This window comes from Zingiber officinale, chromosome 9B (assembly GCF_018446385.1).
Source record: "Zingiber officinale cultivar Zhangliang chromosome 9B, Zo_v1.1, whole genome shotgun sequence".
Lineage (NCBI taxonomy): Eukaryota > Viridiplantae > Streptophyta > Magnoliopsida > Zingiberales > Zingiberaceae > Zingiber > Zingiber officinale.
The window spans coordinates 82,937,075-83,009,163 of NC_056003.1; the positions used below are offsets into that span (position 1 = coordinate 82,937,075).

Genomic DNA, 72,089 nt, shown 5'->3' on the forward strand with positions numbered 1-72,089 from the left:
GATCTTCTCTGTCCACGAAAATATTTTTGAAATTTTTTGCCCGTTATTGAATTTTCTATGAATTATTTATCTAAATGCTAATGTCTAAATATTAAATATTCTCAAACGTTAAATTTTTGAAAATTTATTTTTCTCCAAAAATGATTGCTCTATCACATTCTCATAAATATTTTCAAGATTTTTATAGCTTATAAACTTTTTTTAAATATTTTTTAAAGAAACTATATCTTGCTATAGAAAATAATTTATTACTGCCTAAATTATTTTCATCATGTAAATATATTATCACTACTTTGGATATGTCTGTTTAACCAATATAAAAATTTTGAAATTTTTTTAGCAATTAAAAATAAATTTTAAATTATTTCTCCAAAAATACTCTATAAATTGTAAAAGTTCAGTTTTTAAAAAATTAAACTTCATAATATTTCTGAATGTTAGTAATTTTTTTATCCCTTAGATATTAATAAAAATTTATTTCAAAATTCTTTTCTAACATGTCTCCTATTTTTAATGTGATCAAATGAGGAGAATTAGGGATTAAGTCTAGAGAAAGAGTATATTTTTTTATTTTACATTAAATGTTATTAATTGCAATTTAAGTACTTGCTATTTTACTATTATTTATTTTTGGTTTATCCTAACATAACTTGAATTGCTCACGTCAAAAAAGGACAGATTGTAAGTACCCTGTAGTAGTTTTGATATGATCAACCAAGTCAAGTTAGGTCTTTTTATGTTTTGATTCTTGTGTCTAAGTGTGCAGGAACTTAAGAACACAGAAAGTCGAGCAAAAGACGCAGTTAGTGAGAAGGATGACATGGGAGAGAGTCGATAGGCTCGGTGCCTCTGATGGATGAGGTGCTGTGGAAGAGTATGTTGGTGAACAAGAAGGAAGCGTGTGGTGTTTCCTAGGTATGAGAAGTCTGAGCGAAAACTTATTCAAGGAGAAGGCCAAAAAATGGGTTCGGTTGAACCCTATTCCGGATGGCCGAAATCACCCAAGTGAACGGAGCCGGATCAGAGTAAAACCGGATGATCAATAAGATGTTGACTATCCGGTTACTTGGACCAAGTCCAAGCGCCCAGATGCTCCTGGCGCCCGGACCCCTTGGGTCAGCCCAAGGACGCCTCGACGCCCACCTCGTCGAGGAAGGGTATCCAGGTGCTCGGACCAGGATAAAACTTTACAGTTTATCTATTGTGTAGCCATTTGCAAAACGATAAGATTTTCCACACTGGGGGCGCCCGGAGAGGATCAAGGTGGTCAAACCGTGCCACATCAGCAAATGGTCAGTTTCAACCAGCAAGCTATAATAGAGTCATGTTCTTCTCCTTTTTAAACAACACACTTTGTACTTTGAATTCTATTCAGTTCTGCACTTCCGAGCTTCATTTTCTTGTACAAGGTTTCTCCACCTCTGACTTTTTGTTCAAGAAGGAGATTTTTTACAGAACTAACTTTCCTTGAAGTATCAATTCTCTGATTGACAACCAAGTAAAACCTTGCTTGTCACATACTTATTTTGATTCTATTATTCTGTTTAATTAATTGTGTAATTGTGTTAAATCCCGATTGTTTGAGAAAGGTATTATTATTTTATTGTGCAGGGTAATTCACCCCCCCCCTCCCCCTTCTTCTCTTCACGGCCACAAGGGACCAACATATTACTCTCTATTTGATAATAAAGACAAATATTTTTATTTTGATTATTGTGTATACTTAAAGTTCAAAATATTTATTGATTTTTTTTATTTATTGGACATTCTGAATTATAATATCATGATTTTGTGGGGATCTATAGCGAAAAATAAATTAAAAAGATAGCGAAAATTGATCCCTCCAGATATCCCTACAAATGGAACTACTCTTGTAACTACTTGCTAGTTAGGATTGTTTCCTTTGTATAAAAAAACTATCCTTCTCATAGAAGTTAGAGTATCTTAAGCACTCACCTTCTCCAAAAGTTGGAGAGTCTTCAACCTTTTACCTTCTCCAGAAGTTGGAGCGTCTTGCTAGTGATGGTATTTAAGGTGACAATCCAAAAGAAAATCTAACCATTAGGGTTTATCGTAGTGGCCTTTCTAGTTGGGTTGCTTTTAACTGAAAGAACAAGCATATTGAATTAACTCATTAAACCAATAAGTCTTTAAGATCTAATTGGATTAATCCATTAATCCAATAAGTCCAAAACTCAATTAGATTAGCTTATTAATCCAATAAGCTTAAGGTTCGAAACCATAAAATCAACCCATCTCTAAATCAACATGCTCTCTGTATGTGACCTATTAGGTTCTCATAACATTGGCAGTGTTTTTAAAATATTTTAGCTACACAAGCAATAAGTGACATCTAGTAATGCATCATTACTATTCAAGTGACCGGAATATTGAGATCTAACTTAACATATTTGTGACCATTATCTCGTATAACTCATTCCCTTTATCCTTGATATCTAGATTAATTCATGAGGCATAGATCATGTCATTCTCTAATCAATCCATCTGTTTCTTGACTCTAAGTAGACTCACTTAACCAAATAAGCTTAATATCTCATATTAACTTATTTGAACATGGTCCTGCATTTTAGTTGTCCTACTCAATTAAGGGGCCCATAAATATCTCTTATGTTATATGGAAAGGACAAATCTCATCTACATCACTCACATTCCCCTGCATAGCTCATTGTATACTCAGTGAACGACTTTATAGTCCACTTTGTTATAGGTGATGTTTGTCGATTCCAAAGTATGCAACTCCTTATGTAGGGAACGGTAGTGATTTCATGTCTAAGGGCTATTTATACTAATAGTCATTATGAGAATGTTTATGACACTCATATAACTATTGGTGCAGGGTGCACTAGAATCAAACTTGAGTTTTGATGTTGTCAAAGGTTCAAGTTAAGTCTTATTGTGATCTAACAAGTTGATTGAGTGTGTAGGTTGTTTCCTCAACCGGGAAAGCCTTAGTCATGACTAGGCAGGAAAGACTTAGCAGATCATGGAAGCCAGGTGAAAAGACTAAGTGGGTCAAGAGGATTTGACACTTGGCAAGGAAACTCGATAGGTTTGGAGGACTGAAGATCGAGGGAAAGTCCTAGGTGGTCGATCTAATGCTAAGCGGCAAAGTCCAAATAGGTCTGGAGGACCAAGGTTTGGCAGGTAGGTTGAAGTAAGCAACTGGAGGAGCGACAGTGGGGTCGTGTTCTGGAAGGGAACAAACCCTAAGTCGCTGATCCAATTGAAGAAACCGGAAAGATTTCCAAATTGAGATCAAGACAGTATTACTATCAATTACTACTCATGCATCTTACTATATTATTGTGCTAACATTTATTTTGCAGGAATATATTTTTGGTTAACTCTATTTTATAGGTTTAGCCTGATCAATCGATCGAACCCAGGAATCGATCGATCGAACCAAATTGATTTAGATCAGAAATCAGACCAGAGTATAACAGAGCAAAGTTCAGTCAAAGCCTGATCGATCGACCGAACTAGCAGATCAGTCGACCAAATAATGATGACATGGCAGACAACAGACTCGACCCAAAGCAAAGAAGGAATTCAGGCTAATTGGTCGACCGAATGATCGCTACATTAATGAGGCATTAAGTGTGAATCTTTGTGAACAGGGAAATTCACTATTCGGTCGATCAAACAAGGTGATCGGTCAACCGAACCATTAAATGTCATCAATGCCCAAAGGTCATATCTCAGTGAAGAAGGAAGGGAGCGGGTTTGGTCGACTGAACCCAAGGATCGATTGACCGAACGTTAACGATTCTTATAAAAAGGAGCTCGAGGCCCGAGGCTCAGCAAGGGAATCAATTTCACCAGTTCATCTCTGCACAAAGCTGCTCGTGCTACTACTCTGTTACTCGTCTTTAAGCAAGCTACTGCATCATTGAAGTGTTGACCGAGCTTCGCCTTCCACTTTTGTCGGTATATTTATTTAAGCTTGCTTTGTACTTAAATTGAAAAGAAGATAGTAGGTTGATACTATCTTCTATTTGTATGCATTGCTTCTTTCCGAAGATTTCAGAAAGAAGAATCATAGCGGATTGCCCAATTATGCGGTCAAGGATCGCGGGTCTTGGAGTAGGAGTCGACGTAGGCTCCAAACCAAGTAACCACCTGAGTCATCTATTTTAATTTTCGTTGCTTACTTTGATTGGTTTTACGATACGAAAAGAAAATTTTTTAAAGAGCGATATTCCCCCCCCCCCCCCCCCCTCTCTATCGCTTTCTATCGATTCTTCAATTGGTATCAGAGTCTGATAACTCTTAAAATACTTTAAAAAATTTTAAAGTAATTTTTAAAACTTTTTCTTTTCTTCTTAAAAAGATTTTTTTATTTTTATCCCGCACTACTAATCCTAAGATAAGAGTCTTGAAAATCTTCTTTTCCTTTTTCTTTGATAACAAAGATGACAAACTCTTACCAAGAAGGATAGAGCATAGTCCACCCTCTATTGTTCAAAGGAGATAACTTCAGCTACTAGAAGAACAAAATGGAGTGTTACCTCAAGTCCGACATCGAACTCTGGTTCACCATACTCAAAGGATACACTCCCCCAATGGTAGATGGAAAGCCGGTAGAACTAGAAGACTTGACTCCTCTGATGATTAAGAAGGTGTAACTAAACTATAAAGCAATCAATATCATTCAATGTGGCCTAATGATGGAGGAACTGAATTGAGTCGGGCCCTACAAAAATGCAAAAGAACTCTAAGATCATCTAGTAAAGTTGCACGAAGGAACCAACGAATCTAAGGTGAACAAAAGGGATTTGTTATTAAATAATTTGTTTAATAGTAAAATGCTTCCCGGAGAGATGGTCATGCAACTACACGCTTGACTGAATGACATTCTCAATGGTCTACATCTAATCAGACACAACCTGGAGAATCGCGACACAATAAAGTACACACTAAACACCTTCCCAAGAAATGCTTTGTGAGCATCGATAGTAGATGCATACAAAGTTTCAAGGGATCTTTTAATTCTTAAATTAGATGAACTATTTTGTGAATTAGAATTACATGGGAAGTCTAACCTGAGTCAAGTCGAGAAAGAAATTGTTTTCTATGCAGGATCAAGTAAAGAAACCAAGATCAGGGCCAAGAAGGAACCAGAAGTTAGTCTGACTTAGATTCAACCAATGAAGAGGAGCTGATCAACATCATTCGAAAACTACTAACAAGAAAGCAAATCAAAAGGAGCACCATGAAGACACCAGTCAACCAGATACAAAACAAATCAGAAATGATTTGTTATGGATGCAACAAAAAAAGGCATCTCAAAAAGGAATGCCCTAACCAGAGGGAGGAAAATTCAAAATCAACAAGAAAAAAGAAGGTCTTCAAAGTGACGTGGGATGAGTCATCTTCCAAAGAGTCCGATGCAGAAGAACCAAAGCACTCGAGCCATCTTGCCCTTATAGCAAGAAATGAAGATTTCGAGCCCGAGGAAGAGTACGAGTCCGAGACCAACACCGAGTCCGAGAGAAACCACAGATCCGTATCTGTTTCCGAAGGTCTCGATATGATAACATTTTATTCCAAATTGAATTTACTTAAAGTAGTCAAATGTCTATTTAAAAAATTAACAAAAATTGAAAAATAAAATAACTTACTACTTAAGGAAATTGACCACCTTAAGGAGCAAGTTAACTTGAGTAATTCGGCTAACCAAGTTTAAGTTGGAACTTCAACTAAAGTTGCAAGACTTGAGGAAGAAAATTCCAACTTAAAAGTTCAAGTCGAGCGACTCAAGAAAATTTTGGAAAAGTTCGAGCTGGGATCCAAGTGTCTAAATATGATACTTGGGTCACAACAAGCCGTGTACAACAAATCGGGGCTTGGCTATTGTTGGTGCAACCTTAGGTCAAGGTTGACCTGGTTAACCAAACTCGAGTTGACTTGACTCGATTTGTGTTTTGATGTTTGACGAGTTATGTTTGACAATGTTTGACGTGAACAAAAAAGTTGTATCTTGATGTTTTACAAGGATACAAACTTGGGAGATTGTGGGTGTAACCCGTGGTCAAGGTTGACCTGGTTGACCCGAGGTGAGTTGACCTGACTCGGAAAAGTCCAAGCAGGGAGCTTGGCATGGGAAAAGTCCAAGCAGGGAGTTTAGCATGGTGAAAAGTCCAAGCAGGGAGCTTGGCATGGGAAAAGTCCAAGTATGGAGACTTGGCACGGAGAAGTCCAAGTATGGAAGCTTGGCACATGGGAAGTCGGAGAGGGCTCGGTAGCTCGTTCTCTGGACTGTGGTTAGAGAGGGCTCGGGAGCTCGTTCTCTGGACCGGATGGAAGTCGGAGAGGGCTCGGTAGCTCGTTCTCCGAACTGTGGTCAGAGAGGGCTCGGTAGCTCGTTCTCTGGACCGGATGTGGAAAGTCCTGGTGAGTGAAGCCAGGCAGACGGATAAGTCCTGGTGATTGAAGCCAGGCAGTGGGAAAGTCCTGGTGAGTGAAGCCAGGCAGTTGGAAAGTCCTGGTGAGAGAAGCCGGGCAGATTGGAAATCCTGGTGAGTGAAGCCAGGTGAAAACCCTAGTGAGTGAAGCTAGGTGAAAGTCCTGGTGAGTGAAGCCGGGCAAGGGAAAATCCAGATGGATCAAGGGTGATCGGACATCTGGTGTTGAGAATGTCAAGTAGGTCAAGGGAGTGACCGGATACTTGACACGAAGAGAAAAGTCCAAGTGGGTCAAAGGGATTGACCGGACACTTGGTGGGGAGTCTTAGCAGGTCAAGGGAGTGACCGGATGCTAAGCATGATGTACCAAGAGGTCAAGGTTGACCGGATATTGGTTTGGACTTTGGTCTTGGGCAAAACCAAGATCTAGATCGATCTGGAGACCGATCCAGTGATACGGCTGATCGATCCAGCTGTGGCCTGATCGGTCCCCGACCGATCAGAACCGCAGAGAGTTGGGAAACTCTCTGTGAAAGCAGCCTGATCGGTCTGGGGACCAATCAGCATAGAGTCTGATCGGTCCCCATGACCGATCAGCAGCACCCTGGACCGATCAGGGTGGAGCCTAATCGGTCCAGGCCTAGCCGTTGTGACTCAACGGCTAGGTTATTTCGGGCTTCTGTGTTCTGGCCTTTTTGCTTGCAGGTTCGCAGGTTGGCTCAGGATATCAGAGGTTATAAGAGGAGATCGAGGGCTGCTACAGTTAATCCTCTTTAACTTCTCCGAAGCTTCTGCTTCTTCTTGCTTCTGCAAGTGCTGTTCTAGAGCCTTGTTAAGCTCGCTTCCGAAGCTTCGCGTGAGCTTCCTCGACTTCTTCGACTGGTTTCAGCTGCTGCTGTGATTCTGTGAAGTTGGTGCTTCATCTACAGATTTCAGTCGACGACGAGAAGGCAAGCAAGAGTTGTTACATTCATCTTTATATTTGTATCTTGCTGTGCTTCTTGTATTTGTACTCTGATCTTGCTGTTGCAAGAGTTTGTGGTGAGGTTTCTCCACCCAGAAGGAGTTCTTATTAGCCGGTTTTCCGGGGACTCATCCACCGACGGATTGATAGGCTTCGTCCACCTTACGGACACGCCGAGGAGTAGGAGTATCATCTCCGAACCTCGTTACATCGTCGAGTTCGAGTTTGAGGTTTGATCTTTCCTTTTTGCGTTTCTATTTAGTTATTTCCGCTGCGCTAACCCTAATCGTAGGAAGAAACGAGCAATTTGGGGTCGGCTATTCACACCCCCCCTCTCTAGCCGCGTCCATTGATCCTAACAAGTGGTATCAGAGCGAGGTCGCTCTTCGCCGGATTCACACCCGTGGGAGCACAAGCTAGAGATGGATCGGCTTGGGGAGGACATCACGATTCCACCCTTCTACGATCGCGACGACTTCGCGTATTGGAAGGTAAGAATGAAATACTTTCTTATGACTAATCTTGAGAATTTGAGGTGTGTGCAAGTAGGTTTCACTCCTCTGGAGGATGAAGAAGGAAAACCTCTCAAGAAGAAGAAGTGGACGAAGGAACAAATCCACCAATTCACAATCAACGATGAGGTAACGAAAGTTTTGGAATTTTCTTTACCTAATGATATTTTGTGTAGGATAGATAGATACAACAATGCCAAGGAGTTGTGGAACAACTTGGCTAAGTTCCATGAGGAGAGCTCCAATTCAAGCCATGAAGAGGAGTCAAGTGAGCCGAGTAGCTCACATCATGGAGGCATGGATTTAGAAGTTGAGGGTTACTCAACATCTAAAGAAGAAGAGGAGGAGAGTTCCTCTTCAAGTTCGGAGCAAGGAGGAGAAGCTTCTACCTCCGTAAGGGATGAAGAAGAAAGTCTTCATCCATCCTCAACCCTAGGTAACTCAAGCATTTCAATTTCAAATAGATTACACATAATGTGCTTTGAGTGTAGGGAGTATGGACATTACAAGAGTAAGTGTCCAAGGAGGATTAGGAAGACTCCACCGGCACCAAAAGTCAAGGAAGCCGGAGTCCCGATATGCAAGGGCAAGGAGCACATGGTGTGCTTCCAATGCAAGCGAAAGGGACACTATAGGAGCCAATGTCCGAGGGGGAGGCAACCTCACAAGGACAAGAGACCGAGCACGTCAATAGGGGGAGCGAAGGCAAACCCTAAGGTAACATTTAAGTCTCACTCTTGCAATAAGACACATGCTAGTAGTTTTGTTGCAATTGTTAATAATGATAAGCATGTTAACTTTAGGAACCAATATATGTGCTTAGGTGCTAAACATGTTAGCCTAGGTAAGGACAACACTAGAAATGTCAATCCTAGGATTAACTCATCTAAGGTTAGGGAGAACCTAGGTAGAAATCCCAAATCAACTAGACACATGCCTAGGAATACCTCAAAGAAAAATGATAAATTAAATCTTGAGGTATTAGAGAAAGAAAATCTAGTCTTGAGGTCAAGACTTGACTCTTTAGAAAAGACCCTTAAAAATTTAGAAAAGTCAAATATAGGGTCTAAGGGGCAAAAACCAAAGCCCAAGGACATGAAAGGTTTGGGTCACAAACCTAAGTCCCAAGTGATCAAGCCCACTTATCACAATGTTCCATTAGATTATGGAACAAAATCTAGGGCAAGAAAGACCATCACCAAGGTCACAAGGGGAGTCACCCCTAGAGTTGATCTTGATGAGTCCCAAATGACCAAGGCTTCAAAGCCTAGGAGGGTCATTAGAAGGGTTGCTAGGGAAGTCATCCCTAGTGAATGCTTAGTGAACCCAATGAGCTCAAATAGGTATTGGGTTCCTAGGAGCGTGATTCCATCACGCTAGATGAGTTAGGGTGTGCCAACCTTACTTGAATAGGTAGTTAACCTAATCATGGCAAAAGGTGGCACTTTAGGAATTTTCAAGGTGCAATCAAGCCTTGAAAATGAAATTGAAAATTATTCCTAAGGTGATTAGGATATGCCAATCACATTTGAGGAGTTCTCTTAGGTCAATTTAATTGGCACATAGTGATCTAAACATCCTTGGTATGTGATTTTAGGTCTATTACACTTAGGAATATAGAATTTATGGCAAAATGATCAAAATTATCAAAAATGACAACTAAGGCTAGAATTAGGTATTTTCTATACCTTTATGTGTTATTTGCCATATATTGTTTGCCATATGTCATGTCATGACATCATATTTATTTTATGATCATTTAAAATGTCATGATAACTTAGGTTATTTATATGTCATGCTTTATTTAAGTTCCATACTTTATGCCATGACATCATGACATTGGCACATGTTATTATGTATGATACAATTATATGCCATGTCATCATCTTGTGCATTAATGATCAATGAAATTGATTTAAGGTTAAAAATACAATTTGATATGGAGATCAAATTGATGTTTAGAAAATGCATGAGACCTTAGCCTAAGATAACCTAAACTCATATCTCACATCAAAATTGACTTGGATGTGTTTGATACACCTTAGATGTGTGTGAGATATTAGGATGATGAGTTAGGAACAAGGTGCATAGTTCTTGTACCTAGATGAGCCTAATTCAAAATTGGGGATCATAGGGAAAGCTTATGTACAAGTCATGTACATTTAGCCCAAAGATTGTGGTCCTAAATTAAATGGTTTAAAATCATTTCAAAATTGATTTGAAAAACCTTGATGAAGCTTTTCTAGTGATAGCATTCATCATTGAACAAGTTGATACAAAGATAAGTTAACTTTGAGCTATTTCAAAGACTTTTGAACTTTGTATCAAGATTGAAAAATGGAAGTTATTTTCATAGAAAACTATTTTTCCTTGATAGTATATGTTATGAGGAATGTATCCTCAAAGTTTTATAATTTCTGGAATTTTCTGGAATTTTGTAGGGGTTTCTGAATTTCGGAAGGAAATTCAGAAACTGATATCAGAGGTTGTGGACCGATCAGAAGGGAGTCTGATCGGTCCAGGCAGTTGTGGATCGGTCATTGTGACCGATCCAGGGAAGACCTGATCGGTCTGGTGACCGATCAGGGCGTGCTAGTTTCGACTGTGCTCTCTGAAATTTCTGAAATTTCAGCAATGAAGTTGGTGTTTTGGATTTCTAAAGGGTTGAAACTCTCCAAGACATTGTTGGTGCAATGGTCAAGGGGGAGTTGACCTTTAGGGGGAATTTTACCTATTAGTCAAGGGGAGTTGACTTTTAGGGGGAGTTTTTACTCCTAAAGACTTGAGTGATATGGGATTATCACTAAGTTAATTGTTGGACCTTAGTATCAAGGGGGAAATTAAGAGTTTCAATGAAAGGTATGGGACTTTCATTAGGAAGAAACTCTTGACCTTGATTCACTTTTTTTGATGTGTGTCAAAAAGGGGGAGAGCAGAAAGGAGAATGGAGAATGTCTAGAGAATGTTCAGGGAAGAACATTGGAAAACCTAAGTTAGGTTATCGGGTTAACCTAACTTGATTATGGGTTTGATTATGGGTTTTGTCAAACATCAAAAAGGGGGAGATTGTTGGTGCAACCTTAGGTCAAGGTTTACCTGGTTGACCAGACTCGAGTTGACTTGACTCGAGTTGTGTTTTGATGTTTGAGGAGTTATGTTTGACAATGTTTGACGTGAACAGAAAAGTTGTATCTTGATGTTTTACAAGGATACAAACTTGGGAGATTGTGGGTGCAACCCGTGGTCAAGGTTGACCTGGTTGACCCAAGGTGAGTTGACCTGACTCGGAAAAGTCCAAGCAGGGAGCTTGGCATGGGAAAAGTCCAAGCAGGGAGTTTGGCATGGTGAAAAGTCCAAGCAGGGAGTTTGGCACGGGAAAAGTCCAAGTATGGAGACTTGGCACGGAGAAGTCCAAGTATGGAAGCTTGGCACATGGGAAGTCAGAGAGGGCTCGGTAGCTCGTTCTCCGGACTGTGGTCAGAGAGGGCTCGGGAGCTCGTTCTCTGGACCGGATGGAAGTCGGAGAGGGCTCGGTAGCTCGTTCTCCGAACTGTGGTCAGAGAGGGCTCGGTAGCTCATTCTCTGGACCGGATGTGGAAAGTCCTGGTGAGTGAAGCCAGGCAGATGGATAAGTCCTGGTGAGTGAAGCCAGGCAGTGGGAAAGTCCTGGTGAGTGAAGCCAGGCAGACGGATAAGTCCTGGTGAGTGAAGCCAGGCAGTGGGAAAGTCCTGGTGAGTGAAGCCAGGTAGACGGATAAGTCCTGGTGAGTGAAGCCAGGCAGTGGGAAAGTCCTGGTGAGTGAAGCCAGGCAGTTGGAAAGTCCTGGTGAGTGAAGCCGGGCAGATTGGAAATCCTGGTGAGTGAAGCCAGGTGAAAATCCTAGTGAGTGAAGCTAGGTGAAAGTCCTGGTGAGTGAAGCCGGGCAAGGGAAAATCCAGATGGATCAAGGGTGATCGGACATCTGGTGTTGAGAAGGTCAAGTAGGTCAAGGGAGTGACCGGATACTTGACACGAAGAGAAAAGTCCAAGTGGGTCAAAGGGATTGACCGGACACTTGGTGGGGAGTCTTAGCAGGTCAAGGGAGTGACCGGATGCTAAGCATGATGTACCAACAGGTCAAGGTTGACCGGATGTTGGTTTGGAAGGCTTGGGACTTGGTTTGGGCAAAAACCAAGCTCTGGATCGATCAGTGGATCGATCCAGTGATACATTGGGTATCTGGATCGGTCTGGTGATCGGTCCCCGGGACCGATCAGGGTACGCACAGAGAGTTGGGCAACTCTCTGTGAAAGCAGCCTGATCAGTCTGGGGACCGATCAGCATAGAGCCTGATCGGTCCCCATGGCCGATCAGCAGCACCCTGGACCGATCAGGGTGGAGCCTGATCGGTCCAGGCCTAGCCGTTGTGACTCAACGGCTAGGTTATTTCGGGCTTCTGTGTTCTGGCCTTTTTGCTTGCAGGTTCGCAGGTTGGTTCAGGATATCAGAGGTTATAAGAGGAGATCGAGGGCTGCTACAGTTAATCCTCTTTAACTTCTCCGAAGCTTCTGCTTCTTCTTGATCTTCTTCTTGCTTCTGCAAGTGCCGTTCTAGAGCTTTGTTAAACTCGCATCCGAAGCTTCGCGTGAGCTTCCTCGACTTCTTCGACTGGTTTCAGCTGCTGCTGTGATTCTATGAAGTTGGTGCTTCATCTACAGATTTCAGTCGACGACGAGAAGGCAAGCAAGAGTTGTTACATTCATCTTTATATTTGTATCTTGCTGTGCTTCTTGTATTTGTACTCTGATCTTGCTGTTGCAAGAGTTTGTGGTGAGGTTTCTCCACCCAGAAGGAGTTCTTATTAGCCGGTTTTCCGGGGACTCATCCACCGACGGATTGATAGGCTTCGTCCACCTTACGGACACGCCGAGGAGTAGGAGTATCATCTCCGAACCTCGTTACATCGTCGAGTTCGAGTTTGAGGTTTGATCTTTCCTTTTTGCGTTTCTATTTAGTTATTTCCGCTGCGCTAACCCTAATCGTAGGAAGAAACGAGCAATTTGGGGTCGGCTATTCACACCCCCCCCTCTCTAGCCGCGTCCATCGATCCTAACAGCTATAACCCTAATAAAACCAACAAACCATATCTATCTCTAATCAGTCAAAATGTTAGAAATCAAGTCTAAACATGGGTCCCTAAATCAAACCAAACCAATATTTGATCCCTAAGAGTCAAATTCATTACTTAGATAGACCATATCTAAGCTATGACTCAGGGGAGCAAATAGAAAATTGGTTCAACCAACTTGATCTACTATGCATACTTAGGATTAGGTTTACTTTTTTGCTTAGTTTAGAATAGTTAGTTAAAAAGGTTTACCAAATCCTAATAACATATCATCGGAATGGATTAGGATAATAGTACGTCAAGGAAGCTTTATGGAAGACATGTCTAGGCTGAATCTTATGTATTTTACTGGTGCACTAGACTTAATGGATTTGGCCGAAGTTACCGAGTCAAACATGGGCTAGTTAAACAAAAACTTAGTATTAAGTTTTTTGTGCAGAAATATTTTAGAAAGTATTCAGCAAGTGGTTCACCGTTGATACATAAGAAGGTCATATGTCTCGCCACTGAACTAAAAAGTTATTCTTAGGAAGCCTATTGAATTAGCCCAAAGCTAAGTTTGAACTAACATATGTTCAATAACCTTTTTTATAGTCTCTTTATTTAACCTAATCGAATCGACTCTAACTTAAATCTTAAAAATCTAAAATTAATTAAAACTTAAACTTAATTAAATTAAAACCTAATTAGATTTAAATGTAAAATTAAAAACAAAATTAATTAAAACTTAAAATTAAATTCAATTAACTTAAACTTAAAATTTTAAACTTAATTAAATTTAAACCTAATTAACTTTAACTTAAAACATAAATTAAATCATAAATAAATTCAAACCTAAATCTAAAATTATTTTAAACTTAACTTAAAGTAAATTTGAAAAATAATTAAAACTTAAATCCAAAATCAATTTAACTAAATTCAACTTAAAATAAATAAATATATATTAATCCAACTTAAAACTCAACTTTAAATTAATTAATCAAATTATTATAAAAAAATAAATAACAAATAAAAAATAAATAACAATAGAAAAATAAAATAAAATAAAAATTATTACTATTAACATAAATTAAAATAAAATTATTAAATCTAAAATTGTTAACTTAACCTCAAAATTAATTAAAACCTTAAAATTAAAAATTTAATCCAAACAAACTAACTTAATTAAAAATTTTAAACTTAATTATAATTATTTTAAAACTGAAAATGTTTTACAACCTAATAAATAATAAGATTCAAACTTAAATCTTAACATAACTTAATAAACTTAATTATCTAAAAAAAACGGATCGGTCAATCGAACGCCAGGTTCGGTCGACCAAACAAACCACTCCTCATAATTAAGCGTTGAACTAATAAAGTCAAACAATTATTGGTTTGGTCGACTGAACACACAGATCAGTTGACCAAAAGCATAAATTCATCACCGAACATTGAACTATCTTTAATTATTCGGTCGACTGAACGTTGGTTTCGTCGACCGAAAACCTAATTTATAACGTATCTTTTTCAAAATTCCCCTTTTCAAAGTTTGTTTTTACAATAAATTTTAAAATATTTTATCTTTTTGTAGAAGCCTAGGTCTTACTGTAGAAATGCATGTTTCTATAGTTTTAGTAACCAGCATCTCACAAGCATAGTAGGACACCTTGCTTGTGTATTTTGAAACCTAGAATGGTGTGAGATGCTTAAGACTTAGTCTAAAATTCCATATGCTTAAGTTAGTGCATCACTATAAATCTGGGCTTTAAACAAAACATATTGATCAAGTTGGGTAATCTGACTAGTAACAAACTAGTTAGAATAATATGCTCAAATTGACCAATCTGAATCAGCAGCTGCTATCTTGTGATAGTCAACTAAGTATGAAGGTTGGACATTTCATCATAAAGATATTTTTTTTCTAGTTTTTAAAACTCATGCTTAGATTTTTAGGTACTTATCAATTTTAGGGTGAGCATTAAAAAAATATATATATTTCAAATTATTTTTTCAAAAAATTTTCTTCTTTAATCTTTAAAAATCTTTTCAAAATTATTTTCAAACCTTTCAAAATTTTAAAACTTACATTTAATTTTCAAATTATTCTTTAACTTAGCAACTTTTCAAAATTATTTTGCCTTAATAAATTTTTTAACTATATGAAATTTTTAAACCTTAACTTATCAAATTTTTTCCAAATTTTTAACACCTTTTCAAATTCTTTTGTCTTAAAATTTCATAACTCAAAACTATTAACTTAATGTTCTTTTTCAAATATTCATATTTTTTAATTTTTAAACTTTTAAAAAAAAATTCAAACTTCCTTTACAACCATGTTTCTAAATGTTACTAAGCTTTTAAAGGTCTACTTGGATACTTAGCTTGTTTTATCAATATCTTATTTTCAAAACCATGTTTTAAATCTCTTATTATGTTTTCCTTATTTTTGATGTGTGTCAAAGGAGAAGAGATAGTGATTCAGGGGGAGTTGTTAAACTCAGTGGGAGTAAAATGAAAAATAAATACTTGTTTACTTATATATTTACATATATTAACTTAACTGTGAACCTTGGTTGTCAAACATCAAAAAGGGGGAGATTGTTGGTGCAGGGTGGACTAGAATCAAACATGAGTTTTGATGTTGTCAAAGGTTCAAGTTAAGTCTTGTTGTGATCTAACAAGTTGATTGAGTGTGCAAGCTATTTACTCAACAGGGAAAGCCCTAGTCGCGACTAGGCAGGAAAGACTTAGCAAATCGTGGAAGCTAAGTGGAAAGACTAAGTGGGTTGAGAGGATTCGACACTTGGCAGGGAAGCTCGATAGGTTTGGAGGACTGAAGAAAGTCCTGGGTGGTCGATCCAATGCTAAGTGGTAAAGTCCAAATTGTTGGAACCCCAAGGTTATTTTTGGTGTGATCAACCAAGTTTAGGTTAGGTCCTGTTATGTTTTGATCAATGTGTCTAAGTGTGCAGGAGTTTAGGAGTACAAGAAGTCGAGCGGAAGACACGGCTAGTGAGAAGGATGACATGGGAAAGAGCTGACGAGCTCGGTACGTTCAAGGGGCGAGATGCTGCGGAAGACTACACCGATGGACGAGAAGGACGTGTGTGATGTTCGAGGGATGAGAACTCGGACAGAAAGCCTGATCAAGGAGAAGGTCGGAAATTGGGTTCGGGTGAGCTCTATTTCGGCTGACTGAAATCACCTAGGCGATCGGAGCAGCGGAAGAGCTAAAGTGGAGCTATGGAGCTGCTAGAGGCACCTTCAACAGGAGTTGAAGGCACATCCGCGACCTTTAGGTAGAAGGCGCCTTCAATGGCTGAAGGCGCCTTTAACCAGCCATGGAAGGCGCCTTCTATGGCCAAGAAAAGAGCCTTCGACCAGGCAATTCTGGTCGTTGCGGAAAAGGATAAAGTTTTATCATTGGCCTCGCTGGAGGCATCTCCCAGCCCTATGGAAAGCGCCTTCAGCCTGCGGATAAGATTTTCCAAGGGCTATAAAAAGACCTCTGGACCTAGGAAAGAGGCAACAACTTTTGTATTCACTTTCCTAGTCTTCTCTGAGCTTTCATTGTGTGTAAAAGGCTTCTCCACTTTCAGCGAAGGAGATTCTTAGTGAGCTTTCATCTGCCTTAGATTAACAACCATCAAGGTTGTAACCAAGTAATTCTTGGCCTTTTACTTATTTTATTTAAGTTGTTATTTCTATTTTAATTGCTTTGCTAATCTAAGTTGAAAGACGATAAAGGAGTTTTTGTTTTAGTGTTTGAGGTGACTCAACCCTCTCTAGCCGGCCTACCCGGTCCAACAAGTGGTATCAGAGCCTAACTGTTGGTGCAACCTTAGGTCAAGGTTGACCTAGTTGACCAGACTCGAGTTGACTTGACTCGAGTTGTGTTTTGATGTTTGACGAGTTATGTTTGACAATGTTTGACGTGAACAGAAAAGTTGTATCTTGATGTTTTACAAGGATACAAGCTTGGGAGATTGTGGGTGCAACCCGTGGTCAAGGTTGACCTGGTTGACCCGAGGTGAGTTGACCTGACTCGGAAAAGTCCAAGCAGGGAGCTTGACATGGGAAAAGTCCAAGCAGGGAGCTTGGCACGGGAAAAGTCCAAGTATGGAGACTTGGCACGGAGAAGTCCAAGTATGGAAGCTTGGCACATGGGAAGTCGGAGAGGGCTCGGTAGCTCGTTCTCTGGACTGTGGTCAGAGAGGGCTCGGGAGCTCGTTCTCTAGACCGGATGGAAGTCGGAGAGGGCTCAGTAGCTCGTTCTCTGAACTGTGGTCAGAGAGGGCTCGGTAGCTCGTTCTCTGGACCGGATGTGGAAAGTCCTGGTGAGTGAAGCCAGGCAGATGGATAAGTCCTGGTGAGTGAAGCCAGGCAGTGGGAAAGTCCTGGTGAGTGAAGCCAGGCAGACGGATAAATCCTGGTGAGTGAAGCCAGGCAGTGGGAAAGTCCTGGTGAGTGAAGCCAGGTAGACGGATAAGTCCTGGTGAGTGAAGCCAGGCAGTGGGAAAGTCCTGGTGAGTGAAGCCAGGCAGTTGGAAAGTCCTGGTGAGTGAAGCCGGGCAGATTGGAAATCCTGGTGAGTGAAGCCAAGTGAAAACCTTAGTGAGTGAAGCTAGGTGAAAGTCCTAGTGAGTGAAGCCGGGCAAGGGAAAATCCAGATGGATCAAGGGTGATCGGACATCTAGTGTTGAGAAGGTCAAGTAGGTCAAGGGAGTGACCGGATACTTGACACGAAGAGAAAAGTCCAAGTGGGTCAAAGGGATTGACCGGACACTTGGTGGGGAGTCTTAGCAGGTCAAGGGAGTGACCGGATGCTAAGCATGATGTACCAAGAGGTCAAGGTTGACCGGATATTGGTTTGGACTTGGTTTGGGCAAAAACCAAGACCTGGATCAGTCTGGAGACCGATCAAAAAGCGATCAGTGTGCCTCTGTGAGCTGATCGGTCTCGGGACCGATCAGGGTACGCGGCAACTCTCTGTGAAAGCATTCTGATCGGTCTGGGGACCGATCAGCATAGAGCCGGATCGGTCCCCACGACCGATCATATCAGCCCCAGACCGATCAGGGTGATGCCTGATCGGTCTGGCCCTAGCCGTTGAGAGACAACGGCTAGATTCTTCTGCTGTCTTTGGCCTCTGTTCTTCTCGCAGGTGGATGCAGGCTATAAAAGGGCTGAGGGCTTCTACAGTGGACTCTCTCTCTTATTCTTCTTCTTCTCCGAAGCTTCTGCTTCTTCTTGTTCCTGCCTCTTCTTCTTGCTGCTGCAAGTTCTTCTGCGAGCTTTGCTGAGCTCTCGTCTAAGCTTCGCGTGAGCTTCCTTTCGGATGGGTTCCTGCTGTTGTAGGCGTCGCTTGAAGCTGCTGCTTCATCCAGTCGAAGAGAAGGCAAGTAAGCGAAGGTTTTACAGTTGTATTGTATTTTGCTTCTTGCTGTACTTGTACTCCTTCTTGCTGTTGTAAGTTTTTGTGGCGAGGTTTCTCCACCCATAAGGAGTTTATATTAGCCGGTTTTCCGGGGACTCATCCACCGACGGATTGATAGGCTTCGTCCACCTTACGAACACGCCGAGGAGTAGGAGTATCATCTCCGAACCTCGTTACATCTTCGTGTTGAGGTTTGCTTCTCCTTTTTCGTTTCTATTTGTTATTTCCGCTGCACTAACCCTAATCGTAGGAAGAAACGAAAGAATTTGAGGTCGGCTATTCACACCCCCCTCTCTAGCCGCGTCCATCGATCCTAACACTAACAGCTTCAGGAGAACTAACTGCCGAACGAAGCACACAAGATGGCCAGATTAAACATTCTCCCACCAAAGTTTGGCGGGAATTTCACCAATTGGAAAAAGAAGATGGAGGTATTTTTCAAAACTGATTTCGATTTGTTTTTAAAAATGGAGTTTGATTTTGTAGCACCCGAAGGTAAAGAAAAATACCATTGGACTAAAAAGGAGCAGGTTGATTTCATGGCAAACGGCAAAGCAGAGTTCTATCTGCTAAGCGTTCTACTGCCACAAGAAGTCAATCGGATCGGATCCTACGAGTCTGCGAAGGAGTTCTGAGAGAAATTCTTGGAACTACATGAAGGAATCTCAGAGGAGAAACTCGTGAGACGGGATCTGCTCAGAAACTATATCAGCAATATCAAACTGAAACAAGGCGAAACAGTTGCACACCTTCATTTAAGGATCAAGGAGCTCATCGCTGAACTCACGAATCTTGGAGAAAAGGTAAGCAATCGAGATTCACTAAGATACGTGCTTAACGCATTCCCTAGAAATGCTGAATGGACATCATTAGTAGATGCTTATTACATATCTAAGGATTTAGATTCAACTACTTTAGAAGAATTCTTTTCTACTTTTGAAGTCCACGAAACGAGATGTGCAGATCTGAAGATGGAGCCGAAACACAACATTGCCCTTAAGGTAAAGATGGACGAACAAGATTCAGAATCCTCTTTCGACGACAACGAAACGGTAATTATGATGGTAAGATGTTTTAAAAAATTACTTAAATCTAGAAAATCTAACCATCCACAGGGTAGAAAGAGAAGAACAATCAGATGCTACCACTGCAATGAAAAAGGGAACGTTAAAGACAACTGCCCTAAGTTAAAGATTAACGAGAAGGACAAAGGCAAGAATAAGAAGTCTGTCCAAAAGAACAAATACAAGACCCTAAAGGCGACGTGGGATGAAACGTCATCCGAATCAGAGGTCGAAGCTTTTTCCGGACTTGCATTGATGTCAAGTCATCAAGAAGACGAACACGAAGAAAACTCATCCGAAATGAGCATTGGGAGCATCGATGAAGGGGGAGCGTCAACAGAAGAAAGTAGTAGTTCAGGGGGAGTTATGGACAACGAAATCGACAAGGTAAGTCAGGTACGATATCTTCCACTTGATAAATTGTTTAAATGTGTTAAATTATTAACTAAAGACTGTTGCAAACTTGAAAAAGAAAACAAAGAATTAAAAATAATTTTAGCCAAATCTTGTTTGTTAGAAGATTTTGAAAAATTAAAATTGATAAATTGAGGACACAAGTAGAAAACTTAGAAAATCATACATGTTTAACTGTTCAAGCTCAAAATTTTAAAAGACTAAGATGGTATCTTAGATTTCACAGGGGTCAAATTAAAAAAGTTCCAAAAAGTTATGTACCTCGTAAATTCCTATTTAACCCAGTAGAAAGGAACCTATATTGGGTTCCTAAAGAATATTTGAAGTGAAATTTTCATTAGGTTTTCAGAAAGTAAAATTAAATATTTAAATTTTTTAAGAGGTTTTGTCTAGAAGTGGTTGATGATCCAATAACCAAGAAGGCTTAGTGTCTCGCCACAGCCTGGAAGCCAATTACTGAATTGAATATTTAATTGACAAACTGATAAGCATGTAACAGTTAATTAAAATAATGCTTTCAATCTGTGTCAATTGTTTGAAAACTTCATAACTTAAAAAATTATTTTTTTTTCAAAACTTAAAATATTATATTTTTTTTCAAAACTTAAAATATTGATATTGCAAACTTTTTTAATAACAAAATTATTTTCAAAGTTTGTCAAAAAAAAACTTCAAAATTATTTTCAAAAACTTGATAAGTTTTTCATTTTTATTTAAAACCTGAATTTTTTAGAAAAGTTACCCTTAAATTTTTTTGGTACCCCAATTTTTTATGTGATCAAAGGAGGAGAAGAGAAGATTAAATCTAGGGGAAGGTAGTAATTAAAATTCAAATTTTAATTTACAATTGAAAATCTTTTTGCACTTTATTATAATTTTATTATCTTTACTTGGTATTGCAATATTTAATTTATGGTTAGTTTACCCTAACTTAACTTGGGTTGCTCACATCAAAAAGGGAGAGATTGTTGGAACCCCAAGGTTATTTTTGGTGTGATCAACCAAGTTTAGGTTAGGTACTGTTATGTTTTGATCTCTGTGTCTAAGTGTGCAGGAACTTAGGAGCACAAAAAGTCAAGCGGAAGACGCGACTAGCAAGAAGGGCGGCACGAGAGAGAGTCGACGGGCTCGGTGCGTCCGAGGGACGAGATGCTACGAAAAAGTACACCAATAGACAAGAAGGGCGTGCGTGACGTTCGAGGGACGAGAAGCCAAAGTGGAAGCCTGCTCGAGGAGAAGGTCGGAATTTGGGTTTGGGTGAGCCCTATTTCGGTTGACCAAAATCACCCAGGCGATCAGAGCAGCGGGAGAGCTAAAGTAGAGGTATGGAGCTGCTAGAGGCGCCTTCAATAAGAGTTGAAGGCGCCTCCATGACCTTCAGGCAAAAGATGCCTTCAATGGCTAAAGGCGCCTTCAACCAACCATGGAAGGCGCCTTCCATGGCCATGGTTCTGGCCGTTGCGGAAAAGGATAAAGTTTTATCCTTGCCCTCGCTGGAGGTGCCTCCCAGCCCTATGGAAGTTGCCTTCAGCCTGCGGATAAGATTTTTCATGGGCTATAAAAAGACTCATGGACTTAAGAAAGAGGCAACAACTTTTGTATTCACTTTCCTAGTCTTTTCTGAGCTTTCATTGTGTGTAAAAGGCTTCTCCGCCTTCAGCGAAGGAGATTCTTAGTGATCTTTCATCTGTCTTGGATTAACAACCATCTAGGTTGTAACCAAGTAATTCTTGGCCTTTTACTTATTTTTTTTAAGTTGTTATTTCTATTTTAATTGCTTTACTAATATAAGTCGAAAGACAAGAAAAGAGTTTTTATTTTAGTGTTTGAGGTGACTCAACCCTCTCCAGCTGGCCTACCCGGTCCAACACAAATAGGTCTGGAGGACCAAGGTTTTTCAAGTAAGTTGAGGCAAGTAACTAGAGGAGCGACAGTGAGGTCGTGTTCCGGAAGGGAATAAACTCTAGGTCGTTGATCCAACTGAAGAAACCGGGAAGGTTTCTAAGTTGAGATCAAGACAGTGTTACTGTCAATTACTACTCATGCATCTTACTATATTATTGTGCTAACATTTGTTTTGTAGGAATGTATTTTTGGTTAACTCTATTTTGCAAGTTTGGCCTGATCGATCAACCAAACTCAGGGATCGATCGACCGAACCAAGTTGATTCAGATTAAAAAATCATACCAGAGCATAACAGGGCAAAATCCAGTCAAAGCCTGATCGGTCGACCGAACTAGCATATCGGTCGACCGAAAAATGATGACATGGCAGACAACAGCCTCGACCCAAAGCAAAGAAGGAATTCAAGTTGATCTGTCGACCGAACGTGGAGATCGGTTGATCGAACAATCACTACATTAATGAGACATTAAGTGTGAATCTAGGTGAAAACGAAAATTCACTGTTCGATTGACCGAACAAGGTGATCGGTCGATCAAACCATTAAATGTCATCAATGCCCAAAGATCAAATCTCAGCGAAGAAGGAAGAGAGTGGGTTCGGTCGACCGAATGTTGACGATTCATATAAAAGGAGCTCGAGATCCGAGGCTCAACAAGAGAATCAATTTCACCAGTTCATCTCTGTGCAAAGCTGCTCGTGCTACTACTCTGCTACTCATCTTCAAGCAAATTGCTATGTCGTTCAAGTGTCAACCGAGTTTCGTCTTCCACTTTTGTTGGTATATTTATTTAAGCTTGCTTTGTACTTAAATTGAAAAGAAGATGGTAGGTTGTTACTATCTTCTACTTGTATTTGTACGCATTACTTCTTTCTAAAGATTTCGGAAAAAAGAATCATAGTGGATTGTCTAACGATGCGGTCAAGGATCATGGGTCTTGGAGTAGGAGTCGACGTAGACTCCGAACCAAGTAACCACCTGAGTCGTCTGTTTTAATTTCCGCTACTTACTTTGATTGGTTTCACGATACGAAAAGAAAAGTTTTTAAAGAGCGATATTCAACCCCCCCCCCCCCCCCCCTCCCCTCTATCGCTTTCTATCGATTCTTCAATAACGATCCATGAAATTTTTCATGACGGATTAATTTAGTACATATTATATAATATATATCCATATGTCAACTTGATATATTATATTCATGACTTGTGAGATTAAGTCATCAGTTGACCTATATATTAGTCTCAATGCATTAATATTGATCTTGTTTATTAATATTTAACAAAGAATATTTAAGAGTAATGCTCTGTATATATATGAACAATCTCCCACAATCAATTCAACCAATTGATATGTTATAGATTATAACCTATTATTATAGAGCATTATTATATTGATTCAACTGGCGCAAACATAAAGTAAATATAATAAAAAATATTATCTTTTATTAATAAATATAATATAATATGTCCTAAGTCAATTAACTCATGATTGACTCTTAGAACTACACTAATAGATTTACTGTTACTGTTTAGCATTTAGTGTTTATAAATGTGATGTAAATTTCTTTTAGAATCATAAAGTTTGGATCATAATTTTCTTACAGTTTAGTATAAAGTATTTGCATATATGATCTGACTTCCTTTAAGGTCACTTTAGGACCAATTAGAATTGATATGTATTGATCACATTTTATATAATTTCCACACCATACATCCACATCTTGATCTATGTCATTAATGACATTGGTATTATGACTATCGTTGGCGCTTGTTACGACCATATATAATAGTTATGATCTCTTTAGTCATATACTAATGAGGTTAATAGATCATATCAAGTTGTACTTGTATTTCACATACAACTCATATATAGTCCAAGTGAAAAATTGTTGGATTTTATTATCCCTATTAATTGAGTTTATTTGTAAGTTGAGCATGTAAATATAATCTGAACCCTTTAGAGTAATCTAACTTATGTTTATTAGATTTCGGATGATTGAATATGAGTTCAATATGTAGAACCCTTTAACTAAATTCGTTATCATCTATGGATTAATAACGAATTGGATTCCTATATAAAAAAAAAGATCCCCAAAGATTTAAGATAATCTTGGCAGAACTTTTGATTCTCCATTAACTTCGAGCTTTTTGGCACCATCAATCCTAACATACACCTAAGGAAAATCTTCCACGTTTACTTCCACTTCTTCTTCTTCCTTGGAATCTTCTAGACGACACAATGCTCATGCTAAAATTAAATCTTTCTTATTCTTATTTTTCTATGTATGAATTCTTCTCCCCGGTGTTTAAAATTTATACAGTTTAAGTTTTCACCAGAACTAACATCCAACACACTCTGGATGGTGCTTTCGAGATCCAATGATAGCTATCCACGAGACTGCAGTTAGACTTTAGACCCGCAATTACAGCTTTTGTATACAAGAAAAACAATAAAAGAAATCAATTGAAATCATACCCTTTAAAACTCCCCCTCTCGTGCTGGAGCTTATTCTTTGCATCCATTTAAAAATCCCAGCACCCCGTCGCAGAACATTGGTATCGGCTTACTTCTTTTTCTAGTAGTTTCCTATTCCAGCTCTGTTCGATCCTTATTTTCTACCCTCTGTGATGCTCAATCAGATAGGAAGAAGTTAAATTCAACCGATCGAATTTAAAATTTTAATTTAGTTATTTTATTTTTTAAAAAAAATAATTTATTTAATTAATTTAATTTAATTTAAAATTACAAATGATAAAAAAAAATCAATTTAAGTACTATTATGATTTATGATACATTTTTAACCCTAATTAAATAATAATAATTAATTTAATTTTTAAACAAATTATTTGATATTTTATAGATTCAATTAGTTCAATTTTATTAAAAAAATTCAATTACTTCAGATAGTTCAAGAAAAACAATTTATTTAATTTTAATTAATTTAATTAAATTTAAACCAAATACTCAGCTTTACACTCAGTTCCTTTTCTTATGATTCATTTGATGAAAATAGCTTCAAATTATTTTTGGGGCTCACCTAATCTAGCCCAACTTATGTTCCACTTTGAGTTGACCAGAAGATCCTCTCACCTCAATGAGTATATCTCCTCTTCGATTGTGTTTTAATCTTCAAAAAGCAATATTTCTCATTCCTTGAATAAATCAGATTAATTAGAAGACGCCGTTCTTGAATTCTAAACAAGAAATAAAATAGAACGCACATCCACCTCATTTGATCCGCTCAGCCAACTCACTTATCCTGCTCGACCCAAACCATACTGAGACAGTTTGGAAGCATTATGGAATACAAGCCATGATATATGCATAGATAATATTAAGAGAAGATTGTATGACTGTAGCTTAGCAATATTGCTGCAAACAAACTGCAGTGACTATGGCTACTAAAATTATAAAGATGCTGAACTATAAATAGACCAGTAATTCAATGATTAGTTCAATCAAAATCAGATCGAATAAGAAAGATTATGAATGCATCATCAATGCAGGAAAGTTATCCAAATTGCATAATTTGAATAACAAATTAATACTTTGTCAAGGTTCGCAAAGTGCACATGGTACTATAGCCAGCAGCAGCCTTGAGCATCGTTACCTTCGAACCGAATCACCCATTTCTGGACGCAAACATGGAAATAGACAAATTTAGAGTATAAACAAAGATGAAAACAAAGATGAAAACAAAGATATTATGGTTTCATCATTTCGAACGAGGAAGAAGCACATGCATGTAGGTATTCATTCAGTGCGAATCTTGCAGATGAACAATGTAAACAAACCTTTAGGAATAGCAAAAGGATGAAGCATAAATGCTTCACGTACCCTCGATGGGATCTGGAAAAAGGACAGTTTGATCACACTCTAAGCTCTACCACTTTATGAAATACAATTGACTAATTAGCATTTCACGTAAATTAACTATAGGTTATGTATATGTATCACAAAAACTAATAAATAGGCTTATATATACATGATGCTTCATGTATATACATGAGGAATTTACTGGTAATGTCAAGGTTCAGTCAATAAGAAAATTTATTCAGGAATATTTCTTTAAAATGTATCTTTAAATTGCAACATAAGGTATTCAGATCTCTGCAATGCTTATAAAAAAGATAATTTGTAAATCATCAACAATTTAGTCTTGTAAACCTAAAAAAGCTTTGCACATCAAGCTAAACTTGGTTGCCCCACACTATTTGTTAAGCTCTATGGAAGGCAATATCTCTAGTCATATGCAAATTAATTTTTTTTATACCATTAACAAATATTTTTTGGTTCATCTTTATCACTTAACTATAGCTGAGACACCAAAACCCTCTAGGCTAAGCAATACATGAGGTGGGAGAACTATTTCAATCTTCTTTCACATCACAGAGGCAGCCTTTTTCGTCCAGCGACTGAGTGAGAAACTAACTACTACACAAATTATTTTAGTGACAGAACTCATCTTCATCCTCTAACATTTATCACTCCTCTTACATTGTTAAGAGTTAGAGTCAACACATAATCATTTTTCCATTCTTTTCCTGTTGCAACTCAGTTAGAGCTCAGCATAGGCAACAAAATAAGCTGTATAACTCATTCATGCAGGCATCAATAGCCCAACTCAAAATGACATTTTAAACTCAAGTTACTCACATAATCACCGGCAACAACTTAAACTAAAGAACAACAAAACTAAGATTAATTGGCAGTTTTTACACAACAAATACATATATCATCTAAAATTAAAATATTTAAAGAATTTCTGAGTGTCTGCAGTCCATCTAGAGAAAAGCTTTAGCAATAAAAGTTTAATAGATGTCCCTCAATAAAACATCCAATTTCTGGTTCTCAACATAGACTTTGATGTGCCACATCAGACCAAAAAAGAACAATCTTCCACTACATCGGAATCAGAAATTAAACCCACTCTTTGGTTAAGAAGTCTGGCAGCATTTCACATCATGGGTCCAAAGCTTACCATTAAAATCTTTACAATAAAGGCACAATCAATTTATTTTTCAACTTTATTCACTTACAAAATCATCTTTATAATTAATTGGGCTTATATGTTCAACGGCATTTTGGTAGATTAAAATTTCAAGTTAAATTAAAAATATTGTAGTCAAGGAGAATGTGATGCAATATGCAAAATCCATTTCATCAATTTACAACACAAGTTGTTTTTTGAGAAAAACGTAACTTCATGCAGCTATTTGCAGTGGCATAGTTTGGGCATATTGCATGCCCCCCATTAATTTGCATAAAATTTTAAAAAAATAGTAGTAGTATGGGCATTCATCTCTGACTCATGGAAATAGAGGTTGTCTGGTTATCGGAATAGTTTAAGTATAGGTTGTTTGACTGCTGAATTGTTATAATTTTTGCACCAAACGTCAAAAGCACAAAAGGCATAGCCATCGTCAAAACCATTAGCTAAACTTGCATCCAAGAATCTTCGATGATAAGCGAGAAAGAAATCGCAGCAAAGCTACTCACAGATAACTTCAAACAGTACGAGAACAACAACACGGCACTAGAGTCCGGGAGTAGTGCGGCAGAGGATACCCTGTGAGAGAGCCCGACCGCCATGGGTCGTCGTGCTCAGACGTGAAGTTAGTCTGGCCGCCGCCACCGCGCTGTGCAAAGGGAGCAATGACTCCACGCAACTCCCCAGTTCCACAGGAATCCTTCGTCATAATAAATCCCAACAAATAAAATTACGATACCCAGAGCTAATACCAACAAACAAGCAACTAACCTCGAGAGAGACGAAAATCGGCGGGTTGGGCTGGGAGCCGCTGCGCCGGCGGAGAAGGAAGGAGACGGAGAGGCGGGTCGCGATCGGAGACCTAACGAACGGAGAGGAGACAGAGGAATGATGCGACGCAGGGATCCCGCGCACCTCGAAGCCATTGGAAGAAACTAACGAAATCGGCCGAGAGAGAGATTCCTGAGCGGAAGGACGCTAGGGTTTATGTTAATGGCAGGAGAAAATGGTATATATCGGGTCGGGTTGGGATGTTATCGAACCTGTTCTCTCGGGATCCGATTGGCTGTGGATCGAGATCCATGTAGAAGATAAGCTTATCAAGTTCCACCGGATCATGTCAGGCAGGCACACTCCGCATGTCTAGTCGGGCCCACCACAATATTAAAATAAGAGTTATTACAACGGTAAAATGCGAAACACTTGGGCCATGCTCAAATGATCCGACTCCACAAGTAGATGGATCAATGGATTTATGAATCGAACGGAAAATGGGCATAAACTTTTATCAACATTTATCAATCAAAAGTGGAAAACAGGAAAACAATGAACTGCTTCAAATGATGGATGTATAGACATTCAATTTCAATCGAAAAGGCACAATAAATCAACCTACAAGCATCTCGCAAATTGGCGACGTACCCCACAAAGAAAAGACAGATCACTACACTAATCTCTATGGATTCTGTTGCATCCAGCAGCGTATAAAATAAATAATAACAATAATCTGCACAATTCTAGCAAAAGCAGCAAGAAATTCAATAACTTGACGCGTACAATCATAATTTGAGAATTAATACGTTTAGGCTCTTGATAAAGAGCATAATTAACTTTGAACCTATGGCATTATACACCTAGTCATCTGACAAAAAAAAAAAGGTTTCTTACACCATCTATCATCCGAGAAAGTCTTTTCATATTGCAATCTTGGGATAGCATTTATGTACACGAACCCTAGATTTAATTCTGTCATAGTGGCGCTGGAAATTTCTATGTGAACTGAAATACATCAGTAAGGAAGCTATCTGCGATTTATCTGACTCTGACCTGAAAAAAAAATGGAGAATTTAAATACTCGCAAGTCAGATTGGATAAGGATAAATGCATTTTTTTCTTAAGAAGAAAAGTTACCTCTAGAAGATGGTCCGCCTTTATGCAAGTTCTTGGTGCCTTTATCATGTGAAAAATTGGGAATCTTGGATATGAGCAGAGAGCTTTGCAATCCCTCCAGTAACTGCATATAGTAATAGCATTGACTTAGCAGAAAACCTATCAATTTGGAAGCAATGACAAACAACATGGGATCTCCCAAATATTCCCTATTAATTGAGACACTGCAAGTTCTGGCGTTAGACATTTGTGATAGCACCTCAAGATAGTAGTAGTAGAAGCATACTGTTATTTTTTTCTCAAGGAAAAGTGAAACTTCAGAAAAAGAATACTAATTGTCAATTGCGATTTGTATTAGAAGGTAACTGCCACTGTTACTATCGGTCATCTAAAATAGGGATGAGATGCATGTAGTGCATATAAGCAGAGTTCTAGAGGACAACCTAATGATATAGGTACATTGAAATACAATTTGAAATGAAACACACTTATTTTGTAACTAAAAAATTTGTGAATTTAGTATCTACTATTCCAAATATAAAAAACAGTGCTTGTTGGTGGATCGCAAGCTATTTATTTTTCCTATTTAAGATTAGCCATAGGGAATCCTAAGATACCATGGAACAATTATTATGTACTAATTCGTGAGTCATCAAGTCATTGCTAACAAAACTCAACTATTATACAATGCAGAAAAATATGGCACACATTATACAAATACTAGGATGTGCTTGTTTATGTGATAGGTACAATGGCATGGGGCATGTACCTAGACAGCTACCAAGGAAAATTCGAGGGTAACATTCCTGCGTAGTTGCCCAGCTAGCACTTATCACTATAACATGTTCTCAGAAGTCAAGAAAGCAATGCTTCAATTATATACTAAATGAAACAGACAAAGAAACTGTATACGTACAATAAAAAAAGTAAATTAGAAAGCTCACTCTTGATGTTGGCTGAATTCTACGATTGGATCTTCGGGGTTCAATAACATCAGATCTTTTTCCAATATTTTCCAAACCTTGAACTTCGGATCTGGAAGTCAATTCTACACCAGATGAACCCTTTTCTTTCTCCCCCATTTCAACCTCAAGAGAAGAGGATTTCTTCTTAGATGCTGGAATACCTTGAACAGGCTGAGCAGAAGGCTCTAGGACTGCAACATCTACTTTACCAATGATATGCGGAAGAGAACCAATTTCCATTGAATCCTTCTTCTCTCCTGTGCTAAAAGAAGTTTTAAGACTCACTTCTACTCCATTTGAGACAGAGGCACTGTTGACCAGTTTATCCTTATCTACAGTACTCTTAGCCTGAACATTCTGTGACCTCAAAGATTTAAGCACTCTGGTGTTCAGGTTGGTGGTTTGCTTTCCTTTTGTCTCTTGTTTTGAGCTGTTCCTCCATGACTGTGATGCTTGGGGAATCAAATATTTTGCAAACTTCATAGAATCACTCCTTTCAGCTGCCTTTTCAGTCTTATCAGCTGTGTAGTGTTTGCTAACCTCCATAAACTTCCGTTTCTTCCCAGGCTTAGGAACACCAAATACCACCTTAGATCTATCTTTCTGAAGGCCTGCTCGTTTTACCTTAAATGCATCGTCATTATTTCCCTCACCAACATTCTTCCCCATGGAAAACATTACATCCTTTGCTGACAAATTAAGTGGGTTTGTCTCTTCCAGCTTGCTTGAGTCACCTGTGTGAGTATTCAATCCTCCTTCAATTATTTCTTCTTTACTTTTGTCATCTAATCGCCAAAGCTTTTGACGTTTCTCCTGGGGTGTATCACCCTATTGCAGGATAATAGTAAAACAGATTTCAAACACAAAAAAAAAATCAGACAAACTTAAAGGAGGGCAAATGCTTAGAAGCTGGCAGTGGAATAAAAGGAAAAGGGAAAAAAACAAAGAGAAGGTATTGCCAATAAAGGTTAAAAGAAAATACCTCATATGTTTCAAGAGCAACCTTTTCTTTCGCACGAGACCATTCTATCCATTGGCCATCTTCCCAAATAAGTGACGGCCGTAAGTTCCAAGCTCGAACAACTGACAAATCGGACCCTGCAGTAAACAGTGAACAGAATTGCCAGATCTAAATGGCCAATCAAAGAGAGAGAGAAGAGAAACAACGACTAGTAAACAAATGTATAAATTATAGCACGCATGTATGTAAATTCTTTTTTCTAAAAATCACTAAGATATGGAAATTGCAGTTAGAATAATAGACAAGGATGGTTAAATAAATGCACTAGTTCAGATAAATATTAAAGAATAATAAAGGTACAACAACCAATCGCAGAATGAATTGGAAGTGCATAAATGTCATTTAAGTAACAGGAACTTCTATGTAGTGTTCCAATATATGGACAGATGCCAATGTACCTTGTTGTAGCCCAGCAACATAGAAAAAATAAGGAAAAGAAACCTATGGATCCCAGTGCAGAATTACTTGGAAAGAGCTCCATGGAACACAAAGGTACATACATATGTATACAGCCATTTAGAACCACCTATGCTGATCAAAATGTATCAGCTATCAAGGCAATGGTCCACACTCCACATGAAATTCAGGCTTAAGTTACAGCTAAGTGCTTCATTAAGTAACAACCAAATTTTTTTATTTAACAGCAAGATTTGTGAATCAGGATAAGAATTCATAAATTAATTTACTTACTGTTAAAGTTAATTGGCTATTACTTATTCCAAAATCTCAAGCTCTTAAGAAAGCGACAAATTTATATATTTATATATTTTAGCACTCACACTTTGTATTTGGATGGATATACTTCAGATTGGCATAAACACATTAATTGATGAGATTTTTAGGTAGAACTTAAAATGTGGACCTCTTACTCTGCACTGATATTATCCTACTCTTCTCCAATATCCTTTAAAAGTGATTGACTAACCACTTGTTTTAAAATTTTAAATCAGTAGAAAAGAGATCAATTTATGTATTTTACATCCTTAACAATTACTTAGTAACTGATATTTGAAATATGTGTTTGTTTATAACTAACCAACCCTTACCAGAGTGCCACCATGTATCATTACACTATTAAATGATATATGTTGCCTTCTTTATAAGCAAGTGGATTCAACCAAAAGAAAAAGGAAGGAAAACATCACAATTGACATACAAACATACCTGAAAAGTGTACAGTTAATTTGGTTTCATCATCTGGATTCTTATCAGTGACAACACCTTCCCACCAACTGAATGTACAACAAGCACACACAGTTACTTCATGATTGCCATATATGACAAAGCAGCACTAGGAACGACTAGATCAAAAATAGATTTAGTAGTACTCATAAAGACCTGGTAGGTGAACTATTAATCACGGAGAAAAGTAAACCAAAGAAAGTCAAAATCTAAGGAAAAGTATCCACTGTGTCTGCAACGTCTCTTTGCAGTTTATATGGGAAAACTGCTCAGCAACGATATTTAGTTAAAGCATATGTTCATTTCATATAATAGTTGGTAATAGAACAAGTAGGGCACAGAACAGTAGTTGGTTGAGATATCAACAACACTATAAATATTTGCTATGATACTTTCAATGGAGGGCTAAGAACCATGCAGCTGGTTCAAAAGTTAAAGACTAATATGGATTGTTGGTGTGGATATTTTAATGAATAAACATTTAAATTCGCAATTTTTCTAAATAAAAAAATAAAATGAAATACAAATTAAGCTCACCGATCACACATCCATGCATCTACCCTGTCACCGACTGCCCAATTGAAATTACTTAGAGTCCCTCTCCTCCGCTTCCTTGTTCCCTCTGGTATACCTACCATTATGTTATGTGGTGCACGTATTCTGGGAGGTTGGTCACCTTTGGATTCAAGTGGTATCCACTCCTTGAGCTTCTCATGACCTGAATTGGAGTTATTGAAACACGAGTTTTAATTACTAAAAAAAAAATTTACTGTCAAACAAAACTTAAAGATTATCATCAGATAGTCTAAATTATACTCAAAACTAAATTTCCTTTCTTTTATAAACCAGCTGTATCTAGATTTTTTTTTTTCATGTGGATGGTGATGGTAAAAAAAGTAACGTTTTAGATACTAGAGTGACCAGTTTGATAATTCAAAAATATTATATCAATAATTTGGCTTCTTCAGTTTCACAAGTAACAATCCTTTACCTTCATCAGAAGGAAGATCCTTGTACTGCACATATGCTTTACCATCTTTGATATCAAGGACAAATGCAGAAAACCAAGCTCCTTGAAGACCACCTTCAGCTACAACCTGTAGTATTTGGTCCAGTGTTTTTTTAAAAAATGGAAATGTATTTTCCAAAAAGGTGGCTTTAACAAAGTAAATCTCATCTTAAAGTAGGTTACATCTGTAAAATCCAGGTTTCAAGAAGACAGGCATGCAGGCAATGTCAGTGGTTGTACCACCTAATCCTAATCTAATACTTGAGGACTGCTAAACAAGATTGCCAATTAGATTAGTGAACAAGCAATCTGATAAACAGTTAATTATGTTAAATTCAAGTTATGGTGATTAACAATACCTCTGACTTAATTACAACAATAAGTCCAATTTATTCAATAAACAATCTGCCAAGTCACCAAAAACAAGCTTCAATTTGAGGCCTTGTAAATCTTCCAGCTTCCATATATCAGTAGGAAGTAAACAAAAGGGTTAGCTATTTGGGCGTTTGTGAGGTAAAATAGTCCATTCCTTATCTTGAAATCCACAATACTAGAACCATACTTTGACCAACATATGAGTCTCAGAGCCAATACAAGAGAAGAAATGAGATAATTTGAAGATCTTATTAAATAGAGGTATTAGGTATTTTTAATATCTTTTTAAAAAGCTAGAGACTCAGGACCGTTAAACATGCAAGGTGGGCTGATAATTTAACGCACATGCATTCTACCAAAAAAAAAAAATGATACTTCAAGTGTACTGACAACTTAATACTCCAAAGGAACCCTATCAAGCTAACAATATCATCTGATTTGAATGTTATTCCAATGCATAATGACATTTTTCATCATAAACAGCTCATCGTGCTGAATTCAAGCTAAGGTTATTAACAATGTATTGGTGTCAACAAGAAGGATAAATCCAATTTCTTAAATGAATAATTTTCCAATTCACCAAAAACAAGCTTCCATTTGAGGTTTTATAAACCTTCCAGCTTGCATATGTCAATAGGAAGTAACCAATAGGGTAAACTATTTGAGGGTTTAAAGTAAAACAGGCCCATTCCTATTAACTTGAAAGTCAATAGGAAGTAACCATATGTCACATTTTGACCAATTTATAAATATCAGAGTCAATACATGAGAAGAAATGAGACGATTTGAAGCTGTTATTTAATAGAGATATTAAATATTTTTAATATTAAAAAAATAGAGAAAATAAGTGGATAATCTAAACATTCCCAGCTTGGAAGATTCTTTCCCTGAATTTGTACCTCAACATGGGAGCCTGTCTGAATGGTACTTCCTTGTGTAGGACCTCTTCCGGTTGAAACAATCTTTTCTCTGCCTTGTAACTCATGCCCTGACAAGCCCATATAAATCAATATATAGGTGAATCTAAACAAGACGAACCAATCATGACCGATCCCAAGCCCGGAAAAAGGAGGAGAGTTGTGTTAGGTTGCCAACCAGCATTAAAACTATGGCAAATGTTCAATGAATGGATCCATTAAACTATTTTTATCCAACCCCACCTAGTGGGATAAGACTTGATTGTTGTTGTTACATAGGTGAATCTAAACAAGTAAAAAAATATGCCCCAAACAATTGCAACACTTTGTGAAAGTTCACAAGTAGCTCACCTTCATAATGTTCTTCTGATGATATGGACTTCAGATTACCAGGAGACCTTTCAATAATAGAATCTTTTATCTTATTATGATCTGATAGCAGTTCAGCTTGTTGTTCTGTGTATAACTCATGGTCACTTGCTATATGCAGACCTAAATTCTTCTTGGGCTGTAAATTTGATTCAGCCCCAATTTTAGTCTTACGATGTCGTTTCCAGTAAACATCAGATCCAGCTTCTACTATTTCACTTATTGAGAATGGTAGGGGGTCCCCCATTGCAATGATGGTTCCAACTTGGGACACAGCTTCTGCAGCCATTTCTGCAGCTTTTAGTATGGCATCCAAGTTCTCAGCCCGCTTCATGGCTGCAGAGGATGCTTCTACCCTCCTCCTTGTAGCCTCTCGTGCAGCAGAAATGACTGAAAGACCATTAATGTTATCCTTACCTGAAGAGGTAAGCAAACTTTTCCCAATATCAAGGTTACTTTCAGTGCTTTGAGTACCATTTTCAGCATATGAAGAATTAACTGCCTCATCTGCCATCATCTTAGCCTGCATTGTAGCCTCGGATGCAACCTTAGCAACTTCTGCAGCTGCCTTTGCTACAGAAGCAGCTGCTGCAGCTGCAACAGCTGCAGAGACAAGCTTCCCTTCAACCTCCAATGGAAGGCCTGATTTTTGAGCAGTCATCTGTTCCCAAATAGTTTGGCTGTGCTTAATAGCAGCAGCAGCAGAAGCAGAAGCAATGTCAGCTTGCACCTTTGACTGCTCAATATGAGTACAGGTCTCTTTTGAGAAGATATTCTGTTGAGAACTATTCCCCAATATTTGGTAGTAAGGGACAGCTGGTGCTTGAGATGTAGTTGAAATAAAACCAACAGATGTACTGGGACTTAGAGAACTAGACAATCGAGGAAGGGATGAACAACTAGGTAGATTACTAGTGACATAAGTGGCAGAAGCAGAATCTAGTTGAGGTTGGGGAGTAGAAATATTCAACAGAGGCTCCTCCAATGAAGAAATCTTTTTCCTCTTTCTGGACTTCTCCCTAGTAGAAGTGCTTTTATTTCCTACAGGAGTAGCTTCCTTATTTTGAACCTCACTTGACAATACTGCAGAAATACTTGGAGTATCTTGACGAGGCAGCAAAGCACTTGAAGAGGTAAGCTGCATATTTGCTGCACGAAATTTAGAAGCGTCTCTTGCAGGTGTTACTTGAGATGTTTCAGAAGCTATTGCAGAAGAATGATGTGCAGTTGAATCAAAAGGTGAACCTTGTGATGGAACAACCCAAGAAGCATGATGAGGACTTGGAGAAAACCAAGATGTAGAGTTGGTCAAGTACTGCCTCATCTGCGAAGTCTGATATGAATGTAGAGGAAGGGAAGATTGATTGGAATCTAAGTAGGTGCCTCTTGTGATATTCGAGGGTAAAACATCCTTAGATGAATTCTGGAATGGTGATTGGAAAGAAACAATGGAACTTTTTGTTGCTGCAATTGGGGTCTTGCTGTCCCTCCTACCAGCAGAGGAATTAAGAGCCTTGCTTGAGAGAGGACTGCAGCTGACACCTTGTTCTGAAGTCAAAATAGTAACAATTTTGTCAAAAACTTTTTAACTTATAATGATGCAATTGAAAACCACATGAATGAGAAAGTAAATGGTACCTGAACTGCTGGTCAGTGATTTCTTGTTATGAAACCTTTCTGAAGCAACACGCCATGTTTTCTCCCATAAGCTCCTTCCTCCATCTAAGACAGCAAGAAAGTTCACATCGGTCAAAAATGAATAAGAAAGATTTATAAATGTTTGAGAACACTAACCAGTTCCTCCGAAGGCTGGTAACATGCAAGCCTCATCTGGCAGGACTCCTTGTCTGAAATAAGTAAAATAATACAAATATAATTAGCTAAATCAAATAATAAAGTATAGGATACTTAAATAATAAAGAAACAAATGATAATGAAGCATCTGCAACTCACATGAGAGATCCATAAACAAAAATCTGAGCACGCAATTGTACTTGTTGTAAATCTGTGAAAGGCTGATGAAATAGCGGAGTAGCTGATGTGCTCATATCCGGCAGATTAGATGTTTGAACATTTGGAGAACAGGAAGATTTCATAGTACATTGCTGCACATCATCTTTGCTAATTTTGTTTCTTAAGGCTCTACTAGATGTACTACGCGGTGTCCTTTTGCTTCCTTTAGAATGTTTTTCTTGTGACTTCTCATTTGCATCCCCTTTTGAAATACCGGCCTTCTTAGTTGCACGAGCAGATGCTTGATTCCTTTTGTTTTCCACACTCATGCTTGGATTGATAGTAGTTTCTTTTACAGTGTCACTTGAATGTTCCTGAGAAATTTCTGCAGAAATCTACACACGACAAAAAGAAGCTAGAATTAGTTGTAGATCTTACCAACTGCAGTGACTTAAAATGGAAATTCAAATGTGTGTGGTTTTAAATGGTCACCTGAGACTGTTCTAAGAGCTGAGTTGTATTGGCAAATTCCTGAGCCTTGTTGCAGTCTTCTGGGGTATCATTTTTACATAGGGGTACTATGAACGTGAAGTTTCCATCATCACCAAAAGTACTCATTTTGGGATCTTGAACAGTGCCTTTAAAGATATCAAACTTTGGTGCCTCTAACGAAGGGCCTGCAAAATTTTGCAACAAACTATTCCTTTCTCTATACTGTCTGCTATTCCTTTCCTCAAGGTTCCATTCTTTGCAACTAATAACAGTAGGTGAACCACAATTTGTATCATATGAACTTGCCTTTCCTCCTTGAGGATCAAAGGAGGAGGACTCTAGATTACCTTCAGGCAAAGGCAACTGAGAAAGGACATTTGTACCAATATTTGACGTATCAACTGCAAATACATTTTTGGATAGCAAACACTGGCTTTCAATGGAGCATACTAAATTGCATATCTACGTGCATGTATGAAGTAATATGAGCATCTACAAGGCTATAGCATGATAACATGCAAAAGATTATTGTTATTATGTAATATTGTGTCAAAACAAAAACAAAGAAAAGATATTATGTGAACTTCACTCATCTGACCTTTTTAAAAAGATAGATAGTTGATGTAACAATATGGCATTATAACTTATTGAGTAACTAAATAACTAGATCACACAAAAGACATGCTATAAGCACATGAAACATGCTAATGGTGTTGACTGTTGGATGTTGTACACTAACGACATTTATGTATGTGTGAAAATTTGAAGGATTGTAGAAACTCTCTGTAGGGCAATCAACTGAGAACAATTTCAGAAGATAACATATTAATGACCTAACTAGATGGCATCACAATATGTGTAACTAAACATGAATAATACAACATAAAAGAACCAAAAAGTTCTGATGGTTGCATGTTGATAAAATGCCATGTTGCATACGCAGGCAGAATTTCTAACAGATACATGTATTTCCAAATTCAAAGGATTCTAGAGATACTTTACAGAGCAATAAACTAATATTTTAACTCTTCCATTTGCGCAATATAATATTAATACAAGGTTAGAGACCTTCTGTATGTCTAGACAATCCATGTGAAGTAAGCTAAAAAAAGAATCTCTACCGACAACAGAGATAATGAGAAGTATACTCACATTCTATATCAGTATGTTTTGGCTTGTCAGAATGATTTGTTGGAGCTAAATTTGCATCTTCTTGCTCTGTGCTTTTGCAAGTGGAAAGAGAAAATGCCCCATCTGAAAAAGCCACCTGAACTTCATCATTTTTGGTAGTTTCTGTTAAAAACAATGTACTCATCATCTGTATGGACATTTGCTACAAGGTTTAGAAATCTCACCACAAAAACTTATAACTAGTGAGGAGAGACATTAGCTACACAACATGCAATATGGTATTCCAAAAATAAACTCCAAATCATTTCCCATCTAGCAGAAACCTCGCATGTCGAATATATTCAACTTGTATACATCAGAAACATGGGTCTTAGGTTATTTTCAATCAGAATCCAAATCATGTGAAGCCAACTCTAATCATATGAAAGGGAATTTAACCAAAATTACCAACATGATTGAGCAGGGGAAGTTATACTTTCATGAAAACAAGACTCAGCTAGAGAATTGGCACCCAACAACATGTTTGTATACTTGTTCCAACTTAAAATCCCATGGAACCTTTTTGGTTTGAAAAGTGAAACCACGAAAAAAAAAAACTCTGATACTGGAGAAAGGCATTTGAATTAAAATGATACAGTATGATATCACCCCTTTATGCCTTGTGAGAAGTATAAGTATAAATCATATAAATATATACAGACTCAAAGCTTAAATAATCTAATTTCGTCATGCAAATGATAACAGAATGTAGCTATAGATGAACATAAAGGGTATTCTTAAGAATCCAGAGTAATGTAAATGTTTAAGTTTAAATTAGAAGTGGGATCCTCTTCAGAAGTTGAAATTAACTAACAGAAAATATCACAGCATGTTAGCAGATAAGGTACCCTGTTCATCAGAAAAAATCTCAACTGATGGACCCTTCGCATCTGAATCAGCCATCACATGGAATCCTCCTACTTTCTCACTGTTTGTGCAAAAATTCACATCTGACAAGGAAGTGGCCTGTGCATCTTTCCCATCTGAATGCGAATCAGGAGAGGATGACAATATGATTTCTTTCTCTTCTATTATCACTTCAACCTCAGAGTGTAGCAGCTGGGTATTCTCTGAATTGCTCAAGGAAAGAAAATTAATAACTTCTGAACGAGGAATAGATACAGGATAACACAGGCATAAGCTCAAATGTCTTCTTTTTTTCCTGATTAAAATTTAAATTATAAGATTAAAGCAAAAAATACCATACAATTATGTTACCTGCTTGGTCCTTGATTGATGTCTCATCACTATCCATCAACACACCATGGTCCTGTGTTTCAGATGACGATAATTGTGTAATCTCAGTAATGGGAGAGTGATCCTTAAGTTTATTGTCATTTGAACCGACCGATTGGGTAGATTCATCCTTTTCCTCTAAATGACTAATGTTATCGACAGTTGATTCAGCAACCAAACAAGCAGTCTCAGATATTGGATCTAATTCCTCATGAGAGGAAGAGGTCATATTTTCTGCACCCTCCAGTAAAGCAGAAGGTTGATTGGCAACAGTTTGTTCTGAGGCATCCAACTTTTCAGTAAAATCTTTTAAGGATTTATTGTCACCATTCTTTGCTCTCTGCAAAATATCCAAGTTATGGGTAGTTAAAGTATGAATCTGTGAACCAGTATCATCTTCAACTGCAGTTATTTCAGTGTCTACTGTAGATGAAAAGTCTATCTTCCATTTTTTGTCACCAATTACTCTTTTGGACGTATCAAGATCTCTCTGTTCCCCAGAACAAAATGGTTGACTTTCCACAAGCAATAAAGCAGGAGAAGTAATAAGTCCTGCTGCTATATCAGAAAGCTCGGTTCTCTTCTCAGTGACAGCGTCAACAAAATTCTCTCCAGCATCCTTTGCCAAAGATGGTAACTGAGCAGTATTAGTTGATCTTTTATCCTCTGCCTTCAAGTCTTTGTTCAAAGATTTCACTTGGTAAGCAATAGCTTGCAGCAGTCCATCAGAGTTCTCTGAGAGCACATTATCATGAGACCCTTCATTTTCCAACACCAGAGAATCTATCGGTGGAACCATTCCTGAAGAATCCTTAACATCACAAACATCATTATTGAGAGCCTGGTCCAGAGAACTGTGTTCATTCAGTCTGTGTTCACCATGTACAATAGAAAATGTTTCACTCTGCTTGTTTTCAGACTGTGAAGATTCTGAGTTCTTATTCACATTAATGGTATGGCAATCTTCTTTCTTTGGCTCTGTTAATAATGAGTTTCCCAGTTTACCTGTTTCGGTACTTGCAGTATCGGTGAGTAAAGCCAAGGAGCAATTCTGACTGTTGCTGGGAACAGAAGTTGCACTCATGTCAAGACTTCTGTTTACAGCACTAGCACAGTCATCAAATGAACTAATCACTGATGAATTATCCAATAGGTCCTTGCTCTGAACCACCTCAAGAAGCTCGCCAGAAACCAAACATACTTTAGGTACCTCAACTGATGAAGTTAATTCTACATTAGCAGTGAATTCTGAGTCAACCACCTCCCCGACAGCATGATACTTTTGGTCAGATAAATTTATATTCAAGACAGAAACAGAATCTTCACAAATGGGAGTTTGAAGTGAATTATCCAATAGGTCCTTGCTTTGAACCACCTCAACAAGCTCACCAGAAACCAAACATGCTTTAGGTACCTCAACCGATGAAGATGTTAATTCTACATTAGCAGTGAATTCTGAGTCAACCACCTCCCCAACAGCATGATACTTTTGGTCAGATAAATTTATATTCGAGACAGAATCAGAATTTTCACAAATGGGAGTGTGAAGAGAAACTCCATGCTGGTTGGTTCTAGCTATATCATCACTCAACCCCAGAATATTTTTAGCAGAGTCTTCTATTGGATGTATTTCTGACTCTGAATTCATGTTTTGTGTATTTACCTCATTATCTCCAATAGATTTTACTGGCATCCGCAGCAATTCAGATGGAGTATCAGACCAAACGTCGTTCCCAGCAATGGAACAAGTCTGCAAGGCACTTGAGCCAAATTCTGCAGTACTATGTCTAGGAGAGAACTCTTCGATCCAATTGTTTTCTTCACCTTGAATGCCAAGAAAAAGTCGTGATTCAGCTAAACTATCAAACCTTAAATGAGATTGAAAATGATCGTCAATGTCAAATTTTGGAGGATCATATGACTGTAAACTTTGGGGAAACCCATCATTATCCTCTCCAATTAGATGAAAGTTCTGGCTCTGAAAGTCACTATCATCACAATCCATGGATAAACCCCTGCAATGATCTAGCGTGTTTATTATAAACCCAAGGCCATATTCACAGGATAAAAAATAAACACACATACACAAAGATGGAAGTTAAGAGTATGAGAATATAAGTAGTATAACCATTTAAAATGAGGGTGTATGGAAAAAATTAAAGAAATAGAAACAACCATAAGACACACGTGCTGACGCAAGGATGTGTGCGCACATACATACAGAGTTAACAATGATGTGAAACCTAGGAGCCAGGGCAAAAATATATTATCCCTCCATTTATCTAACAGTTTCAGAACTGGAATTAAAAGCCCTCCTTGGCAACTAGCTTCATGTTTAGCAAAAAAAAAAAAATTGTAACCAAACATTAAAATGCTATATCACACTCATATGATGTTGCAACATTCACATTCAACATTATTATCACAAAAAATTTACAACAGTAATATGAATCACCGTATGTGAACACATTAAATATCCTTTATAACCTACCAATGCATTCTAGTAGTACAAGGAAGCCAAGTTAAAAATGGACGATGAAGGGAACATTATTCTTGACAAAAAAAAAATGTATAGGAAGATTCCAATTATAAGAAAAGGTATCTGGAGTTAGCTGCAACCATCCCGTGTCCCATAGTAAGATTAGCCTTGAATCATCATTGCACACTAATAAAAAACTTTCCTGCAAGCTAAACTTTAAAAGAAAATCTTATCCAACAAGCTAAGGCAGCATTTGGTTTGTAAAATTTCTATTTTCATTTTCTGAGAAAATAAAAAATATTGCTTGGTTGGCAATTTCCACATTTGTTTTCTAGAAAAGGATATATCATTTTATGGGAAAATAGAGAATGTCTAAAAGTCATTTTCTAAAAAAAGGAAAAACGTGCGTTTTTCAAAAAATGAAAATAGAAACCAAACACTCTCTAAACTTTACAGAATTTCAGATCAAACTATACAACTACTAACAATGAATCTAGAGAAACACATCATACACTAACAATTTAGCATAAAAGCATTGGAACACACTAAATTTTAGTTGAAATGAATTACGATCTTGGTTAATTGAAATCTTATATTGATTGAGGTTAGGATTACAGCACATTTTCATTTTGTCATAAGTTATATATTCATCTGAGGAATATTTAAGAAGTGTTATTCGGAATTAAAGAGACAGTGGTAGTGCCCGTTATTCTAAGCAAATATGATTTCAGGGAATATTAGCAGACGTTAAGGATAATTCACTGCAGATAAGCAACTCAATTATCCAACAGAACGTGTCAGGATATGCACAGACAAATAAATTTAAGAAGTTAAACAGGATTACAAGATTGCTTGCAAGTAGCAACCAAGGCGTAATTGACACGAAAATATACTCACCAATTAACATAATTGTATTCAACGTTGTGCCTCAGAAAAGAACTGATTTTTGGAAAGAATGAGACAGCATGTTTATTCAAACATCATTTCCCTTAAAAGAGTTGTTTTGGATATGATTCAGCATGATCATATTGGATCAAGCGTACAACATACAAAAGGGGTACCTATGATTCAAAGACAATGCCAGCATCCAAGATACACAGAAACTATGGCGAACAAATTTCATTGACATGAATGGCGAGTAGAAACGGACAAGAAAATTCCAAAACGATATTGATGGCGCAAGAGAGTGACTGAAAAAAAACACTGAAGTAAGACCAATGTGCAAAATTGGTAGCAAAGGTCCAACTTTCAGGAACCATAGAACAAAAAAGGCAGCAAGATAAAAATTCCCGCAGAAGACGGATCAATTCGAGTGCACAAATGACCTAACTCTATTATGCCACCGAAGACGCACCCTAACCGATATACTCACCTATCATCAGCAAACCTAACGAATCAATACTAAAACGACAGAAGCCAAGTACGTACCAAAGGCAGAGCGGCTAAGCTTCCACCACCCTCCATCCGGAGACAAAATGTTGCCCCTTCAGCGTCCGGAGCCGAAATCCCACCCGTATCTTCTGGCTCTCATCGACGTTTAAAGATGACCGGAAGCGCCTTCCCTTCCGCCCAGTAAACCCTAGCTCCGACGAATCTCACGAACGGGCGCGCAATCTCCTGCTCCGGCTACGAATTTCTCGTCGAATCGAAGGCTGAATTTGAGAGCAGGTGCGAGAACCTTCTTTCTTCCTCACCTCCGACCTCTCTCTGTCGTTCTTCTCGACGCTCGTCTATCTCGCGCTCACTCGCTCGCTCACACGCCCACCCTGCGTCGGATTAGAAGGGGCGTATTTGACGAAGCCCTGTTTCGGTGAGGATCCTCTCCAACGGCTTCTTTAGATTAATCCTACAAATCGCATACATCGCGAGTTTGAAACTCAGAACCCGAATGGGCCCATCTTTCCATGGGATGCGACCCGCGAACGATAGGAAGTTTTATGCCGAGAGTTGGAGGGGATCACGAAGACACCAAGTTGAGGGGCTGTGGTGCAGAAACGGGCATCGAATGTGTTGGAATTACGGTAGTACCCCGCACAATGACCAATGACGAGCAGGAGCGAGGAGGACGTTTTCTCTATGGGAGAAGGCGTGCCGCTCACGTGTACAGTTGGGAGGATTGTGTTAAGGATGTTAGATCACGCAACTGGTTTGGAGATTGGGCAACGCGTGGCGACGAGAAATCGGTTAACATAATTTTTAAAATTTATTAATTTATTAGTGAAAACACACAGATTGAAAATTTGAGAAAACATTTTATTTTTTTATTTTTGGCACTGAATAATTATTTATTATGATTTAAGATATGTATGGAATAATTAGCATAACAATTAACGGACAACGAGCCATATTAAACTTATTTATATTGAATTCAAAATATTAAAAGGAAAACAAATGATTTTGTTCTCGTAGAAGGTGATTCTATTAAGATAAATTTATAGTTGAATGAGAGGTTTTTTTTTCTAGAACAGGTATCCATTAGAAATTAATCTTTTATTCATATTAAATGTACCCAGTGGGAATAAATCTTACAATAATTGAAGTGTGCATTAGGGACATTGACACTAAGCTTTGTCCTTGTCAATTATATAAAAAAAAAAATTGTGTCATTGATTCACTATCATCCAACTAACTGAATGCTCAACCTATTATGGGTAGTAATAGGTGAAGTTGTCCGGTCGATCCCACATACAAAGAGTAAGTCATACAAGGACTTATTTAGTTTTAGTTGAGTGTTTTTTTAGACAGTGGATACGAATAATTTGAAATAGTATTTATATCTATCAGAAAATCAAATCATGTCACACTAATGGTAAGTCATATCCGAGTATCAACTCAGCTACATCCCAAGGACAACTCCCTACCTATTATCACCCCCTATCAAGAGTATAAAAATTAGTTCATATTTGTTTATATTATCTTCATACATTGTACAACCTTTGTCCATTCCAAGTTCACGAGGATTAGTCGACACAATATATAGGGAAAAACTATATCTTATTGTATTCAAGGGAGGAGCCAGGTAAGAGTTTACCTAGGCTACAGCCCAGGGGATCCACAGAAAATTATGTTAATTTTGATTATTTACCATATGGATTTTAAAATGTTCAATTAAAACAAAGGGCTTTTAGCCCGGAGACATTAGAAAGGTCATTTGTAGCCCAGGTGGGCTAGAAATGCTGGCTCCACCCTTGATTGTATTGGGCTATAGTACGATGGTAAGCGATGGGACAGGTTCCCTAGACAACGAGAGTTCGAATCTTACCTATGTATATTACACCTAAGGAATTTGAATTACTTATGACGCGGGGTTGTCCGTCAGAATTCATCTGTACTTATTGATTTATCATAATGGTCGATGGAAAACTTATATGGAATAAGGGTGGTATACACATGTAATGAGGGTTAGACTCTCACATTGGGCACTCTCAAATGCTCCCGCGGTGCTCGAACCACTCATGTTGTTGGGTCATCTGTTAGAAACTCATCTGCACTCTCCGATTTATCCCAGTGACCGATGAAAAACTTCCATGAGACTAAATCAGTCACCTCTAGGATCTACTCATAATGTCCAATGACATCTACTATACCATCAAGAGCTATAAGATTGTCGCCCATACGACTCATACAGGTTGTCATAGTTAATACTTGTAAGGGCAAACCCGCCTCCCCCTTCACATTTTATTTTAAAATATATATATATATATATATCGTCACTTTGATTAGTCAATTCATCATCATTCATTACTAAAAATTAAAATTGATTACATATTTGGAAAGTTGATGACTTAAGCTATCCATTGTTACCACTTTTATGAGAAAATATCACAACTTTAAATATGAAGTATTGAATTTTAGAAATAAAATATATAATAATAAACGGATGAACTAAATCATAAGATACGAAGTGATTGCGCTAAATTAAAATTGAATCAGATTTGAACTAAATATAATGGGTAGGTATAGAAATAAAGATTACGTTGGTTCAAAATGGGATTAATTTGGAGTTGATTTAGTTAAGTTATAGTCAAACCAAATTTAATATTTAAACGAGTTCAATCGATTTAAAATAAATTAAAATATTTTTGAGAAATCTTTTATTTTTCTCTCTTTTCTCCTTATGCATGTTGTAGCCTCACCATACTGTATGTCATCCCTTTGTCCATTTCTCTCTTTTATTTTTCTCTTCCTCTTCTTCCTCATTTGTTTCTTCTTCTCTTCTCTTACGATAGTAAACCTATAATTTTTTACTCTCCTTTTCACAAGCACAAGAACTTCTTTTCTTTTCTCTTCTCTTCTCTAACAAACAAGAAATGCAGCATTAACTACTACTCTTCCAGTAATAAGAGCAACCCTTAGCCCTCTGTCCTCGCATCTTCTTCCTCTTCTTGTGTTTTTAGGGCTTTATTGGCACCACAAGAATAATTATGTTTTATCTTGCCTTATTTTCTTTGTGTCATTGCCGAGTTCATCGAAACTAGTCGAGATTGCTAACGAATAAGGTAAAATTCTTCTCTTTTGCTTCTTCCTCCCTATCTTCTATTATATATTTTTCTCAAAAACAACGATCGCCCCCAAAAGGAGTAAGTTATTCCTTTATTCTTTTATGTTTTATTAAGATGACGATTGGTTTAGGGGTTTTGGGAATAAGGGAATGACATAATAGAAATATAAAGTGTTTGGTTAATGAGTTTAGGTATAACAATTTTGGAATCATTCCTAAATAATCAGAAATGGACAAAATCCAATGAAAGTAACAGGTTTAGAATTCATTCTCATCTTTTCCTTTTTGCCACTCATTTCTCTCCTCCACACAAATAGGGAATGCCTCCGCTGCACCATCCACTGAGGCAGAGGTGACAACAAGGGAGGATGATGACCGACGTCGGTCAACCCTAGCAAGCGTAAGTTAGCACAAAATCCTTTCCCTTCAATCTCTAGTTTGTCGGAGACGAACCAGTTCAAAGGAATGGGATACTTCAGGGAGCCATCAGAATCCGTGAGTCGAGTGGCTTCGACTCTCGATCCACTTCCGAGTAGGTCACCTGCGACATTGATGCCTTCGGCTGCACCATCATCATCACTAGATCTCCTCCAATTCCCGTTGATTTCCCACCGAAGTCCTTAACTATTCCATCAAAAGTTTGAGCTTTTTCTGACTCAGATCTTACCAATTCTAGGCAGAAGCAGCGGGATCAGAGCGAAGACAGCAAGGGTAATGGCTCTCCACAGTGCCCACGTCATCATCAAAGCGAGGAACCTCAAGGTTGTCGATGTCGTCAAGCAACACATACTCCAGAACACTCCCTCTGTTAAGATCAACATCATTGAGCTCAAACTTAGCTCGCAAAAATCAGTGCGAGCCTTCACTGACAAGTTCCTCACCATGAATCTTCCCCTCAACATATTGATGTAAACAATCCACATAACTTAAATTTAATTTGCCTTAAAATTTTATACTTTTTTTACTCAGAAACATTGCAAGAATTATGAACTACCCTTATTTTGCCTTAAAACCTCATTTTTCCCCTAATTTTTTTTATCAGAAATAATGTTGGAGTTATAAACTGTACTTACAATCTCTCAAAGGATGAAATAGAGTTGTATTTTGCTGCAAATTATATCAGTTTAGGTGGTAGTTTGACAATCATACCTAATCCCAGCTTATAAACCAAACAACAGTATTGGAATGGCTAAATCCATTCCCATTCTCATCTACTATAATATTCATTCACATTCAAATTCTTGAACCCCAAACCAAACGCCACCTAATTGATGGAAAGTTGTAAAGTATAAACTTTATTTTATTTGGTTGCTAGTTAAGATAATTATTTAGATCGCAATGAAGGCCTAATACATAGGAATACTAAATATAATAAGGAAGTGAGATCATAAAAAAAAAATCGACTTTGAGTCATAGATATATTTTAGGGATCGACGGATCATTATTTCAACTATAACCAAGGGCTATGGTCAAAATTTTCAAATTTAAGTTCATCTTTAACTCCTTAAATTTGAAATTTAGATTTTTGGATGGTGAAAATTGATCTACATTAATATTTGGAATTTTTGAAAATCAACCCTCCTAATTGAAAATCCTAGCTATGCCACTTAGTAGTTGCATGTGGTGTTACTGTGATATCGTGGGTGACTTGATCTCATACAAAGGGCTATGTATTGGACCAATCTCTACATGATTTGCTTTTCTTCCCGATCGTATGGGATAGTCCAAAAGGACTATAATATTATCAAATTTTAAACATCGACTTTTGAATATTTATAAGTTGTATTTGGAATTTATTTGGTAAGAGAATTAAGAAGAAAGATTGTCTCCCCTATTAATGTAATAAAGTCGAGAAAGATATTTTAAAAAATTATAAAATTGTACTAACAATTACTATAAAAAATCAATTATTCTGGGACGAATTAAAAAAAAATATTTGCAAAAATTTTTGGGACGAATTCTGCGATGAAATATTTTCATCCCAAAATTTTTGTTGTTGTCTTTTGCACATTCGTCGCCAAATTTGACGATGAATTAGATTTTCGTCTCCAATTATGCAACAAAAACAAAATTTGTCGTAAAATTCTCATAGTCAACTCTATGATGAAATTTAGATTTCATCCCAATTTTGGCGACGAAAATGATTTTCATCACAGATTTGGCAACAAAAATATATTGGTCGAGACGACCAAATTGGCGATGAATAATAATTTTGTTGGTAAATTGAAATTTGGGATGAAATTTATTCATCACAAAATTATCGATACACATTAATTTACGATAATTTAGCGAGGAATTATTTTTGTCACCAAATTCATCCCTAAATAAAAAAAATCCAATTCATGTATGCATTTCTATAATTTATCATGTTAATACAATCCAATCCAATCCAACACATTTATAATAAACCTATTTTCAACAATTTAAATAACACATCATATACATCTAACACATCATATTTAACATTATCACATCTTATTATACACCCTAATTAACATTATTACACATCCTATTTAATATATATACACATCCTATTAATATTCAAAATCAAATCTACAATAATACAAGTCCAAAGTTGTCAAAATATAATCATACAAAAAAAGTCAAGAGAAACATATCAAATGCATACAAGTCGTGATATCTAAAAATATCCAACACTCTAAGAAGTTAAATAAGTTAATTCAAAAGAAACTACACAAGCATCAACTCATCTTCTTCTTCCACAAAAACTTTCTTCTCTAATCCAATCTTCTTTTCTTGCATCAAAACAAACAAACAAAATAGATCAAAGCTAACAAAAAAGATAATTATAAGAATGATTTTGCTTCTACATGAATCTAAAAGATCAAAAGTTTATAAATACTACAAGAACATATCAATATGATACAGAATGAATACAAATGATTATCCAATAAGATTTACTAAAAGAGAAATAGTTTACTAAAAAGAAAAGTGCAAGCAATATGTCAAATCCTTAACAAAACGTAATATTTGCTTTTTCCTCCGACATAGATTTCGCCTCACTAACCTTGTTAAAAATAAATTAACAATATTAATAAAAAATAAAAATTGAAAGATTCACAATCCATGGATTAATATTTAAAAATACTAATTATGAGACAAATAGCATTCATACATAATTAAAATCATAAAGAACCATCGTCGTCGTCGTCGTCACCATCATCACATAAACGGGGAGAAATATGACTTAGAATGGAACTCACATGAAGATGCCACATTATTAAGTCTTATTGTCGGCGCAACTCACTAATTTCTTGATCCCTTTGCAACCTTAGTTGATTCATTTGTGCCCTTTTTTGCACTCTTTCTTCATCCCTTTGCAATAATATTCCCTTCAGATGGGTTACCTCTTTAGTCAAGGTATTTATTTGGGCCATTACTGCCAGTGGGATGGAAGAAGATGTACCAGCTATTCTTTGGGTTATGCTCAAGGAATCCATCCTCAATATCCTTCCCCCTTTTGGTCTTCCATTGGCTTCTAGCCATAAACTTAGATTATTTCTAATAGAGGACTCATACCCCTTAGTACAGCACTAGCTTGTGAGCATCTATGGGTTAGCTCGAATTCATTATATTTTCCCTATATTTTTAAAACGCATGTCATGTTGATTAGATATAATAGAAACATATATAATATTAAGAGAGAGCAAGTACCTAACTAATAAAATCTAAATTATAAATTAAAATCAAATAAATAATAATCCCAACCTTTTCTGCTTTTGCTCTATCCCACTCCAAGTCTTATCTTTTTTTTTTCTTTTTTTTTTTTTGTAAAAGTGCGAGTGAAAGTATCTATGAAAGCAAGCTCCTTCCCCATCTCCTTATGGTATGTTTGGGAGGAGATGAAGGAAGGGGAATGAGAACTTTGAACCTTATTTGGGAAGGAGTGAGGAAAGGGAAGGAAAGGAAAGGAAGGGTAAGCTTTAACCTTCATTACCCATGGAAAGAGAGATTTTCTTACACCCTGAATTGGGGTGTAAGGAAGGGGAAGGGAAAACAAAAGATTTTTTATTCCAATTTTATCCCTGTTCTTAATAGTTTAAGAAATGTTCCAATTTCTAATTTTGCTATGTCGTCGAAGTCCAATTTCCTCGCCTTCTTCATAGCTCGCTTGCTGTCAGATTATTAGAGAAAGGGATCTGATACGTCTTCTAACTGAATTAAAGGGAGAAACCTTTTTTCTCCTCAAAATTTAAGAGGATATCTACTATTTTTTAATTTTTTCATCAAAATTTAATAAGTTTTTAAAGAATAGGAATTCTCGTTATCAGTGTTATCTTTCAAATTTTTTTTATTTAAGGTTTCTAAAATTATTATTTTCATTATTTCTCATTTAATTACTTGATTATCGGTAATTCATTGTTTTGTTATGAATAGTATAAAAAGATTAATTTTTACTAAAAAACAACTAATTTAAATGATAATATAAAATTTTAATTTTATTATTAAACATATCTAATTTATATTTATAAAATAACTATTAATATTATGAAAAATGTCTAATTTTAAAAGTAAGGGTATTTTTGTAACTTTATCTATTTAACCTTCATTGCTCTTCCTTTCCTCCCAAACAAAGTAACACATGTTATGTTAATGAACCTTCCCTCCCTCCCAAACAAGGAGAAGTTAAATATTTTACTTCCCCTCACTTCCCTTTCCTTCCCCTTCCGTTAATGAACTTTCCCTCACTCCATCCAAACAGAAGGTTAGTCTAAAAATATACTGTTAGAAATAATTAAATAATTTGATATAGATAAAAAATTATTGAGAGAATTAAAAAATTACCAATCTCCGTCTATGCTCATCTATGTTAATGGAGCCTCCCGCATGTATCACACATAAGTCACCAGAATTGTAAGCTTGATTTATTCTATTCTGGTTACTCTTTTGCTTATTCTCCTCCGTTGCCCAAAAATTGTTGATCTTCACCCAATTTTCATCAGTGAGGAAGATACGTGGTTTTTTCCCTTGAGACTTGGCATGATTTAGTACATGTCTGATGTGATCACCACATTTTTTAAATATTCTTTTAATCTCCATCTCATTACTCGAGTCCTAATTATACCGCCGCTGAAATGAAAAAAAAATTATATATTCACTTTAATTTTATATATAAATTGAAAGGAAAATGCCTTGAACTTATTCCACCATAACTCCTTTGTGGGTGATTGAGTGCTTGAATATGTCAGTGATTCACCTCCCTAATGGTTATTCATGATTCTATTAATATCGTGAATAATCCATACATGATTTTCAAATCTGTATTAAATTACAAACAAATAATATTAAATAATTAAGGTAGATTAAAAAATAAAATATTTTATAGTACTTACGAATCTTTGATGGGGACTAGAAACTCTCTATCGATTACAAACTCAATGACTGAGTTTATAGCCAAGTCAAGAAGATGTACTGGTGATTGCACTGGTGATGGTACTAGCGATGGTGAATGAGAAGGTGCTGGAGAAGGAGCATCAGAAGGTCCAGCCTAATCAGGAGGGGGCATAGGTATAGTGCAAGGTGATGAATTTGATTGGCCTTGTGAACTCCGTCTGTGTTCACCACATTGAAAGATATGTTAAAAATTCAAATATAGGATAAAGTAAATTATAAATTTGATGCATAATGAAGAACATTATAAAACTTACCATATTTGCTAACAACTTAGAGAATGCGGGGGAAAAATATAGATGTCACTTGTACCTGTAGAAAAAAATACAGTACATTAATAGATAAAAATATATAAATTTAAGAATGAGATAGTATATAAAAACTTCATTAAGCTATGAGTTTGGTAAATTTACATATTAAAATTAAATGTCATTGTAAAAAAATAGTACCACATATGAAAAAAATATGACAATTTTTTTATATAAGCTAACAAAACTTACCTATCATAAAAAATCAAAGTCCTCATTATCATTATCATTATCCTCCTTCTCCTCCTCCTCCTCCTCCACATCATCATCATCATTCTCATGAATTTCACTTATATCCACGTTTATCACTACACCGCTGGAATCTCGTAAAGTTGGAATAATATATTCCTTAGTCTAAAATGTATTCGCAACTTTCTCTTGTTGACATGCAATGTTTTCCCAACGCGCCTCAATTTTTTTTCATGCTTTGGTTTTTCAAATAGCTCACCAATCAATCTTATCACATTTCAAACTAGGAAACGAAGAATAGAATACTTGAATTTCTTATTGTAGCAACACAAATGGTTCATATCTCTTATAAAATCTCTTATAATTTATTTCAACCAAATTATAATATGGATACTGTAGGTTCGTTGTGTTAGAGGGTAGGTGAATAATACTCATGGCTTTTTGCATTTTTTCAAAATATATAAAATACGTAGCATAAATAAAGAAGTAAATAAAGAAAACAAAGAAATGACACTGTTGGATCGAGATACACGTGAGAGGCGGGTGAATCACATGGTTTTCAATTTTTTTTTATTTTTCTATGTTGAAAACAAAATACGTGCAGTGGAAATAAGAACAGAAAAGAAAAAAGAGAGTAGAAGTAAGAAACATAAATACAATCAGTTTTACTTGGTTTGGAGCCTTCGACAACTCCTTCTCCAAGACCTAGGTCCCATAGACCTATTGATAGGTAATCCACTAAAATCCTCTTTCGAAACTACCGGAAGAGGGGATTGAGTACACAAGAATTAGAAGAGTGCAATAGACTACACTTTCCATTTGTAGAAATTATGTACAGTAATTAAGTTCTATTACCAAACACTTTTGTAGATAGTCGACTTGAACTCAGTATTTGGACGGCTTCTTAGCGGTAGTCGAGCATAGTAGAGTCATAGCAGAGCAACAGCAGGAAGCTGGAGCAGTCGAAAGGTTAATTAGGGCGTAGGAGCTCGTACAGAAGTGTTAGGACCAAAAGTAGCTAGAGGGGGGGGGGGGGGGGAATAGCTCGTCGCGTTCGTTCGGTGCGCTTCGTTGCTTGGCGTTGCTTGTTTCTTCTTGGATGTGCAGCGGAAAATACAGAAACAAATACAACCACGCTAACACTAGGATTTTACTTGGTATCCACCTCCAAAGGAGGTGACTAATCCAAGGATCCACACCACGCACACACCCTCCACTATGAAACACTCCTTTTCGGTAACTACCGAAGGCGGAGAAGCCCTACAACACTCTCAATACAAGAAGAAGAAAGGGAAATACAAGTTAAGCAAAAGCTTACAAGATGTGCAGTAAAAACCCTAACCCTAACTTCTTCCTCTTGCAATAGATCCGCCTCTTGACTTGGAAAGCCTCCAAGAACCTTCAAGAACTGGCGATCACGTGCTTGTAGAGAGCTGTGGAGGAGCTGGAATGAATCTGAGAAGAGCTCGTGAAGAGATGCCGAAGACCACGCTCGCCTGCGGCTTTAAACCCGACGCAACGGTCGGATCCCGATCGATTCGAATGTTCCGAATCGATCGGGGAGGCTTTGGATCGATCCACGGATCGATCCAGCGCTTATCGATCCAGCGCTTATCGCGCGAAGCAGCATCGTCCCGATCGATCGGCTGATCGATCGGGGCCTCTGGATCGATCCACGGATCGATCCAGAAGCTTTCTGTTCGCTGGGAAGAATCTGGATCGATCCACTGATCGATCCACAGCCTGGATCGATCCACGGATCGATCCAGCACTTGGTTTTTGCCCAAAACCAAGTCCCAAACCTCCCTAACCAACATCCGGTCAACCTTGACCTGTTGGTACATCATGCCTCGCATCTGGTCACTCCCTTGACCTGCCAGGACTCCCCACCAAGTGTCCGGTCAATCCCTTTGACCCACTTGGACTTTTACTCGTCGTGCCAAGTATCCGGTCACTCCATTGACCTACTTGGACTTCCACCAGATGTCTGGTCAACCTTGACCCATCTGGACTTCCTTCCTTGCCAAGTATCCAGTCAATCCCTTTGACCTACTTGGACTTCCCAACACCAGATGTCCGATCATCCTTGATCCATCTGGATTTCCTTCCTTGCCTGGCTTCACTCACCAGGACTTTCACCTAGCTTCACTCACTAGGGTTTTCCATCTGCCTAGCTTCACTCACTAGGACTTTCACCTGGCTTCACTCACCAGGATTTCCTTCTGCCTAGCTTCACTCACTAGGACTTTCACCTGGCTTCACTCACCAGGATTTCCTTCTGCCTAGCTTGCCAGTTAGGACTTCTCAGTCAAGTATTCAGTCAACCTTGACCTACTTGACTCTTCTCCAATCAATATCTTATTGTCAAACATCTAAGCCCTTATGGTTTTGCTCTTGGACTCTCCCCAAAAGGCCTCATGCCAATGGAGATATCTTTTCTCTTATAAACCCATGATCTTTCCCATGTGTTTCCAATATGGGACTATGTTTGCAACCTTGCAACCCCAACAATCCCCCCCTCAAACAAAGGACCATGGACTTCCCACGTCCGATCCTCGACGAAGCACTGTTGGGGTTGCAAGGTTGCAAACATAGTCCCATATTGGAAACACATGGGAAAGATCATGGGTTTATAAGAGAAAAGATATCTCCATTGGCATGAGGCCTTTTGGGGAGAGTCCAAGAGCAAAACCATAAGGGCTTAGGCCCAAAGTGGACAATATCATGCTATTGTGGAGATATCTAAATTCTTTTCGATCCTACAATCTTTCTGCCTAGCTTCACTCACCAGGATTTCCTTCTGCCTAGCTTGCCAGTTAGGACTTCTCAGTCAAGTATTCAGTCAACCTTGACCTACTTGACTCTTCTCCAATCAATATCTTATTGTCAAACATCTAAACCCAAACCAAGACTCAGCTTGGTTAACCAGGTCAACCTTGACCTGAGGGATGTTGCACCAACAATCTCCCCCTTTTTGATATTTGACAATACCACAATAACACTTACAATCCCACATGTAAGTTAGGCTAATCCTATAGCCTCCTTCTTCATGCCACTAGGTAATGAACCCATAAATTAAGCTTTTCATTCTCCCCCTAAGAGGGCAAACTCCCTCTAGGTAATGAAAACCTAACTTACTTCCTTTCATTCTCCCCCTATTGGCACACATCAATCCCCTACAAAAACATCAACCCGTCTTTGGACACACATCAACCTATGCTCCAATTTTGGGCACACTTCAACAACTCCATTTGTTGAAGACTCTCCCCCTGAGTTGCTCATCGTGATCACAATTTCACTCATTGTGATTAACTCAATATTGAAGGTCCCATACCCTTCATTATCCTTAACTTTTCCCTCAATGTTGACAAATACCCAACCTTGAGCTTTTTCAACCACTTGAGTTGCCACTTGAAATGATGAGGATATCCACTCCCCATTTATCCCCATTTCAAGTTTAAATGCTCAACCTTGAGCAAGTTCACAACGGAAGGTTAACCACCTTCCAAGGTTCATGAAAAATAATTTTCATGTCTTTAAAGAGTCCCTCCCCCTAAAGACATGGTGGTAACTTCTGTCATTGCACCAACAATGACTTGGAATCCCTAAACCTTTAGGAAACCCAGATTTAGAAGTTTTAAGGTTCAAATGTTCAAAATTTGAAACAAACCTCAACCTAAACTTCAACTTAGCCTTCCTTTACCATTCCATCCTTGTTTTCATCACGAAAACACCCCTCTTTATGTATACAAATGTATTTTAAGGGTTTGGAAAGGTTACCTAGACTAATGTAGGTTCAAAGTGCTGAAATCAGGCTTTCCCAGCCAAAGTCAGCAACTTGGATCGATTGGAGTTGGGTTCCAATCGATTGAACCTTTCTGAATCGATCCACTGATCGATTCAGACTACCTGGATCGATCGGATGATCGATCCAATCTGGTTTGCCCGAATCGATCCATGGATCGATTCAGCACTCAATCGATCCATGGATCGATCGAGACTCGATAGTTGCTGAAATTCCATTTCAGTCAACTTCAGAAACCCCTAGAAAATTCTACAAAAATCCAAAAATTATGAAATTTCGTGTAGACAATGTTTAGGGCATATATTATCAAGGAAAAATAGTTTTCTATGAAAATACATCATATTTTCAAAGATTTGACACAAACTTGAAAACTTGCAAAAACTTTAGTGTTTTCTTCAAGTTTGTGTCTAACTATTCAATGGTGATTACTATCAAAAGATAGCCTTCACCAAGATTTTCCAAAAACATTTTAAAAACATTTTCAAAACCAATATCCCATCATGTTCCTTGGGCATAATGCACATGACTTGTACATTAGCTTTCCCAATGATGGGAAAACACATAACTATGTGTTTTGATGAACCTAAAACTCAAACGAATGCACTAAATCAACATCTTGAGTTTTGTTCATCTTTCTAACATCTCACTTGTATCTAATGTGCACTAAAACACATACAAGTCATCTTATAGTCCTTGTGAGATGTAAGATTTTGGTTTTGCCCTATTCTAGGGATCATGCATATCTATCTAGGCATTTCAAAGATATTAGACATCCACCTAGGATGTCACTTGTTAATAAGTGTTGTTAAATGCCATTTATCCTTAATTACAAGGAATTAAACTAATGCATGATAATGTTATGGCATACATCAAAAGGAAATAATTTTCAAAAGAAAATATCCTATAACTACATGATGTATGAATGTCATGACATGGTATTTTTGTATTTTTCATGATAAGTCATGAATGCAAAAGTAGACATGATGTCATGGCATATGATGGGCAAACAATCATGGCAAGATTTAGCATAAATAAAATATACCTAGATTAACTATCTAAGTATCCTTAACCACTTAGCTAACTCAAAATACCACTAGTTTCAACTTAAACCTAGATTGCCCTAAAGTGCTTCAAGACAATGCCAAAGCCTAAATTGGCATTTCTAATTCCCTTGATTAATTTATGCCAATTGAAATTAAGCATATTCCTCAAATGTTGGCATATTTTATTTTTCCACAAGAGTAGCACTTTTAAATTAAGGCCCGGATTGCCTTAAATTTCCTAAGAACATACCAAAATCCCAACTTGGTAGCTCTTATGAATTTCCCAATATGTGCTTTTTAAGATTAAAATCAAATTTTCACCACTAGGCACATTTTACTCTTTCAAGGAGTAAATAATAGTTCCATTTCATTTTCAAAGGTTAACAAAAACCTTGAAAATGCTCCTTGAGTGTCAATTTCCTCAAAGTTGGGTTAACTACCCTTCTAATTGGAGTTGACACTCTCTAACCCATTTATGGGGTAGAGAAGATGCTCCTAGGAACCCAACACCTATTGGTGCTCCTTGGATGCTCTAGGTACTCACTAGGGATAACTTCCCTAGATACCTTCCTAGTGACTTTGTTGGGCTTCTTAAAAGCCTTGGTCACATTTTCTAGGTCAACTCTAGGGATAGCCTCCCTTGTGACCTTGTTGGTGACTTTCTTAGACTTCTTAGAAGCCTTAGTCACTTTTATTGCAAAAATACTCTTAGGGATGACTTCCCTAGTATTCTTGGCTTGACCACTAGAACTAGGGTTTGTTCCATAACTATATGGAACTCTATGGTAAGAGGGCATATCCTTCTTAGCCTTTGGTTTGTATCCCAAACCTCTATGACCATTGGATGGCTTTGATTTTCCTAGCCCTAGGTATTGCTCATTTTGCCCTTTTAGGATATTTTCCATCCTTTTTAGGGTCTTTTCCATTTTATCAAGTCTTGACCTCAAGACTTGATTTTCTATCATTAAATCCTTAGTGTTTGGTTTTTCATTAAGTTCATGAGCATTTTTGTTTCTAGACTTGTAGCTACAATCCTTAGAGTTCTTGCCTAGACTTTTACCTACATTCCTAGCCTTAGGTGTAGTAGTTTTGGCATGTAGGGCCACATGCTTTTCCTTAAAGCCCTCATGCTTCCTATTCTTATGGTAAATTGCATTAAAATGATAAAAATTAGAATTATCATGCTTTTTACCATAATGTAAAGGAGTTGGCTCAATAAATGTTACCTTCTTCTTTACCTTGGAGGCTCCCCCTTGACTAGTGCCTCCTTGAGCCTTGACCCTCTTCTTCCCCTTGGGGCATTGACTACGATAATGCCCCTTTTGATTGCAAGAGAAGCATATAATATGCTCCTTGCTCTTCTTTGTGTTGGGGATGGTCTCCTTGGGCTTCACCTTGCCCTTTTGTGCCACTTGGCCCTTCTTCTTGGCTAATTTAGGGCACTTGCTCTTGTAGTGCCCATGTTCCCTACATTCAAAGCATATAATATGATTTTTATTATTAATTGAAATATTTATACCTTTGCTTGTAGGGGTGGCATCTTTTCTTTGGATCCGGAGGTAGAAGCTTCCTCTTGATCGGACCTTGATTCTCCTCCATTTGATTTTTCTTGACTTGTGGAGGTAGAAGCTTCTTCCTCCTCTTCTTCTCTTGACCCGGATGTAGAGGCTTCTCCTTCTTCTTGATCCGGTGTCACCAAGGATTGCTCCCCCTCAATCCTAGAGGTGGAGGCTTCATCATCTTGAATATGAAACAAGGAATATGCTCCCTCCTTGTTCCCTTCGTTGCATTCCCTTGAGGATGAAGCTTCTTGGATTTCCTCTTCTTCGGAGGTTGAGCATCTCTCAACCTCGGAATCCTCCTCTTGGTCTTGCTCCAAAGAGTCTCCCTCTCTGGATTCTTCTTGATCTCGTACAGTGGAGGGGATCTCTTCATGAAGCTTGGCCAATTTGCTCCAAAGCTCCTTGGCATCTTCGAATTCTCCAACTTGAGCCAAGATGTGGCTAGGCAATAAGTTGACCAAAAGCTTGGTCACTTTGTCATTTGCCTCGCCCCTTTGAATTTGCTCCGAGCTCCATCTGCTTTTCTTTAGAAGCTTGCCCTTGGAGTTCGTTGGAGCTTTGAAGCCTTCCATTAGAGCAAACCATTGCTCTATCTCCATCATAAGAAAGTTTTCGATTCTTGATCTCCAAGAATCAAAACTTGTAGAAGTGTATGGTGGAGCCACCCTTGTGTCAAATCCAAGTCCATCTTGGAATTGCATCTTGAAGTTGAGCTTGATAAAATCTTGAACTTGAAGAATTTGCTCCAACTTCTTCACCCTCTAGCTCTTCTTGTTATGCTTGACCCTTCCGGCGATGATTCCGGTGAAGAGCGGCCTCGCTCTGATACCACTTGTTAGGACCAAAAGTAGCTAGGGGGGGGGGGGGGGTGAATAGCTCGTCGCGTTCGCTCGGTGCGCTTCGTTGCTTGGCGTTGCTTGTTTCTTCTTGGATGTGCAGCGGAAAATACAGAAACAAATACAACCACGCTAACACTAGGATTTTACTTGGTATCCACCTCCAAAGGAGGTGACTAATCCAAGGATCCACACCACGCACACACCCTCCACTATGAAACACTCCTTTTCGGTAACTACCGAAGGCGGAGAAGCCCTACAACACTCTCAATACAAGAAGAAGAAAGGGAAATACAAGTTAAGCAAAAGCTTACAAGATGTGCAGTAAAAACCCTAACCCTAACTTCTTCCTCTTGCAATAGATCCGCCTCTTGACTTGGAAAGCCTCCAAGAACCTTCAAGAACTGGCGATCACGTGCTTGTAGAGAGCTGTGGAGGAGCTGGAATGAATCTGAGAAGAGCTCGTGAAGAGATGCCGAAGACCACGCTCGCCTGCGGCTTTAAACACGACGCAACGGTCGGATCCCGATCGATTCAAATGTTCCGAATCGATCGGGGAGGCTTTGGATCGATCCACGGATCGATCCGAGCGCCTCGCTCGAAAGCGCTGGATCGATCCACGGATCGATCCGGCGCTTATCGCGCGAAGCAGATCGTCCCGATCGATCGATCGAGGACCTCGGATCGATCCATGGATCGATCCGAGCTTCTGAAGTATTCGGATCGATCCACCGATCGATCCACATCTGGATCGATCCACGGATCGATCCAGGCTGATTTTGCCCAAAACCAAGTCCCAAACCTCTCTAACCAACATCCGGTCAACCTTGACCTGTTGGTACATCATGCCTCGCATCTGGTCACTCCCTTGACCTGCCAGGACTTCCCACCAAGTGTCCGGTCAATCCCTTTGACCCACTTGGACTTTTACTCGTCGTGCCAAGTATCCGGTCACTCCATTGACCTACTTGGACTTCCACCAGATGTCTGGTCAACCTTGACCCATCTGGACTTCCTTCCTTGCCAAGTATCCAGTCAATCCCTTTGACCTACTTGGACTTCCCAACACCAGATGTCCGATCATCCTTGATCCATCTGGATTTCCTTCCTTGCCTGGCTTCACTCACCAGGACTTTCACCTAGCTTCACTCACTAGGGTTTTCCATCTGCCTAGCTTCACTCACTAGGACTTTCACCTGGCTTCACTCACCAGGATTTCCTTCTGCCTAGCTTCACTCACTAGGACTTTCACCTGACTTCACTCACCAGGATTTCCTTCTGCCTAGCTTGCCAGTTAGGACTTCTCAGTCAAGTATTCAGTCAACCTTGACCTACTTGACTCTTCTCCAATCAATATCTTATTGTCAAACATCTAAACCCAAACCAAGACTCAGCTTGGTTAACCAGGTCAACCTTGACCTGAGGGATGTTGCACCAACAAGAAGTTGATGTTGAATGCTTGGCCGAGACAGTCTTTTATATGGTGTGGAAGGCGCCTTCCATATCCTCAAAGGCGCCTCTAGAGTGTAAAATCAGATCCTAAACTTGTTGCTCCTTATTTGTGATGAAGTCTAAATTTTATCTCTTGGAAAGTACCTTTCATAGCACCGGGAGCGCCTTCCATGAACAGTGCAAATGTGCCTTCCAATACTTGAAGGCGCCTCGGGTATTATTCACCCAAGGCCTTTTTGCTCCTTTTGTCCTGTAAGTTAGGTTAGTCCAACATGAAAATATTTAACCTGTAAAATAAAGTTAGCACAATATTAATATGATTAATTTATGACTTATACCCTATTCTTCATATCATAATCTAGTCAAGATCTCAATCTAGGTTTCTGAAATGGACCTAAATTGGATTGACGCCTACTGTCCCCTCAACCGGGATATGTCCTCACTTAGTCACTCTCCTCCAGTGAGTTACCTTCACTTACCCAGTGTCGACTGAACCCATCAGGAATCGAACATCCCGATCTTTCTTCCGAATTGAACATCCCGATCTTCCTTCCGGAATCACACATTCGAACTTCTACTAATCGGGAATCGAACATCCCGACTGCCAATCGAGAATAGAACATTAGTGTTAGCCATTTTGCATATCACGTGGCACATCAAATTAATAAAGATTGAAACTCATTAAAATTAAGACAAGTGATGTAGTAACGAGTCCCAAGTCGTATTTTTCCAAGGATAACTAATAGGTGTGCATTAATATAGATGTGATATTCCATTTGAGTCTTTCCTAACAGTATAATGCAATTAGCCTATTAAAAATATGGAATCCTAACTCTCTAAGAAGTAAATTTCAGATTCCCTCTAGTGTATTGCCGAAAATCAAATTGATAGTTCACGAAATGTACTCAACTCAAGACATTTAAATCTAAAAGTAAGCTATCCTAATACATGAATCATTCTCTAACAAGAAAGAACTAAAGGCTTGATTCAAGCTAAGCAAAATTACAATTCATAACTTTCATTCATACATTTAAAATTGAATTGCCTTAAATACGAGAATTAAAAGAGTAACAACACTCAATATCAAATAGATCAATGATGCATTTCAAATGAGCTGCTGCACATATCAGAAATCAGTGATGAATACCTTCCATACAATTTACAGAAATAAAGAACTTAACACATTTGCAAATCCGAAATCAACATTTTAAATTCACCATCACAATTAAATTAAGCTAAGTCTGCAATCATCAAGTCTTCATTTATCCCCCTCATTCAACAAAGCTTAATAGAGGTAAACAATTAAAAGCTCAAGTACCCATTCATATTCAAACTCCAGAATAGTCACAACAGTTCAGATGCATAAAACAAAGGGTTTTCTGATTCCATGAACTGACACTAAACACTAACTTAAATGATCCGAAATCGAGAATTCAACACAAGCACTATATTAAAAACTAATCAGTTAACTACAATTAGTTAGCAATATAAGATTCAGATTGCTACGGTTCAAAATCATCAGATGGTAATTGCTAAATATCAAAATCAGATTGCAAACTATGAAGTGTGTTAAATCGGATTTGGAGAAAACTGACACGAAAAAAAAATAGTAAGGAAAAGAAAATCAGATCATAAGATCTGAGCAATTGATGATCAATTCAAAGACAAAACAAAGAAATCTAAAACCCTAAACATTCCACAAACTCCAATTCACAGATCCAATCCCTTCTCTTCGCTGATCTGCAAAGGAGCATCAGAGAACGCCCTTATGGGTCTCAACAGCTGCATCAGGAACCTTCAGCCAGTGGATATAAGCATCGCTGAGCCACATAGAACACCCTTCTGGCTCGCGATCTTGTTGAGTGAAGAACAGAGGAAGAAATGAAAATCGCAGCTCAGAACCGAATGATCAGTTCGATCTCAGAGCTGCGAGCTTATGTGGAAGCGGAACGATTGCAGAAGCTTCAGGAGAACTCCAGCTAGCCTCCGTAAACGCCAGAAAGCCTCAGATCTAGAGAAAGCCCTTGAATCTGAGGAGGAAACGGATCGCGAAAGAATGATGTCGCAGATCTAGGGAACGCCCATGGATCATGATCTGATCTTCATTCGTTGATTGCCTAGAGACTACGAATTCGTTGTTGAAGACGGAATCGAAATATGAGATCTGGAGATGAAGAATGGAGCCTCGGTGTCACGAAAGAAGGAAGAAGAACAGTGTCGATGTCGCGAAAACGCCGAGCCCAAGTGCACTGTAGCTTCTCGCGGGTTTAAATCCTCCTCAAAATTGATCGGACGGTCCAAGTTGCTCGGAGCTTGATCAACGGTTGGATGAACTTAGATCTGGATCAAAACCTCTGGATCTTCATCAACGGACGAGATTTGCTCCTCATTAAGTCATATAGACCAGATTCTTGACGGATGACTCAGATCTCTCTGATCTTTAATGAGCGGTCCAAATCGATCCAAAGCTTGATCGACTTGTTTAGCCCTGGATTTGAGCCCAAATATGGTCTGATCTGATTGGTTCCATGACCCTTTTGATGCCTACAAAATAATAATCAAATATTAGCATCAAATACCATGATAATAGGCTAATTTGCAATTAAGTCCAAGATCACATGTAATTTATGAAATGTAGAGTAAACATGAGTTTAAGCTAAGATTAAACCATTAAAAACATGCATTATGAATTAAAATAATGTAGCAAAATCATGGTTATCAAATCCCCCACACTTAGTCTTGCGTGTCCCGTTCAAGTCAAGAAAAACCTAAAATTCATCTCCCATCAATTTCCCTAGAAATACTTAGAAGATGGTAAGAAGTAATTAACTAAGATCATCTAATGATCACAACAATCATGAATACAATCCAAACAATAATCAGTAGGTATGGTAGTTTCAATCCAATTGAAAAATTAAGCAAGTTGCAATCTCACAAGGGATTTACATATTCTAGCCCTCACACTCAAACATGCATTAGTGGAGCTCACTCAATGTCACTCACAACATTTCACTACCATAAGCTTGCTTATTTTCTAATTCTCCACCACTATAAAACATAACATACATGAATCAAAAGGATTTATCATCAAGAATTGAAATAGAATCAAGAAGAACAATAGAAAGTGAATGAAATTGACAAAAGAAAAATATTCAATAAAAAATATGAGAAGATGAAAGTATTGGAGAAATATACTTGATGAGTTGATCATTTTGATGTAAAAAGAGATGAATACCATTTGTCGTTACCAATTCAAAGTATCAAGCTAACCTCTCCTTCAATTTAATGACTATCCGAAAATTTTGATACTCTATCCCCACATTTGATACTCTTTTTCTTGCCACTGCTCTTTTTCTTGAAGCAACGATGAATCATCTTATCAGAGCATAACAAATTTCCAAAATGCAGATTTAGTCTTTCACAACAGAATTCTGCATTTTAACAATTAAGAAATCAAGTCAATGAAATATCAATAAATTTTAGCTGCCTCAGTTTTTAAGTTGCAAAAATTAGATTGACTTCCAGTCTGTACTTTATAATTTCAAAAATCGAGAGTTGAAGTAATTCCAGCTTGAAGTATGAAAATTTCAGCTCAAACAGTGGTCTCAAATAACATTAGAGTGATTGGAACTTCAATTAATTTCTGGAACTTCTAGTCAAGATTTGAAGGATATAGAGAATATCGTTTGGCAATGCAACAATTTTGAAGATCAACAGAAACCAGAATCAGAGTTCTATTTGCAGAACACAGCTTCAAGTACCAGGAAATTCATCTTAAAAGCACATTCTCCAGTTCAGCAGATCATTATTTCAGAGTTCATTGCCAACGAACTAATCCTACAACTATAGTTATCAATTTAGAAATTGATAGGAAAACAATTTCATGTTGTCATTAGTCAAAATCAGGATTGGCACAATGCAGGCTGCTTTGCAGGTTCAGTATCAAGACTTTGATTACTTGCAACCTTAAAGTTTTGAATACAAGAGACTTGCTCCTGATCAGCAACTAAGTTGAAAAGTTTGTACCATAAAAAGAGCACACATATTTGGCACAAAATCTGAAATGAAAAACCAAATTCAAGGAATAGATCTAAGCTTGGCACAACACTAATACATTTATGCATTTCCAAGTTTAGTCTTCAATTTTCAGAACTCATCCCATTCAAGATTTCCAATTCATGGTAAATGGTAGATAATTTTCACTGAGAACACAACAACTCTACTTGAGTTTCTCACTAATTTAAGAATCACATGGAAGAATTAACACACCATTGGCACATTGATTCCAATTCAATTTCTAGTTTCTGTAAATGAGTTTCAATTCCAGATTCTGCACTCACTGTAATTCCTACATTAAAGGTAACCAATAATCTTCAAATTCAAGTTTCCTTCACTCTAGCTAGCTGAACGAATATCATTTGTCTCTTTTCATTATCAAATTTCCATTAAATTTAACTTTTTACTTAACACTAGCTCCTCATCCTGATATCCAATCTGTTGTGAACAAAAACTCTGATTTTTAGTCTTCTCCTTTATCAGAAATTTCTTAGAATCCTTATCAATGCATACTCAGAAGCTTTACAGGTTTCAGCAACTCTAGCTAGTTACAATTCACTTCCCAAATTGGCACAAAAATGCCACATTATTCAGCACAATTATGCACTTCAAGAATTCCTACACATTGCTCATTCCCAGCATTTCTGTTTCTGTTTGTTCTAAAAAATAGCTCATTGATGTCAACTATACTTCTATGACCTTACATAAAAAAATAGAGAGTTAAATTACAGCTAACTCATGGCTCCGATTTCCTTAACAACAATAGCAACTCAATCTTAAACAATTCTGCATTTCTGAATTTCCAGCTTCCACACCAATTCAATCTGCAATGTTCAACAAAAGTTTGGCACACTAGAGACTTCAGTTGATAAATTTAATTTCAGAAGTTTAGTTAATGTAAATGATTTCAGAGTTATCTGATTCAGAATTCAGTTTCAAAACCTCACTATTGTACTTCCATTCCCATATCATTCTATTAGCTATTTCATCTGAGAATATGAATCAGCAACACTTGTTTCAAATAAATCACACCAATTCTGAATTCAGATTCAAGATTTCAGATGTACCATTTACATACTTCAGTTTCACATCTTACAGCAAGACATTAGCAAAACTCAGGATTAGGATTCAGAATCTGGAAAAGAGAAATCAGCTTCAAAGAAGTTCAAGAAGTCTTTTTTAGGATGTCAAATTTAAACTTAAAACTTCCTGCATTACAGATATTCAAACACCATTGAGATTTAAATAGGATTTTCTCTCTGTTCTGTTTATCAACCTCCCTTCTTCAAATTCAATTCAGTTAAATCAGTCATACCTTTCAAGAAATTAAAATTTGGATGCAAGTTTAACAGTGTTTCAAAATTTTCTTGACAGGACTCGCAACTTCCTTCCATATTCAGAGGAAGTCCAGGCACAATGCAGCCCAAGTTCTGGCCACAACCCAACCTGTTGGATTAAGTTTCAAAATACTTTAAAACTGACTAAATAGATAATAGATTGTAGAAATCAGCAGCTTGTATAGCTTCTAAAATCCTGCAACATCTAAATTCTGCAGAAATGGACATTGCTACTGTATTTTGATACTATATTTGATACTCAACAATTTCCAGCTTTCTTATTTCTGCACCCTCAGATTCCTACATTTCCGATCCAATTCAGCTTCATAACATCAAATAAAATGGTTAATGCAATTCCAGAATTCCAAACAGATTCCTACACATTTCTGCCACTTGAAATTCAGTGATGTTCCTTAACTTCTGTTGTTCAGCTTTTAACAACTCCATTGATTCAATTTTCCATCAACTTCATATCCAGCTATTCTTCCATAATAACAGTTTGCAGCATTTTGAATAAATCTGTTGTACAGATTTATCTTTTGGTAAAATTCCAGCAATTAGTTGTAAAAACAAGACCAGAACACTTCCATATCTCTACAAAAGATCATCATAGAATCCATTTCCAAATCATTTCCGAATTGCAACTTACACTACACATTCAACATCCATTTTAAACTCTAACACTAACACTTCCCCCACACTTGCAACTTTATCCATCATCAAACAATCTAACTCATCAAGATAGTCAACCAAAACTCTCAATAAAAGAATGGCAAGCAAAGAGGATCTAGAATTAGAATGCTAGATGAAAATGTTTCAAGAAAATTATGGAGAAAAAAATGGAACATATGTTGGAACAAAAATGTCAAATATCCTTCATTTCCATGCAAACATATGCTATTGTGACTTTGAAAAGTAACTAAGCAAGTTCTACATTCCACATAAAAAAAATAATAAAGTGTAGGCTTAAAGTGGTCATCTCTAGGTATTTTCATGCAAATAAGTCCAATTGATCAAATTAGAATCCACTACCATTTTAACCAATATCATGTAAGTAGAGTATCTAATCATGTCCAATGACCTAAAATTGATGATCAAATTTAAGAGACTTTTACCATCTTAAAAATATTACTTAGAAAATTCCCATGGAGACTTTTATTCAAAATGAAAATGCTATGTACTAACAAAATGCAAAGTATGAAAGTAAATGTGGAAACAAAATGCAAAATGCAAAGTATGAAACTAAAGAAATGCATAAAAAAATTTATTAACAAAGCATGAATTAAAATGCAAAAGAAAACAAAATTGGAACCAACTCCCTTTTAATTCCGGTGGTCGAAGAAGATTTAGCAACAAAATCCACACCGGTAGAGGTGTAATTGTGGTTCCACAAAAATTCTTTTTATTCTTCATTTTTCCTTTTAAAGCTTTTTCTGGAGGACGGAGGTGGTTCAGTTCAAGCATCTACTCTGGGAGCTTGTATTCTCCTACAACATCATTAAAATACAAGACCTCTCATACACATGTGGGATAAAAAGAAAATAGGAGAATATTAGTGCGGGTAGAAAATTTATCAAGAAATGAATCACACCTAATTAAATCAACAATTGGTACCTCTATTAAATTTTTTGAAAAATCATAAAAAAATACTTACCTTATCATCTTGAAAGGTACCTGGAGTGGTGATTGTTACCTCCTCTTCATCATGTAAATGCTCAGGCTCTGGTTCTGGTGAATGTTCAGCTTCATGTAGTGATTCTTGGGTGCTTGGCTCCATAGCACAAGTCCCTACACTTACATCTTCAATTCTTGGTGATTCTTGAGGTAATGCTTCCAGTAAGCATTCCCCTACACTTAAATCTGATAGATCGGATGCGAGCGATAGAGGGGGGGGGGGGTGAATATCGCTTCTTTTAAAACTCTTCTTTTACTTTTAAATCAGAATCATGCAGCGGAAAGTAAAAAGTGAGATAGGTTCATTTACTTCGTTTGGAGCCTAGCTCTACTCCTACTCGAAGGCCCGTGGTCCTTGACCGCACCGATGGGTAATCACTATAACTCTTCTTTCCGAAACCTTCGAAAAGAAGCAGATCGTACAGATACAAGAAGTATAAGATAGTAACAACCCTACTATCTTATTTAAAATTAAGTGCAAAACAAAATAAATATACCGACAATAGTATACGTAGGATGTATCTTGGTCGGTACTTCCGGACGGAGTGACTTGTTGAGCTGTAGAAGATGTGTAGCACAATCCGTACGCGAAGAAGAGCTTTTGAGATGATCAGAAGAGTTGTCTAGCCGCAGACTTTGAGCCTCCTTTTATAGGTGTACTGGACGTTCGGTTGACCGATCCCTCTGTTCGGTCGACCGAACCAGCTCCCTTCCTTCCTGGCTAGAGTCTGACGCTGGCTCGATCTTCTGGATTAATTGCTCATTAAAGGTTCGGTCGACCAATCCCATTTTTCGGTCGACCGAATAGGCTCCTTCCCTGTTTGTCGAGATTTGCCGTGATCTACATTTACTGCGCCATTAATATTGATTGGTTCGTTCGATCGAACAGCTATGTTTCCTTTTGCTTCTGATCGATGCTGATGAGCTGACTTGTGCTGAGTCAACTTGGTTCAGTCGACCGATCCCTACATTCGGTCAACCGATCCGGCCGAACCTACAACATAGAATTAAACAAAGTATCCCTGCAACACAAAGGTTAGCACAGTAATATATATAATGCATGAGTAATATTTAGACAATAAAACTGTCTTGATCTCAACTTGAAAACCTTCCCGGTTTCTTCAGTTGGATTAGCGACCTTTGGTTGTTCCCTTCAGGAACTCGACCTCATTGTCGCTCCTCCAGTTGCTTACCTCAACTTACCTGTCAAACATGGTCCTCCATACCTGTTTGGACTTTTGTCTGCTCAGTGTCTGATCATCTGATCCACTAAGACTTTTCCTGTAATATTATATTAGCCAACAACAATAATAATACAGAAAATAATGGTAAACCTAAACCTAGATTTACCAAGATCTGCTGGTCCGGTCGACCGCGCACGGTCGACCGGAAACCATCCGATCAACCTTGCTTGGAGTTCACTCCTCCAAGACTTCTCGTTACCTAAGGTTACCACCCCCTAGGATTTTCTCCACCTGGCCTCACTCACCAAGACTCAGTATTCGGCTCCCCAGAAATCAGGTCCTCCAAACCTATCCACCTGGTTTCCACGATATACTAAGATTTCCCTTGCCTCAATATTCGACTCCCTAGGGATCAGGTCCTCCAGACCTATCCACCTGGCTTCCACGATATACCGAGATTTCCCTTGCCTAGCCTCTAACTAGGACTTCCCTTGCCTAGCCTACAACTAGGACTTCACTTGCCTATCCTACAACTAGGACTTCTATAAATCAAGCTCCATACTTAAACATACTTAAATATATTTGTCTGACATTAAAACCTTGGAGGTCGATTGCACCAACAAAATCATCTTCAAAATGAATTCCTGCATCATTCTCAACATCTAGAGCAACATCATTAGTAGAATCAAAAGTATGTTCAACTACATCATCATCACATATAATGCGAGAAAATTTTTGTAAAGAAATGGGAGTAGGGTCAGGCCTGACAAGATCTCGACAATCCAACTCCTCACTGGCGTTTTGTGTTTGCAACTGAATAATGGATGATGCAATTTGATCCAATTGTAACTGTATATTCTGTATCCTTGAGAATTGCTGCTCTTGATGCTCGCTCATTTGTTGCATAATCTCCCTGAGTTTCCAAATTGACTCATCCATCTGAGGGTCATTTTGTTGATAAAGATGTGGCATAAAAGATGTTGAAACTTCTTGAAATCCATATGAATTTTGGTAAGCTGGTTATGTCTCAATAAATGGTACTTGTGCACTTTCATACCTAAAACATATATGAATTATCCATCCAATTAGTATTAAAACCATTTGAAAATGATTCATACCTATTTTGTTGATCCATGTTTGAATAAAATTGATAATCAAGCTGAAAATACTGATTCTCCATTCCACCTCCAAAATTCTGAAAATTTGGATCTATGCTAAAGAAATCTCTTGTTCTTCACTACAACACTAAAAATCAAGATTAGAAGACTCAAGAGCATAAAGTTTCAATCACATGAAAATATGAACATTTAAAAACACTTAACAATTCAAGAACAAGCCAACATGAAAATACAAAAAGAATAGCAATCAAATCAAGAAAGATACTAACAATAAAATCAATCAAATCCAATGTACAATCTAAAATAACACACTACTAGTTAGTTGTACCCCGACAATGGTGCCAAAATTTGGTGTTAGCCATTTTGCATGTCACGTGGCACATCAAATTAATAAAGATTGAAACTCATTAAAATTAAGACAAGTAATGTAGTAACGAGTCCCAAGTCGTATTTTTCCAAGGATAACTAATAGGTGTGCATTAATATAGATGTGATATTCCATTTGAGTCTTTCCTAACAGTATAATGCAATTAGCCTATTAAAAATATGGAATCCTAACTCTCTAAGAAGTAAATTTCATATTCCCTCTAGTGTATTGCCGAAAATCAAATTGATAGTTCACGAAATGTACTCAACTCAAGACATTTGAATCTAAAAGTAAGCTATCCTAATACATGAATCATTCTCTAACAAGAAAGAACTAAAGGCTTGATTCAAGCTAAGCAAAATTACAATTCATAACTTTCATTCATACATTTAAAATTGAATTGCCTTAAATACGAGAATTAAAAGAGTAACAACACTCAATATCAAATAGATCAATGATGCATTTCAAATGAGCTGCTGCACATATCAGAAATCAGTGATGAATACCTTCCATACAATTTACAGAAATAAAGAACTTAACACATTTGCAAATCCGAAATCAACATTTTAAATTCACCATCACAATTAAATTAAGCTAAGTCTGCAATCATCAAGTCTTCATTTATCCCCCTCATTCAACAAAGCTTAATAGAGGTAAACAATTAAAAGCTCAAGTACCCATTCATATTCAAACTCCAGAATAGTCACAACAGTTCAGATGCACAAAACAAAGGGTTTTCTAATTCCATGAACTGACACTAAACACTAACTTAAATGATCTGAAATCGAGAATTCAACACAAGCACTATATTAAAAACTAATCAGTTAACTACAATTAGTTAGCAATATAAGATTCAGATTGCTACGGTTCAAAATCATCAGATGGTAATTGCTAAATATCAAAATCAGATTGCAAACTATGAAGTGTGTTAAACCGGATTTGGAGAAAACTGACACGAAAAAGAAATAGTAAGGAAAAGAAAATCAGATCATAAGATCTGAGCAATTGATGATCAATTCAAAGACAAAACAAAGAAATCCAAAACCCTAAACATTCCACAAACTCCAATTCACAGATCCAATCCCTTCTCTTCACTGATCTACAAAGGAGACGCAGAGAAATCCCTTATGGCTCTCAACAGCTACATCAGGAACCTTCAGGCAGTGGATATAAGCATCGCTGAGCCGCAGAGAACGCCCTTCTGGCTCGCGATCTTGTTGCATGAAGAACAGAGGAAGAAATGAAAATCACAGCTTGGAACCAAATGATCAGTTCGATCTCAGAGTTGTGAGCTTATGTGGAAGTGGAACGATTGCAGAAGCTTCAGGAGAACTCCAGCTAGCCTTCGTAAACGCCAGAAAGCCTCAGATCTAGAGAACGCCCTTGA

The 72,089-nt window shown here is 37.6% G+C and overlaps 2 protein-coding genes across 10 annotated transcripts; both read right to left on the minus strand.

The window, feature by feature from the left end:
- Positions 1-25,107: 25,107 nt before the first annotated feature.
- Positions 25,108-27,859, minus strand: LOC122025740 (protein NUCLEAR FUSION DEFECTIVE 6, mitochondrial-like). 5 transcript variants are annotated; one of them, XR_006123819.1, is made up of 5 exons: positions 27,844-27,859; positions 27,572-27,763; positions 27,310-27,500; positions 25,605-25,659; positions 25,108-25,442 (listed from the first exon to the last, which is right to left on the minus strand). XR_006123819.1 is itself a non-coding variant. In XM_042584607.1 (3 exons), the coding sequence occupies exons 1-3, from the start codon at positions 27,724-27,726 to the stop codon at positions 25,417-25,419; spliced, it is 303 nt and encodes a 100-aa protein (XP_042440541.1). In that variant the 5' UTR covers positions 27,727-27,784; the 3' UTR covers positions 25,108-25,416. The 5 variants fall into 5 exon arrangements, 1 of the variants encoding a protein (XP_042440541.1); XR_006123822.1 differs by lacking the exon at positions 27,844-27,859 and having other exon boundaries at positions 27,379-27,500; positions 27,572-27,777; XR_006123821.1 differs by lacking the exon at positions 27,844-27,859 and having other exon boundaries at positions 27,572-27,777.
- Positions 27,860-28,318: 459 nt separating this feature from the next.
- Positions 28,319-43,645, minus strand: LOC122022397. Of its 5 annotated transcripts, none has more exons than XM_042580383.1 (18): positions 43,287-43,645; positions 39,362-41,394; positions 38,992-39,213; positions 38,126-38,227; positions 36,974-37,374; positions 36,482-36,876; positions 36,323-36,375; positions 36,167-36,250; positions 34,511-36,076; positions 34,142-34,230; positions 32,850-32,955; positions 32,396-32,576; positions 31,841-31,908; positions 30,638-30,753; positions 29,607-30,483; positions 29,460-29,525; positions 28,712-28,814; positions 28,506-28,627 (listed from the first exon to the last, which is right to left on the minus strand). In XM_042580383.1, the coding sequence occupies exons 2-17, from the start codon at positions 41,382-41,384 to the stop codon at positions 28,756-28,758; spliced, it is 6,408 nt and encodes a 2,135-aa protein (XP_042436317.1). In that variant the 5' UTR covers positions 41,385-41,394; positions 43,287-43,645; the 3' UTR covers positions 28,506-28,627; positions 28,712-28,755. The 5 variants fall into 5 exon arrangements, 4 of the variants coding, with proteins under 4 accessions (XP_042436316.1, XP_042436317.1, XP_042436315.1 ...); XM_042580381.1 differs by having other exon boundaries at positions 38,126-38,266; XM_042580382.1 differs by lacking the exon at positions 29,460-29,525 and having other exon boundaries at positions 28,319-28,627; positions 29,635-30,483; positions 38,126-38,266.
- Positions 43,646-72,089: the final 28,444 nt, after the last annotated feature.

Bases quoted from the DNA above. Each gene is read 5' to 3' on its own strand.
- LOC122025740 (XM_042584607.1), bottom strand. From the start codon at position 27,726: ATGGCTTCGAGGTGCGCGGGATCCCTGCGTCGCATCATTCCTCTGTCT. The intron at 27,501-27,571 runs GTTAGTTGCTTG...ATTATGACGAAG, and splicing joins CGATTTTCGTCTCTCTCGAG to GATTCCTGTGGAACTGGGGA. The intron at 25,443-27,378 runs GTATCCTCTGCC...GTTTGCGTCCAG, and splicing joins CGGTCGGGCTCTCTCACAGG to AAATGGGTGATTCGGTTCGA.
- LOC122022397 (XM_042580381.1), bottom strand. From the start codon at position 41,384: ATGGATTGTGATGATAGTGACTTTCAGAGCCAGAACTTTCATCTAATT. The intron at 36,077-36,166 runs GTACCATTTACT...TTTTGACTTCAG, and splicing joins ATCACTGACCAGCAGTTCAG to AACAAGGTGTCAGCTGCAGT. The intron at 29,526-29,606 runs GTACGTATACAG...AACATGTTATAG, and splicing joins TCTAATTTACTTTTTTTATT to TGATAAGTGCTAGCTGGGCA.